Below are 59,757 nucleotides of genomic sequence, written 5' to 3'. Positions count from 1 at the left end.
AGAGGCTGATGGACCAGCCACTGTAGCCACTGCAACTGGCTCAGCCATTGCTGCTGCCCCTACCACCCAGGGTGCAGACCTTGGGTGTTACTCCTCTGATGTGATATGTGGCAGATTTAGTCCAATTTCCAGTGGTTGACTATAACAGTAATTGCCTTAGCTGAGTGTAATGGTGTAATCTTCAGCAGAGACTTCTTTTATTGGTTTGTCTTTATTTAAATTAGCATAAATGTATTTATTTTATTTAAATTCATTGCTTTTATTTAATTGGCATAGAAAAGATTTATAGGGACTAAGTTGTTCTTATTCAAAAACACTAAGGACAGAATTCAGTTTCATCTAGTGGACAGTCAAAGTGCAGCTTGAGATGAACTCTGAATTAGAAGTGGTTCCATTATCCCTCGGCATGTGCAAATATGTCCTTTATATGGACAGAGAGATGCCTATGTGTCTCCAGAGGATGATCCTGTCCCTGTGATGGGGACACTTATGTGGCCTGCAGGTATAATAAAATTTCTCTTACACAATAGTTAGTATTTCAGAGTTAGTCTTAAGTTCTATTTACTGCACGATGCTGAATCCAGAATAAGACCTGAACAAGGGATGCCCAATTAAGCACATTTCTCAACACAAGTTCCCTTTAGCTTTTGTCTGGTTCAGTGTGAAGAGCAGCTGCCATGCTGCTGTCCACAGGATTACAATATGCCAAAGTTTATCCTGGATCCCAAAGATTGTGTATCCTGCCACACCATGGGAGAATCTACACAAGGTGTTTACTGTAGAGTCAACCAATTACTTCCATACTAAATGTCTTGGTGACTACAAGAGCGGGGCAATTAGGCTGGAGTAAACTAATTAACTCCACAGCAGGATATTTACAAGTATTATCCTGCTGCAGAGTTTTTTTTACTCTGCAGCAGCACATGTGCAGATGCTGCCCCAGCTGGCTGGGGCATGAGGGTGCTTCATTGTGGGTGCTGCCTGCCAGCTAGGCCTGCCCTGGAGCACTCTCGTGCCCCAGCCTGACCTTCCACAGCAAGCTGAGCTGGTGGGGGGGAGCAGCCCCAGGCTGGCAGGCTGACCCCCAGGGTTCACTGCCACCCAGGGCTGCTTCAACCTGGCTCAACATGGAAGTCCCAGGTGCAGATTTAAACAGTGCACCTGGGAGCAATCAGTTCTGAGGCAATAAGTGCCAGAATTTATTGTCTCTCATTAATTGCATGGATAGACATGCCCCATATGTGTATGCCAGGACCTGTGATTTTTGGGATCTTGGGTATTATTTATCCTGATCATGCAACAACCCCCGTCACTGTTCAAAGGGTGCCATGGGAAGTGCAGTACTGGGGACAAGTTCCTGATGTTGTGCGTTTTGCAGTGCCTTTTCAGACTGCTGACCTGGGAGAAGCCCATCAGTGTCAGCTGGCTGGACACTGCAGTACAACCCTGCAGTACAGTTTCAACATAAGACGGCGAGTGGGTAAGGTAACTAGTAGGGTGAAAGTGCTAGACTTTAGGAAAGCTGATCTCATTGTACTCAGGCGATTAGTCAAGGAAGCACTGCAGAGTAGGAGTTTTGATGGGATGGGTGCCCAAGAAGGGTGGCTGTGCCTAAAGGAAACGATCCTTTGGGCACAAAGCAAGACGATCCCCGAGCGAGGCAAAAGAGGGAAAGGGGCCAGGAGGCTTCCATGGCTGACCAGAGAAATCCAGGGCAGCCTAAGGGCCAAAAGGGGAGCACATAAAAAGTGGAAACAGGGTGAGATCACTAAAGATGAATATACCTCCTCTGCTCGTGCTTGTAGGGAGGCAGTTAGGCGGGCCAAAGCTACCATGGAGCTGAGGATGGCAACCCAAGTAAAGGACAACAAGAAATTGTTTTTTAGATACATAGGGAGTAAAAGGAAGGCCCAGGGAGGAATAGGACCCCTGCTAAATGGGCAGAAGCAATTGGTGACAGATAGAGGGGACAAGGCTGAACTCCTCAACGAGTTCTTTGCCTCAGTGTTCCTAAGCGAGGGGCACGACAAGTCTCTCACTGGGGTTGTAGAGAGGCAGCAGCAAGGCACCAGACTTCCATGCGTAGATCCTGAGGTGGTGCAGAGTCATTTGGAAGAACTGGATGCCTTTAAGTCGGCAGGCCCGGATGGGCTCCATCCGAGGGTGCTGAAGGCACTGGCCGACGTCATTGCAGAGCCACTGGCGGGAATATTCGAATGCTCGTGGTGCACGAGCCAAGTCCCGGAGGACTGGAAAAGGGCTAACGTGGTCCCCATTTTCAAAAAGGGGAGGAAGGAGGACCCGGGCAACTATAGGCCGGTCAGTCTCACCTCCATCCTTGGTAAAGTATTTGAAAAAATTATCAAGGCTCACATTTGTGAGAGCCCGGCAGGACAAATTATGCTGAGGGGAAACCAGCATGGGTTTGTGGCGGGCAGATCGTGCCTGACCAACCTAGTCTCTTTCTATGACCAGGTTACAAAACGCCTGGACACAGGAGGAGGGGTGGATGTCGTATACCTGGACTTCAGGAAGGCCTTCGATACGGTATCCCACCCCATACTGGTGAACAAATTAAGAGGCTGTGATGTGGATGACTGCACAGTCCGGTGGGTGGCGAATTGGCTAGAGGGTCGCACCCAAAGAGTCGTGGTAGATGGGTCGGTCTCGACCTGGAAGGGTGTGGGCAGTGGGGTCCCGCAGGGTTCGGTCCTTGGACCGATACTCTTTAATGTCTTCATCAGCAACTTGGACATGGGAGTGAAATGTACTCTGTCCAAGTTTGCAGATGACACAAAGCTATGGGGAGAAGTGGACACGCCGGAGGGCAGGGAACAGCTGCAGGCAGACCTGGATAGGCTGGACAAGTGGGCAGAAAACAACAGGATGCAGTTCAACAAGGAGAAATGCAAAGTGCTGCACCTAGGGAGGAAAAATGTCCAGCACACCTACAGCCTAGGGAATGACCTGCTGGGTGGCACGGAGGTGGAAAGGGATCTTGGAGTCCTAGTGGACTCCAAGATGAACATGAGTCGGCAGTGTGACGAAGCCATCAGAAAAGCCAATGGCACTTTATCGTGCATCAGCAGATGCATGACAAATAGGTCCAGGGAGGTGATACTTCCCCTCTATAGGGCGTTGGTCAGACCGCAGTTGGAGTACTGCGTGCAATTCTGGGCGCCACACTTCAAGAAGGATGCGGATAACCTGGAGAGGGTACAGCGAAGGGCAACTCGTATGGTCAAGGGCCTGCAGACCAAGCCCTACGAGGAGAGACTAGAGAAACTGGACCTTTTCAGCCTCCGCAAGAGAAGGTTGAGAGGCGACCTTGTGGCTGCCTATAAGTTCATCACGGGGGCACAGAAGGGAATTGGTGAGGATTTATTCACCAAGGCGCCCCCGGGGGTTACAAGAAACAATGGCCACAAGCTAGCAGAGAGCAGATTTAGTCTGGACATTAGGAAGAACTTCTTCACAGTTCGAGTGGCCAAGGTCTGGAACGGGCTCCCAAGGGAGGTGGTGCTCTCCCCTACCCTGGGGGTCTTCAAGAGGAGGTTAGACGAGTATCTAGCTGGGGTCATTTAGACCCAGCACTCTTTCCTGCTTATGCAGGGGGTCGGACTTGATGATCTATTGAGGTCCCTTCCGACCCTAACATCTATGAATCTATGAATCTATGAACCCTGTGCAGGGCTGCAACAAGCTGCTGTCAACCTGCTCATGTGCTGAGGGGTCCCCACTTCAGCACCTAAAGTTCCCCCATCCCTAGGTGCCAATGCTGTAGACTCAGGACACAGCAGCTGGGGATCTGGGATGTCTCCACAGCATCTCCTGACAGTTGGTAAGCTTAAAGTCTTGCCAGGCAGCTGACTTTAAGCTGCGTAGCAAGGCTTTGCCCTGCCACATGTTCAACTTAAGGTACAATGGTAACCAGCCACACAAATGTTCCACATTATTATATCTGAAACATTTTTGTGGCTGGTTTTTCCTTTTGTGGTACCATTAATTGACTGAATGGATATCAGGGTTACTATTTATTGTGGGATTAACAAGTTAATTGTGTCACAAGTGTAACATTAACTATAGAGTTACAGTTGATTTTTTTCCAATTGATTTCAATAATGCTTCTTTGTTTCTGTTTCGCTTAGAACTTTTATAACATAGAATCTCAATAGGATTCAGTGAATGCCACAATATGACTGTTGATGGGATATAACATTCCTTTCCTTTGAATTTTATTTTATGAAAAGTTTTTTGTTTAATTGTTTCAAGATTTTTGGCCTTGCTGAAGTCCCTCCCTGGACCATGGAAGCCTTGCATCTGAAAGATAGATATATTCCTGGCATATTTCACTCCAGTGTGGTCCCTATTGTGCTAGCTCTACTGTTATGACAAATGATGCCTAATACAAGAATATAGATGGCTCATAACAAGGTCTTTTACTTTACTACTGGAGGAAAAAAAAGGACAATGCCCAACACAATGTGCTATGTATTGGTTCTGTAGTAGCAGAGATGTGTTAGGTTAGTTTAACTGAATGTATTAATTAAAATGCATCAGTTACATGTTCATATTAACTTTTTTTGACTAAATGATGTTATATATATTTTTCCTCGGAGGCAAATCTACATGGTGACATAAGAGGAAAAGAAAGATAATATGGCTAGTAAAGAGAAGACTGAGATACAGCATGTATTTAATAGGGCAGAATTTAGCTGCCAAACCAGCCCTTTCCTGAGATAGCGATACTCTTGAATACAGCCCATGTTGGGAGAGAGAAACAGGAAGCAGCATTTTTACATTCCTGAAAACAAAAGTTTGAATACCGTGGGAGTGGGGGGGAGGAAAATATAGTCTAAGAATGATTTGCTTACCTAAGTCATTTTTTTTAAAGTAGACAGGCAGGCATGGTGTCTAATGGTTTCTCTGATTAGACTTATCCATGGTGGGGTAGGGATAGGAAAATGGAAATACAATTTTCCTCATTTATCATCTTTCCAGGAAGAACAATGTGTGCTTAGTGTACGTTCTCCTTAGCTATTGTTTACTTATCCTATGGATTATCCAAACACAGAAGAGCAGGGGCAGGAGTAAATTATGTGAGCTTGTGATTAAAGAATGCGACATGATGATCTAGGGCAAATTAATTTATCTCTTAGTGCCTGTCCCTATCAGTTCATGCAATGAGTACAATATCTTTATGTCATGAAGACATTCTGAGGCTAAATTAAGTCTTGCAAAATGACTTGGGATCCTTGGATTGTAGGTGCTATTTAAGTTCAAAGTATTGCCTGTAAAAAAGAAACCCCATTTTATTACATGTCCTTTATTGTGAGTGTTAAAAGATTTTGTAGCAGCTTCATCAATGCATTCTCCTATGTAACTGTTGCCTGGACTAATAGTATCCTGCTTTCCCCAATGAAAACAAATCAGTAATTATTTAAGTTTGTGAACAAGGTCCAATGGATGTTAAACATGAACAGCTGTTCATTGTTTTGCGGTGGAGAAAAGTAGTAAAGAGTGGGGGTGCAATAAAGATTCCCTATATTAACCTATATATTTGCTTACATCTGTACATAATCTTTAATTCTCTGGTGGGGGTCATTTATGTAATAGCAGTGGTACTGTGATATGTATAAAGATATTTGTTTTGCAAGTGTATATTCTTTTATGGTAAAACCAGTCAATTTTGCTGATGGCAGATGCAATAAATTCTTTTTCTATCAACACAAGGAGATAATATATCAGACAGTCCTACATCTTGAAGAGAATTACTCTGAAAATTGCTGAGTGAAGCAGAATTATTAACTTGGACTTATTGTATTGACTTCAATTAATTATTGCCAGGGATAACTAAAAAATTAACCATTTGAATTGCCTAAGATAAAAATATGTGGCAATTACAAGAACAGGGATATCAATCTCCTGGCTTGCAGACTGTGCTTAATTCAGGATATGAACCTATATTCTTTGTACACTCAGAGTTGCCACTGAAATCAATTAGAGTTTTGGACATCACAAGAAAAGAAAGACAAGATTCCTAGTATCTAAATGAAAACTGCAAAAATGCTTGGATAAAGGGATGCAGCTGTGTGGTTTTAGGAGCAAGTGAACTCATACATGACAGAATCTGGAACTAGAGGTAGGTAAAGAGAAAGAAAGGTAGGTAAGGCAAGTAAATAAAAAGAAAGCTGATTTTTGGACACACTGCTGTAAAATCTAGATGCATTTCCAATGTCTGAGTCTTCCTTCTGTTAGTGATTATTTTAACTGAGTTTTAAGGGTTTCTCTAGAACCTTTATAGTATAATTTTTGATGTTGCATTTCTTTGACAGAATGAAGTGCTCATTGTTGAGCTCATTTATATGATTATCCTGGTTTGGAAGTACAATGTTGCCTTACAGCCATAATTAATGGATTGGCTTTGGCAATCAGCTACCTAAACCTTGTTTCCTACTTTACAAGGTAGGGTTTGTGCTGTGCTTAGAATGTGTTCATTCTCAGCTAATAACAGCATTTAAGATGATTGGAAAACTATGGGTATGGGGAGTACTGTGGGTATGTACAGATGTTCAGGGAGATTGAGGGAGGTTAGATGACATTAGAAATGGCCACCTCATCTAATTTAGTCTGCCCACATGCTCACTCTTACATTTAGATCACCAGCTAGGTTGATCTAAGTGTGAGCTGTACAGAAATTCCGGGCATGTTAGACTGGTCAAAAAATGACCAATTTGATTTAACTGTACCTTAAATATGCACTAAGTTAGACTGGGAACAGCTAGACCAACCTAACTGAACTTCTGTACAGTTCCCAGTGCAGCCCTGGGGTTGGGAAAACCCAGCCACTGGCCCCAGCCCCAGGGCTGTACTTTTCCTACCTCTCTAGCTCCTCTCACCCCACCAATCCCTAGATGGACAGTGCCACCTCCCACAGGCCAACCAGCCCCTCCCCCAACCCACCAAGTCCCCCCAGTCCTGCAAACTGCTCCTGGTGCTAGTTTTATCAGCATTTGCTAGTGCCAGGATCTGATGGAAGTATCTCAGGATGGGGGAAAGAGCAGGCAGGATTGGTGGGGGGTTGGTTCACTGAGACGGTTATTTGCCAAGTGGGTGGGTGGTGGTGGGGGATTGAGTGGCTAAAAATAGCCCCTGGTCCTGTGGAGGGAGGGAGTCTCTGTAATCCCACCAACCCCTCCTGTGGAGTTGCCAGCCCCACCAATCCCACCAACCCTCCCCAGGAGCAGCTTGCAGGATTGGGGAGTGTAGTACATTTTGGGGTGCAGTGCAGCAGCAATCAGGGTGCTGGTGGTTCAGGGGGGAGGGTTGGCAGGATTAGAGAGCCTCTCCAATCCCACCAACCCTCTCAATCCCCCCAACCACTCTTATGGACCCTGCTAGTTCCCCCGGTCCTGCAAAACCCTTCTTAACCCCACCAGCCTACCCTTCAGATCCCCTTTGCCCCTCTCGTCTCACCAACCCCCCCCACATTAGCAATTGCCCACCCCACTCCATACCCCAATTTACCTTAGATTGGGGGCCATTTTTATCCTGATCCTAACCCTACTGAACTTCTAGCTGTAATGTCTGTACAAAGCCTATATGTGGAAAATATATATATATATTTTTTAATGGCCTGCTATTCATGATGTAAAGTGATAGTCACTCCAAGATGTGTTTTTAAAAATGAAAATGAATTACTTGAGCTAAAAGCAGAGGGGAGATATAATTCTGCACTGCACCAGTCAGAGACGCTTTTCATTGTGACTCCAATCTAGCTGCCCAGCAATGCCACACTGGACAGTACAAGAGCAAATGAGATGGCTGGCTGGGGTTGGGAGGGGCATCCAGAGATGACTGGACCTTTCAACAGGATTAAAAATTTACCTGGATGGTTAGAGGAGCTCAATCCAAGGAGAATAAGACACAAGGGGAGACAGAAAAAAAGAAAGCCCTTTCCAGGGAATTCAAGATCATTAGAAGATAAGGTGACTGTTGCAGCGCTAGAAAAAATTGTAATTTGGAGATATATTTTCTTCTCCTGATAAATAAAATTTCCCCCAGGATAAGAAAATAATGACCTATGTAGTTCTTACCTTGTACTGTGTCTGATTCACAGGAGTTATAATAATAGTTGCAATAAGTCTACAGATTTATATTGTAAATGTCCTGGGTTTCCTTTGGGCTTTGGGAGGTTCTAGAAGCTCATGAAAAAAAGACACAGGATGCTAATACTGAAAAATTTCCAAAGGAGTTATTTGAGTTTCCAGAATTATGAAATCTTTAATAAGCTGTGTGTGGAAGGGCACTGTTGGTGCCTACCACTTTAAGGGCTGAGCCAAGCAGCCATCAGGTGCTTGATTGCAGCAGCCATTTTGAGACACTGGCTGCCTATATAAACAGCGAAGATTGCTGCTGTCAGGTCAGGCAGAAATATCGCCTGGCTGAACTGCTGTATGGAACATCTAGCAGGTAGGAGCAGGAAGGGGGCTCTTGGTCCTAGGCATGACCTAAAACTGCACCTTGCCAGGAGTGGTCTGGTGGGGCTCCCAGTGGTGCAGGAGCACCTAGGAAATGTCAGGCTGGTTACCACCCTGGTGGAAGGTGGGTCGGGGTGCCTCAATAACTCCTAGCCACCACAAAGCTGTGGGTATAAGTCAGGGCCAGACATGCCTATGGCCACCTGAGCCTCCACCAGGGAGGGAAACCCCATAGTCTCAGTGAAGGGGTAGAAGTGTGGAGCCCCAGTGAGGGGGGAACCAGAGGGCTGAGAGCCCAGTGTGTGTGTGTATAAGTTTGTGTAAAGTTGCCCCAGGAGGGACCAGGGCAAGCTTGGCCCAGGTCAGGAAATTGGCTGGCCACTACCCCGGTGAGGGTCGTGGGAGAGGCCCAAAAGAGGGTATGTCTGCCACCCAGGGCATGAGTTAGAGAAAACCTATGGCCTACAGGACCCACTCTGAGAGGGAGCAGGGTGGAACAAATTGTCAATGTGTAAAAGAGACCCTGTGAGAGGGGGCAGAGTGTGAAAGGCCCTAGTGAGAGGAGGGTGGTATGAATGTGTATGTGAAAGAGGCCTGACAATGAGGGCTAAGTTTGGTCCAGCTGTAGGCTGGGAGCATTGTGTCACCTGGATGCCACCTGCGAGGCATTCGTTGCGGTGTAGGGGAGGTACGGAGCTGCAGATAGCACCCCCTGGCATCAGGGCAGGGAATGGGCAGCTGCCTGCCTAATTAGAACTTCGTTATTGAATAACAAGGCAGGGCAGGAGAGTAAGGTGGGCCCCCTGTTACACTGTGCTGTAAGGTAAGATTCTCTACTACTAGACTTGGCTGTTACTAGCCAATTTTTTTTTCTTTCAGCATATTGCTTTTAATTACCTTGAAAAAAATGATTACCTCTCATTTTTACATCTCCCCACTATGCATTTATGAGTTGGATTATTAATAATACAGTTCATTGGCTGGTCCACTGCACTAGGGCATTGAATGTCAAGTTTTAAATCTGAATTTCTAAAACAAGATGTAAGTTTAGAAGAGCAAAACCAAGAAGCTCTTAATATTAGGACCTTTTTATGATTTCTAAAACCTTTTGGAAAATATAGGTATGACACTATGATTGTTTTATTTCACAGGTTGTGGGTGGAAAACGTAAATGTTATATAGTAAATCAGATTGATCAATAGGCTTGTTTCATAAAGTATCTATCATTGCTGTCTTTTAAGAACACATTATGTAAGAGGCAAGGATTTTTGTGGGTTATACTTTTTATTGGACCACTTGTATGGTTGGGATAAAGTTAGACAACCTTTGGAATGAAAGCATTTTTCATCAAATCATCTGATGAAATTAATTAAATTTTACCATAATAAAATCACTAAAGATGCCTTTCCCAGTGAGCTAGCTCCAACTCTCACAGCCCCTACCTGTGACTAGAATGCATATTCACCACCCTCATTGAGCTATGGGGCAAACCAGGACTTTCCAGGCAATGTTTGCTTCAGGATGCAATGGGATAGGGTGGGGAGCCTGGCAATAGGACTGGGAGAAGGAAACCTGAAACTGGGGATGGTGCAATTGCAGTCCAGCCACAGGTAGGAGCTGTGAGGGTTGGAGTATGCCCACTGGGAATGGCATCCTCAGTGATTATATTAAAACTTAAGAAGTTCTTAGGGAGCCATGTACAGAGGCTCATAACTTGTCCTAGATTTGACAAGAGGCATGTCTTTGCTCAAAGCCCTCCTCCAGAAAATGTCAGCTCTGTTCCAAGGTGGGGGGTGGGGGCACTCATGCTGAACAAAGTTTATCAGCTCCATTAGGAAAGCACTACTGAGACTATGTGTATCGCCAGGTAACACTGTGAAAATATACAGTTAATAGAGCAATACAATAAAATTTCGAAGTCCTTACAGCAACAAAGATAGCCTGCACACAGCTGTTGTTTTAAATCTGTCACACACTACCAAAAGAAAAACCTGCTCATACACTGACTGACCTATTAGTGAAAGGTAATCATCTCCAATTAGTTTTAATTTATAATTATGATGGTGGCAGAAATTTGATGCAGCAAATATTTGCACAGAGAGATGAACTTAAGTACAATGCAAAATAGCTTAACTTTAAGATGATTTTAATTCAAATAATTTCATCAAATAAAGTTAAAATAAAAGGTTTGTATTCTTATAACAACTGAGATAGCAAAACCATTTTCAGTATCAACTTCTGTTTTCCTATGCAACCCCCAGTCATTTTTTAAAACTTCTTTCTATCCTAGGTCTTTGCACATTGTTTGGAGAGCTGAGTATAACATTTAGGGCTTTTATAGTGAAAGAAATAAAAAAAAGTCCATCACAATCCTTGCATTTTCCAAAGGAGGTTGCTGAAGTTGGCATTTGAATTTTGCTTTGTGCCCAGTTAAACAGGGCATTGGTTTGTGCCCCATTAAACAAACCAACACGCATTTTGCTTTATTTCCATTTAGCACCTTGCAGTGTCTCTGATTTTTGGAAAAAAAAAATATTTGCACAATGATTTCTAGTATTTTCAGTTGTGTTCTGATGCATGCACAGCAGGAAGTGCCACTAGGTTTCAAGCTACAAGATGATCCACAGATGCAGTGCAGGATCTGGTGAAGGGCTTTAAACATCTTTGAAGGAAAGATTTTAAAGGTCAGGGAACTGTGGATTTAGTCCATTGATTCTCAACCGGGGTGCCAGCCTGGTGTGCCTCGAGAGCCTTTCAAATGTGCCACATAATGTTAGTACTGTTTGGTGTGCAAGCATGATTTATGTGATAAACCCAGAGATTTCAAATAGGAACTTATGGTGTTAAAAACTTTATGACCTGTTGTGGTCTTTCTGAGTTTTTTGCAACAGAAGAATTTTCCTATTATTTTCTGTAGTCAAAAAAAGAAATGAAAGCTAGGAGCTGGCATTTTCTAAGAGCTGCCTTGAGTCTACAACAGGATAACTTGAAGTCAAGGAAGTTGGGAACCGTTAATCTAGTCCCTGTTTAAACATCCAGCTGGTGAGCCAGGAGATTCCTGAAGGGAAGGTGTCTGTTACTAATTTAGCTCTAATATCTGGATAAGGTTGCTTATGGACAACTGACTTGGCACTAGCATTCTGGGCTCTTTTTTTCTTTCTTAGCTTCTTTTTCTCTTGCAGGTTGTTCCCATAATGGGGAAGAGAGACAAAACCACGTTTTCTTGTTTGGAGGTGATACTTATTGTTCTCTTGGTGTTGATGACGGCAGTTACAGTGACCCTCCTAGTTCTCCACTTTGTCTCTGACAAGAGCACATCTGAAATAAACAATGGTAAATTGCTTAGTTATTCTGATACCTAGTTCACAAACCATAGGAGCTCTTAATCCAGAAGGATTTTAGGATCAGGGAATGCTTCACAGACAGGAGCTGCAAATATGAATGTAAGTACTTGAATGGGGTTTTGATAAACTTTTGAATTAAAAAACAAAAGAACCCCCCAAAACCCCAAGTTTCTTAAAAAGAGGTTGTAGGTGATCAATTATTCTTTGTGTCCAGGAGGGATAGGACAAGAAGTAACAGTCTTAAAAAGCAAAAAGTGAGCTTTAGATTAAATATGAGGAAGAACTTTCTAGTTATACAGGTGCACAAGAATAAACAACTTGAGAGGCTGTGAAATTTCCATCTTTGGGAGTTTTAAAATATAGGTTAGACAGAGAATGATCATGTCTAGAACTATTTAGTTTCCCATTTGCTTGTTGTAGAGGTAAGTGTCAAACTGAATAGTAGTCAGTGTGGTAGCCCCCCAGTTTTTAATTTTCATATTTAACTCAGTTTACCCAAAACTTCTCTGTTTCGGTATGCCAGAATATTTTGCCCTGACAAGGCACAGCTGCATATAAGCTACCAAGAGAAAAGTTTAGAAGTTAGGCATTATGAAGAAGCATTTTTAAAAATAGAGTATTTTGCCATGGCTCATGATTTGGACTTTTCTATATACAAAGGTATGGAAAGCTATGCACAACATACAGTTAAAAAAAACCCAAACTGGTTATTGGGGGAACCCCCTGTGGACTAGTGCTGCCTCTCTCAGGAACTCAACCTAAATATTTTTTTGTGGTAGTGAACTACACTGGTGCTAACTAAATATCGAAGGAGGTTCAGAGACTGGCATATTGTTAACTCCCTTCATCCTATTTGCAGTGCCATCATTTCTTGTTCCAATGGCAAGGATCTGCAGTTCTACACATCCCATTAGATGTTCTGTCAAACATGGCTATGAGATGTACCATCTTTGAACCTGATATCAAAATGAGCTTCCTGTAGTGTTTATAAAATATATGTATCTATTTGTTTGGAGCTACTTATTTTTATACTGGAAGACTTGCATGATAAATCAATTCCTTCTTGCTGAATTGTTTAAAGTAAAAATAACTGTTTGATTTTTGTATGTTCAATCATTTAGTGTCAACATCCACATCTAGCCCGGGTTACAACTTCACATCAACTCAACATCCTTCAACTGTTGGCTCAAAGAACTACTTAATTGGGGTTGGCCGGGCTGATTGCACTGGGCCTATTGCAGAAATCCCTTTGGTATGTATTCTTTTAAATCCCAGGGATTAGAAACACAGTTATCCAACAAGGCTACTTATTTAAATTTACAAATGGATCTCCTTATATTGTGTGGGGCAAGACTGCCTTAATTCCAGTGTACAACTCCTGCATACAATGACTATCTTAATTAACTGTCCTTCAAAAAAATTGCCCCAGTTGATAATTTTTTTCATCTAGCTGTTGCAGCTGCATTTATGTTCCAAATCACCAAGTATTAAATCATTAGTGTTCACTGAACAGAAAATAGTAAAACCAAGGAGAGAATTTTCTTTTTCTTCTAAAAAGCAGTGCACAAGCAGTCCAGCAAATTCCTAGAGTAAGTTGGGGATAACTTTTTGATACAGATGATGGAGAGGCCAACTAGAGAGGAGCACTTCTTGACTTACTGCTCACAAACAGGGAGGAATTGGTTGAGAATGTGAAGGTGGAAAGTACCAGTAACTTGAGTGACAGTGCCCATGGAATGATAGAATTCAAGATAGCAAGGGGTGAAAGAAAGGGGAACAAGGACAGAATAAGGACAGAAAAACAAACTTCAGAAAAGCAGAGTTTAACAAATCTAGGGAACTGGTGGGCAAGATCCCATAGGAGGCAAGTCAAAGACAAAGAGGAGTCAGGAATGTTGGCTGTATTTTAAAGAGGCCTTCTTATCCTGATGTAATAGAAGAATAGAAGTGCAACAGAGACCAGTCTGAGTAGACAGCAATCTCTTTAATGAGATGAAACTCAAAAATCCTACAAGAACTGAAAACTTGGTCTTAGTACTAGAGAAAGAGTATAAGAGTATCTCACAGGCATCCGGGGAGAAAATTAGGAAGGCCAAGGCATAATCTGAGATGTAGCTGGCAAGGGACATAAATGACAATAAAAGCGATTCTACAAGTATGTCAAATGTAAGAGGAAACCATAGGTTCCTATGCAGAACGCAGTTTAGTTGTGGATGATTTACAGAAGGCTTTTTACTTCAGTTTTCACTAATAAGGACAATTACCAGATGACGAATGCACCTGGCAACAAAGATGGGGGAAGGAGAAAGCCAGCCTTGAGCAGAACAGGGTAGGTATTATTTAGAGAAGCTAGATGCTTTCAAGTTGGCAGGGCCAGATGGGACGCGCCCTAGGGTACTGCAAGAATTGGCAGAGGTAATTTTGGAGACATTGGCTATCCTCTTTGAGAACCTGTGTTGGTTTACTTTCAGATCACTGAAAAAGGCAAACATAGTACCCATCTTTTTTTTAAAAAAGTGGAGGGTGAGGGGGAAGGAGGATCTGGAGAACTACAGACCAGTTAGCTTGACCTTGATACCTAGAAAGATCATGGAACAGGCCCTCAAAGAATCTACTATGAAGCACATAGAGGAGAGCAGTGCCATCAAGAACAGCCAGCATGAATTCACTAAGAGCAAATCATGCCTAACCAACCTGATTTTCTTCTACGATAAGGTGACAGGCGAGGGTAATATTTATGGACCTTATGATAATTTTGCTAGGAGAAATTTCTACAATTAAACATATATCAATAATTAAGCCAGGTGGAATTGACTTAGCACTGTGTTTCTCTCTAGATGGGTTATGCCAGTCCTGACCAGCTGGCTGGTGGGATCCTGTCACGACTATACAGTCGAGCTTTCATTGTGGCCGAGCCTGATAATTCCAAAAGAGTGGTGTTTGTTAGTGCTGACATAGGGATGGTATCCCAAAGACTTAGATTAGAGGTATGTAAATAAACTCTGTCTTTTGTTTAATTTACGCCATGATGTTTTTCAATAATAATAATGGTAGCACCTACCTTAATGGCCTTGTGGCCATATTACTGAACAGACACAAAAAGATGCGCACGCAGCTGAAAATTCCTTGGTGTACAAGGGTGAGCTTTTATTATGCTTGCATTACTGGAAATCTTATCACAAAAGCACGCCTGACTTGGATCATTCATACTGTTGGATTTAATGATAGTAGTAATGTTCTTAGAAGATGTTAAAAGTTCTGAAAATTCCTTTAGAAATGTTTTTAAAGGAAAGATATGTTTAATTGCTTTCTGCTCTGATAAATTACAACATATGGTTTATAGCTGCTATTTCACAGTAGGTTCTGATATCACAGCCTGATTCCAGTCAAAAGCAAAAACATCAAGTATTATGCCCCCAGCATTCTGGTCAGGTCCTAGTGACACTGGGTGCTTTCTTGCCTCTAGTGTGTTCTTAGTAGCCAAAGTGCTAGTGCTGGCTTGTAAATGGCAATTAAACTGCTTCTTAAAAATCCGTATAAGACTGAACTGCAGAGAATGGCAAAAAATAAGGAATTCTGGAAGGAAGGAGAATAAAAGGTGGCAAATCCCAGAGTGATTTTCATATACCTTCTGAAAATAAGCAATACTAGCTGAAACCCACAAAACATTTGCAATTAAACTTTTATTGCAAAAGTATTTCTTAAAATATAGGATTTTTAGTTATCCTTTGACCGAATACAGTAACAGTGGCATTGTACCGCTCCTGAGCTGCAGGGGACCCTGGTGCTTCTCTCCCCCAGGTAGCGCCCACCTACTGGCACCCCGCCTGGGTGGTCTCGGGGCATGCTGCTGCTGTGGAGGGAAGCACCAGGGTCCCCTGCAGCTCAGGGCCCACTGGCAGCTCACCCCCCAGTTGCAGGAGAGGCAGGCAGGCTCTGGGGGGGAGGAAGGGGGACTGGGACTATCCCCCTCCTTCGGCGGAGCCTGCCCACTCCACGGTGGGGTGCCCTGGTGCTGCATTCTAGCTCTGACTTGCCTGAACATCTGTTTGAAATGCCTCAGGATCTATAATAACATGCTTACTCTGTCTGTCTGGAGCACTCTGATTGGTTGTTTCAGTAAACATTGTAATTGGCTGCCTGGATGACAAATCAGAGTTCTCTGGACAGACAGAATAAGTTTATTATAAATCTGTATTATTATAGACTAACAAATTGCTCATCAAGCATGATGGGATAGGGGGGTGGGCAGGTGGGGATGGAGCGCTGCCACCCACCACCCTGCAGCACTGCCATCTCCTAGGAGCAGGGCGGGGAAGCTTGTCTTACCATCCCCTCCATCCCCATCTGCTAGTACCCCGTGCCACCTCCAGCACTGCTAGCCTCACCTACCCACCCAGCCCTGCTCCTTGGAGGTGGTGGAGCACCACCATGATTGGGGGGGCAAGGCCAGCAAGAAGCAGAGTCGGGGGAGGGGGTGGGGCAAGGCTAGCACCACTCTGTCCGCTCCGCCTCGCCATCATGGCAGCGCTTCATATTCTGCTTATTTCGCTAACCAATCAGAGTGCTCCAAGAGTATTATGGATGAACAGACAGACGGAGTAATCCCTTTAGTATATAAGATTGGCTGTAAAGAAAAAAATCACAGCAGCTTTTATTTGCCAGATTTAACATCATCAAGGGGTTGTAGCTAAATAGAGGGATACTTTTCCTATTGTTCTATCATGGACATGTGGGTATTTCAGGGATGGGGAAGATTAAAGGATTTTTTCCTCTTTGGGAAAGCATACTTTGATACTACTATAAAAATAAAAATAAATCCAGGATTACTGCTTCAGTGCAAGGACTAGCAAATCCTCTAGCTTCTCAGATGTTAGAAAATTAGTCTGGAATAACTGTCATCTTCTCCTCAGGTACTCAGTCAACTCAAGAGTAAATATGGGGATCTATACAGACAAGACAATGTTGTATTGAGTGGCACTCACACCCATTCAGGGCCTGCTGGGTACTTCCAATTCACGCTTTTTTTGATAACTAGCAAGGGGCTTATTGAGCCATCCCTTAAAGCCATCGTCAATGGCATTGTCAAGGTAGGTGTTAAAAGTTAATTTTCTCAGTTAAAATGAGAAAGTAGTGGGTGAAGAAGGAAAAACTCTGTGTTACTTTTTGCTTTTTACTCCATGCCCAGATCTCTCACTGGGGTATTAGTTTTTAATGTTTTTTCACCCCATCAGCTTAAAATATTATAGATATTTATAGGCTATGTCAACTCACCACACAAAATGCTATAGCATTTCTTTAGAATGATGATTTAATATAAATTGAAAATACTAATTATTTTGACTGACATAAGTTCTAATTGCTAAAATTTTATGGTACATTGTATGTTAATACAAGTGCAACAGTTTTCAGATCATCTAATGTAGGTGTAATTATTCACTGTTCTATGTCTGGACTCCTTATGTTTGCTGTAGAAGGATGTTTGCTTCTTTATATGCTGTTATTACACCAGGTTTCTTGCTGTTCTTATTTTCAGAGCATTGATATAGCACACCAGAATATGAGGAAAGGAAGGATTTTTATCAATAAAGGCTTGGTAGAAAACAGCCAGATCAACAGAAGTCCTTACTCTTACCTTCAGAACCCACCACTTGAAATACGCAGGTAAAGAAGGGAGAAATTATAGATCTTAATAACAAACATGAACAATTGCCATAAAATTATTCCAGGATCATAGTACTGAGGAACTACGTTTCTAAGATTCTCAGGCATAAAGGACCCTGAGTCAGGGCCTTGTACTAAGGGCTATTTTGGTTGTTTTATGGCAGCCAATTCATCAAGGTGATTAGTACCTCATTTTCCTGCTGTGACCTTGGGCAGGTGTGCCATAAGGCTGTGCGAAGCTTTGGTCTGTGATTCGATTTGGCAGAGATTCAGCCCAAATCGGTGGCCAAATCTCCAAATCCGAATCAACTCAGAGGACCCTTTAATCTCTCTGAATTGATTTGGACAGTTTTGGCCATTTGGATTTAGAGACAGCTTTGAATGTTTTTTCTACATACCTCTAGGTAGCAGAGGTACCCAGCACGCTCGGCAGCAGACCTGGAAGTGGACCAGAAGCCCTTCTGCTCCACTTCCTGATCCACCAGGAAGTGTACTGGGGGGCCCCCCATGTCCCCCAGCTCAGCGACTGGTGCCTCCTGGGTCTGGAGGGGCACCCAGGGTCGCTCTGAGGCTGATCACCAGGCCAGGGGCCCCCAGCATACTTCCCAGCAGACTCAGAAGTGGACTGGAAGTACTCCTGGTCCCCTTCTGGGTTTGCTGCTGAGCATGCTTGAAAACCCCCCTGCGGTGCTGTGGGACACTGCATCTGCCCCAGAACCACAGCGATCATAAGCCCTGCTTCTACCTCGAGGTATGTAGAAAAAACATTTAAAGTTGTGCCTGTGCCTGAATCACTGATTTGCTGAATCAGCATTGAATTGTCAGATTCAGATTTGGCCGAATCGAGTCAGGGACAGTGATCTGAATCAATGGATCGAATCACTGTCCCTGATTTGGGCCAAATCAGAATCAAATAGGTCCCATTTTGAACAGCCCTAGTGTACCATATTATTTCTGATAATGTTTGTCCAGGAAATGATCTACCCCAGCTGGCTTTTTGTAATGAAATCATACATTGCAAGGTATAGGTTGACTTTCTTCCCCTTGGAACATTCTTGTGTTTAAAAGAAACATATGAGTTCTGTTGCTGGCAGATGAGAGAGACAAGCAGATTTCCTGAACCTTATTCTCTATTATGCAGGAACTCTTTTATTATTCTCCCTTAGCATGAAGTGATTTTAAATGGGGCAGAAATAACCCACAGAGAATTACACACTCTGAAGGGGCCTTTCCTGGCTGGCCTCTAAATCAGACTGACTCACAGGTTGGAACTGAAACAGATGTGTCAAGATTTAGGGACAGGGTCAGGGCATAAAACACTGCAACTATTGTCTGCTTTCTTCAGGCTACAGGGTGCATAGATATGCAGGATGTAAGCCTCTGCAACTCTGCAACACAAACTTCTCAGAGTATAGGTTGCATAGAGCAACCTGCAAGTCATCTTTGCAGATCCCCATTCCATTTGTGCCACAAGTACAAAGGGGTAATATTCTCAGTTATTCCCTATTTCTCATTAAAAACCACAATGATTGGTATAAATTAAAAATGCATCAGACTCTATCAGGACTAAAAAGCTACCTCATCAGCTGTTGTGTAAAACAATCAGTTGAAAATATTAGCAAAATGAGAGTTAGAGTTCCTCAGAATACATACAAGCACTGTGTAAGCTCAACAGGTGGATTTCTCACTGACTTTAGTAGCTATTCACAATGACTTTCCTTAAACATAGCAGTAAGAACCTGCTAATGTGTCTTCATTTTCATTGTTGCCATATTACAGATTTAATGTCTCTTTTACAGAGCGTGAGATTGGCTTCTCTGTTTTCTCATTTAGGTATTCATCAAATACAGACAAAGAAATGGTGATGCTGAAGATGGTTGATGTGAGTGGACAGGAGCTAGGCTTTATCAGGTACTGAGTCCTACATTTCCCTCCAAGCCCTTGTAGTTTCATCCCAAAAGATGCCTTTCATATAAATTCCATTATTTTTAATTTTTTAACCATTAATAACATTTACCCCCTTGTCCTTCATTCAAATGCAACCTTTAGGCCAAGGGAGTGAATCTAAGAATAAGCTTTAAATTACCTTTATCTTCCTCCAGTCTTTCCTGTGGGCTTCAGCATCCCCCACAGTCTCCACACCACCATATACCTAGACCCTTCCTCTACTACACTTCTGCACTGTATATGGCTGGTAAGGTAGTCCTTGGAAAGCATCCTGACCGATATCTTCCATAGTACCTGCACTAGGGGAATCTCCTCTAGCTGAGGGGCACACTGGCCCCTCTTTCCCCCCATGAAAAGGGTCTGAAATAAGTCATAAAAATCTCCCTTGTACTATCCTGTTTTATAAAATGCTTTGGATTTCACGTAAAACATGTCATTTTCTTACTAGTGACCTGACCTTATGTGGTGAGTTACCATGTCTAATGGTTCATATTAATGGGACATTTTTCTGTTTAGAGATTTGAAGCTGAACTGCATTGCACAAAGGTGTGACCTCCAGGCCAGGCAAATAAATAAACTTGAGGTGATTTTGCCAACATTTGAACTTTGGCATTGAACTCAGAATACAAAAAATTGATTAGGGTTCAGCTCCACTACGGGGAACCTGAAGCTTTATTGTACAGGGAGATTATTATACATTGGCTTATGCCCTATACTTCATGTTAAAAGAGGGGGATATGGGAGTATGGTGGTGTTTCATAGACAGTATTCAGTGTGGAAGAAGTACAGCTGTTCTACAAGATTTTCTATAAATTCATGTCATGTCACATGGAGCCATCACACATCTTTGTACATTAACCATCACAAGGACCTATTTATAAAAGATGCTAATTTTTAAGGTTTACATCTTAACTAATTGAGGCTGGTGCCAATTGATGACAGTTGCAAAAAAGTTTGCCTACAAACTCCTGCTTGATAATTCTCTTTGCTTTTTGTTTGGGGGCTAGCATTTCCACAGGTGGTTCTTGCTATATAGTGTGTTTTTGTTGTTGCTGTTGGACCAAAATTGCTTGGCCACATAGAAATAGATAGTGGGGAGAGAACACATTTTCCCCTTTATTAACTACCTTTCTTTTGTGGGAATAGTAAGCAGGTTTTAAAGATGAGCATATACTTTAAATTTAAGGGGGAAAAGACCAAAACTGCAGGAATAAACATGCACAGTCTCTAATATGCAGTGAGTATGTGTACATGAGTAGCTAAAGGCACAAAGTAATACAAGAGGCTAATCTGATTTTAAGCATGGGTGAGCTAATTTGTTCTGGTGTATTTGCGGGGCAAGCTATGAATGTAGCTAAAGTAATTTAAGCTCCAACAGGAAGATGATGGAAGCAGTTGCATATAAATAGTGCAATATGCAAGTTACCTATTCACTTAAGTCTGAGCCAAAGTCCATTGAAGACAGTAGAATGGCTCCCACTGACTCCAATGAGCTTTGGATTAGGCGTTTAGCCTGCCATTGTATCAGGCAGTAGCTAATAACATCTGCTATAGAAATGAGAGAAACTGACTCGTTTCAGGTGAGAATGTTCAAGTTGAAGCAACAAACCTAAGTTTGCCCTGTCATTAGGGTATTTTATGATAGAATTATTACTGGTGGAGCATAGATTAGTTTAGTTATCAGTGTCTCAAAGTCCACACTCTCAGGTGCAGTTCAGGGTCCTGGTGAGATAACTTCCTGGTCCTGAGGCTCTATGACCCTCCTCTCTTCTTAAGCAGCAGCCTCAGCATTCTTCTTACTTTGGGCCAGCCACAACAGTTCCCATAATCCCATGCATTTGGGTAATCTTTGTCAGAAGGGAGATGATAGAGTTTTCCAAATGGTTTTGAGCATGACTCAGCTGGCAGCAGCTAAGGGAAATTTGGACCAGGTGTTTGTATACAGGTAGAGGAGGAGAGATAAGTGAGGGATGGGGAGAACTCTGCATTTATTTATCTAGCTCTAGATTACTATCACTGTCTCTCCCTTTCCCGTTTCCCACTCACCCCAAGAAGAAAGGCATTAATAAATCAGCTATAACATACGTTGAATGTATTAATTGAATTGCATTAATATTTGATTTCTGGTTATTTATTAGCTGGTTTGCTGTTCACCCAGTCAGCATGAACAACACAAATCATCTTGTAAATAGCGACAACATGGGGTACGCATCTTACCTGTTTGAACAAGAGAAGAACAAAGGACTGCTTCCCGGAGAGGTTGGAATATTTTATGGCTACCCCAAGGCCTGGGAGAGAACATAAAATTTAAAAAAGTCAACAAAATATCTTTTATGGATTGAAGCTGCCTCATTCAAACAGTGATCCCAAGCAGCAGAATAAATGCAGCAGTTACACAGTACAGATTCATCAGTCACTTTATCATTTATTTCTTCTAATTATAGGGACGAAAAATTACAAGGCAACTGCTTTTTCTAATAATAGAAAGGAGACACTGCAAGGCAGCCGCTGTATATTTGCTTCCCAAAATTGTAATTGGAAGCACTTCAACATGGAGTAGATTTTAGTATGATTAGATTCAAAATTTGTTCTAACTTTAAACGTATCCAGTTTTCTGAAGTATATTTGTTCCAATGGAAACTACACACAGGCATAAAACTAAGCATGTGGATAAATATTTGTAGGATCAGGGCCTTGGTCTGTTTTACCTGCTTTTATACTCATTTTCCCTCTGGATCCATGTCTGATTTGTGTACATTCTTGGGAATGTCCAGTGTTTGGATTTCAAAACCTGAAGGTCCACATTATTCTTTTTAAAAAAACCAAAAAAAGGATTTCCATTGACATTTAAATGTGAAGTGTAAGTGGTCACAAATCTTTCAAACTATTTTGTCCAAATAGATAAACAAAAATAAAACTGACAAAAGTGGCTGCTTTATTTACGTCTTCTATTTAAACTGATTTTTTTTTTTTTACGTAGCAGAATTTTTTTAACCCTTCTAAGGTTACCCTGTCTGAACTGGAAAGGGAGCCTCATATTGTTAGATGGAGTCCAGATTTTAATCTCAAGATGGGTTGGGAATTAAATAATGAGGTTTATTAGTGTGTCCATAGAAGCACTTTTAATGCTCAATTTATAAAACCTTTTATAAAAAAAACAAGACCTCAGTCCTGCAACCAATGAGTCATCTTGTTAATTTCAGTGGGAATACACATATACATGATGTTAAAAATGTGGCAAGTTTTTGGAGAATCAGACCCAACACTAATTCAGACCCATATACCTTAGTTTAGATTTAGAACTACTTAGACTGCTGAGCATGTTTAAAGTCATGGCTAAATAGTTGACAGTATAGGAGTGGTGAGAGGTATGTCCTTTGAAAGGAAAGATAAGAGCATTGTGTATGAGAAAAGAACACACTATATAGGTGCATTGATCCATCCTTGATTCACACATTTTACTTGTTACTTTAATGCTAATTTAAGCATTCATCTGCAGTGTTCAGTGGTTCCCATAAATTGCATGAACTTAGAGCGCGCTTAGTTACTCAGCAGCCAATAGAATCCAAAGTGAAAAATAGGCAGAGTGGGAAAATTATTCAAAAGGAGAAGGAATGTTTGCTAGTATTTAATATCTGTGATTGGGTATTTGAAACAGGGAATAAGAGAGGGTAAAAAGAGAGAAAATAGGAGCACTGGCTAGAACATTTAATATGATTCAGGGAATATCACTGAAGCAATAGTCTGCTACTTAAATTTCAGGACAAAATTTCTTTATTAGAACATAGAAAAAAGGAGTTGGGTTCAACTGCAACTGAAAGTCAAGAATCCTGGTTTTTATTCCTGTATCTGCTACAAGGCCATGTCTACACAGTAAACTTACTCTTCATGTCAGTGTTCATGAGTGTGCCATGCAGCTTTTGGTAGGTTCCTTTTCAAGTGGAAGCAGTGTAGTCGCATCTATTTAGGTGGATAGGGGCAGGCTAATTGGAATTGTCACTCAGCACTCTAGTTAGCATGCTACAAAAGCAGGCTATGCTGCTTTCAGTCTAGGAGACATCTACGTTGAGCATCAGAGTGTGTTTGAAGGTGCCATTGCCAGAGATAGTTAATTTGCCCATAGGCGTAACTTAATTTACTGCATGATGCTGGGTCAAATCCTTAACTTCCTTATAGAACGGGAATAGCAGTTGAGGGACAATAACAGTTCTCAACTACAGCTAAATTGTTGTGAGACGTGAAAGATTAAAAAGGCTCTGAGATCCTCAGGCCAAGGATTACTATGTACATCCAAAGCACTAATGTTAAAGTTTAGTTAAAATGTTATAATTAAAGAATCCCTATAGCAAAAACCTGACTACATTTTCAAGAGTGACTAGTCACATTATTGAGCGTTAACAGTTTTGGAGAAGCTTGATTTGAAAGCAGGTGCCCAGTCTATTCTGACTATCCCTTTCATGTGGCACCTCAAAACCTGGCAATCATTGTCATTAGTCACTTCAGAAAATTTCTCTGTTCTGTTGCTACCAGTTGTATGCCTGTGGTCCTGTGGGAAATATCAACAGCAGGATATTACATACAAAATCTAGAACTCTTGGTTCCAAAATGATACCTTCTATTAGACCACTTGAGAAATTGCAAACAAATATATTTTATTACATGGGTATTTATTTCACATCCTTCTGTTACATCACCAGGATTTTATTAAAATATCTGATGTGTCATATCTGTACATTGATGCCAATCACTGCAAAAGGCTGAGAGACAAACACCTGTGTTTGCATTTTCATCAGGGTTCCTTTGTAGCAGCCTTTGCATCATCTAACCTGGGAGATGTGTCACCTAATACCAAAGGCCCACACTGCATAAACACAGGAGAGTCTTGTGATAACCCCCAAAGTTACTGCCCTGTAGGTGGGGTAAGTATATGATATTTTATCTAAATATATTTTCTTAAAGGTGATGTATAACTAAAGACTTGCAAATACAGGCCCAGATCTTAGTTTCCCCTGAAGAAATTAGATGTAAGGCAGCACTTTGTCCTGGACTTGTTACTCATACCTAGAGTCCATGGGTTAAGAAGTCTTGTTAGGGCAGTCACTTCCTCCCGTAGCATATTTTTTCCACTGTGAGAGAGACTCCATATTGTGTCAAAGGCATTGGATGGTAAACAGATGTAAACTGAAACCTTTAATAAGTCATTGCATGGTCTGTACAAACACCACAGAAAACTTTAGCCCAGCATAAAATGAATTCAATATCACCTCATAGTTAATGATGCAGAAAAAATTGTACTGAATTCAAAATCTTCCATTTTGGAACTTAGTGCATTTGCTGCAGAATTTCCATGACATTTAGCACTAGAATGCTACAGAAAATATGTGCCTTAGCATAGCACATCAGTGGTAAGGTTTTTGCTGCCTGGATTATAGGTTGTTTATTGAAAGTAAATATTTCTTCATAATAATAATGAAGCTGATTTGTACTTTCATTTGCTCCAAAATAAACACCTCATACTGCTACTAGGATGTCTTATGTATTAATGTTTTTAATTTGCACTTAATTATTTGCACTTAATTTTTTTTCTTAACAGGCCAAAATGTGCATGGCTGTGGGTCCTGGCACTGATATGTTCGACAGTACAAAAATTATAGGGCAAAATATCTATTTGAAAGCAAAGGTGAGTTAGGTTAGACCTTTTTTTCTAATTTGTATTCAAATGCAATCATTGCAAAATCAAAATTTTTTTAGTGAGTTACTGAAAATCATCTTTGTTAGACATTCTCAAAACATTCAAGTCAAGATAGTATATCTATACCAAGTCAAGATAGTATACATAACTATGCATCTAAATCCACCTTTATGTAGTTAGGAAAAGAATAGATAAAACTTTTGAGCTATTTTTCATTTAGTAGCCTAATATTAGGCCCCAAAGTTTGAAAATTTTGGCTTTTGATTTTATAAAAGTCTGTAAGATGTGGAGGACACCCACATCACAGAAAAGCTGTGACAATTAAGTGGTTATTTTGTATTCAGCCTTTCTAACTTCTAAAACCCACTAGAGTGTAGAAGTAGCCCTTCCCTGGCTTTGTATTTTGTCAAAGGCAGCAAAGGAGCAAATGTAATACTATTTCTCTCAGCAATTCAGGGGCAGCAGCTTGTAGGAACTGGAGCAGATCCAATAAATTAGGAACAGGAGGAGGGTTGATTATAGCAGTTTTCTTTTTAATTGCTATTTTCAGTGTTTACAATAAAAGTGCTCTAAAATGACAGTGATTTATAGGTCAGAAGATACTGTTCTAGTCCAATGGGACCTGCATGAGATTCATTTAGAGAGAAATAATCTTCAACATGTTAATATTATGGGTGGTATTCCTGTTCAGTTTCTGTATACCCATGACATAGCAAATAGTACTATGTACAATGCTACCAAATCTGTGTAACTTCTAATACATCATGCATACTATTTCTATAAATGTACCTTAGAAAATTACTAATTGCTGAAAGATTAAAAGTGCATCAAAAAGAAGAAAATACCATATTTACCCAAATCCAAGATGACCCCCTGCACCCAATAACTAGATTCTAAACATATATAACATTATACATTTGTTATAATTTTCCATGTCTAGAATCTAATCATTGGACAGCTGTCTTAAATTTTTCATCCTCTCTCTACCCCCCCTGCAGCAGGAAAGCAGCTGCAGGGGGAATGCAGAGGAAGGAAGAGTCAGGGGGGAAAGTAGGAGTCGGGACAATGGGGGAGATCCTGGGGAAAGCAAGGGTGGGGTGACAGGTGGCAGAGAGGTGAGTGACATGGGGACCCTTGCCCCCTGGTGCTTGCCCCCATCCACTTGCCCCTCCCCATTGCCTGCCCCCATCACTTGCTTCCTATCTACCCCTGCCTGCCTTCTCCCCCTTATACTGTTTTCTGCGCTGATCTGGACACAGGGGTGGGGGGGAGGCCCAGGGCTACAAGTTCTTCCTTTCCTGCCTGGCTCCCCTCCCCCATCTCCGCTCAGGCTGGGAGCAGGCTGGAAGGAGGAATTTGTCCACTGCCACAGCTGTTCCCTTCAGCACGGGGCAGGCCCAGTTTGGAGCTTTTCTGTGCCTGTGACATCTGAGCGTCATGACCACTCTGTCTGGGAGCTCTGGGGGAGCCTCTGTGCAGGGAGCCTGGCTGGCTGGAGACCTCAGCAGCAGCACTCTGATTTCCCCTTCCCTGTCCAGCTCTGTGCCAGCAAGGGAGATAAGGGAGGGGAGCCGGGCAGGGAGAAATTTCTGGAAGCAGGAATCTGCACACTACTTACGCTGTCTGTGGCCCAGCGGGGCTCCCTGCACAGCTGCTCCTCCCAGCTCCCAATTCCCAGCTGGCATGGTTCGATACTCAATTCTAAGACAAGATTTTGTTTTCCCTGTGATGAATGGGGAAAAAACCTTGTCTTGCAACTGAGTAAACACAGTGCTATCTTTTGGTTGTGAATAGCTAATGAACAAATTAGAATTATATTTCTAGTGAAGAGGCTATCCATTTGGGCAAGGTATTTGCAGTTAAGTACAAGGAAGACAGTAATCCAGAGTGGTGTTAAAAGGACAGAAATGGTGCCTTGACTACAGACTGATAGAGACATCTCTTTTTGCTTAACTTGAGACTTTCTTTTTGCTATTAAATTTAGAAACTAGATTCACAAGATTTTAGATATATAAACAATTAATTCAGTGTCCAACATCTTTCATTGTGTATAATTTTTCACTAAAACCCATATGAAGTTCTAGGCCTGATTTGCTTTTGAACAACAAAGATGATGACTATTTTGGAGTTTAGAGGTTACTGAAAATGTACGGCATTCTTATATGTTATACTGTGAACCACACAAATGCCGATCAGTTTGGTGCTAGCTTGTGGTCACACCTTCAACTTCAGCAGCACATCTGTGTGGAGTACCTGGGTTATGTAGAACAGGAGCTGGGTTATGCAGCTTCTGTCCTGGACTAGCATAACTCTGAGCTGCCACTTAAAGATATTAATGTGCAGACAATCCCCAGGTTAAAAGCTTTAGGAGCTGCGTAAAATTAACATGTAATTAGGCCCTTAGTCTGCTTCTGATTTCCAGAAAAGCAGCTGGACATGTAGTGCTCATTGGTTCTGTCCCTTGTTCCAGATGCTAAATGGCATTAAATCTATATATAAATATATTCAATTCTTTCACAATATTATTCCTCTGTTTAAGCAACAGCCGTAGGTGCTATAGTTATATGCTCATGAATGGAAAATGAGGCAATTCCTGTAACTAGGAAAAAGCAGCAAGGTTATGCCTCAGGGTAACTTATTTGTAATTATAGGCCATGGAAGTAGCAGAGAATCCAAGCCTGAGGCAGAAGCAATCTGAGTTTCATGCTGTAGTTTAAGAGCCCCAGGTTAGGCCAAAAGCAAACAGAACAGATGTTTACCCTTTGGTGGGTGAGGCATGCCTGCACTGGCCAAGGTCAGCAGGTTGGGGGTACTCCTGCATGCCTGTCAGCAAGCTGCCAGGGAATGCTGAGCCCAGCTGAACAGCTGGCCACCCCCAATTGGCCAGAGTGGTCCCTCTCCCCAGCCTCCCCTCATCCCCCCTACCCCCACCAGCAGCAAGCTGTCAGCAGTGGAGTGGGGGAGGGAGAGTAGGTCCCCGCCATGGGGGACTGAGACCTGGCTCCTCCAGACCTGAGCCAGCCCATCTGGGGAGGAGGGGGGCACTGCATGTCAGGGCCTCTGCTGCCCAGCCCAGTTGACAGCGTCATGCAGGAGGTGGTGCTGGGGGCCACGCTGGCTGTCAATCAGGCCTGGCAGTAGAGAGGGGAGCAGAGGACCCCACTGTGCAAGCCCACCCCCAGCTGTGCTGGCTTGGGCTGGGGCTACCCCCGCCCTGCTACCTGGCCACTGCTGACAGCCAGTGCAGCCCCACCTTGTGCCTGCAGCTGTTTCTGTGAAAGCCAGAGCAGAAGAGCACAGGCTGGGGCTAGCATGCCACCCTGTGAAGGGCGGGGGTTAGCATGGGCCTGCAAAGCAGCCTGGGATGCTGAAGGACTGCAACCTAACTTGAGTCACTAAGGGATCTAGTACAGAAGTTCAATAGACCAGTCTGACATAAATCACTAAGTCTGATATTATTTTGGAGCAAATCCATCCAGGCTTATCTTAGATTGGGTCCTGCCATTTTTAAACCAGTCTATATATGCTGAACTTCTGTTCAGTTAGGGGGAAGACCAGTTTCCAATCACTTATACCAGTATAAGTATAACATCTGTACTCGGCCTAGATAATTTATTTTCAGATAGGGTATTGTACAGAACCCTACTTGGTTAGCCAACATGGATGAGTAAAGTGAGTTTAGGCATATAACCATTGAGTACTGCTTATAATTATAGAAAAGGATAGATTCATTTACTCACTAATGGTGCTATTAGGAACACTGTCAACACAGATTATAAAAGAGCAGAAGGACAAAAATATCAGCTCTCATTTCAATAGGATAAAATTTTAGAGCTAGAATGTTCTTGTAGCTGTAATAGTTCAGGAAATGTATGAGATGCAAGGGTTTTTCTGTGATATCTTTTATTGAAACAACTGTATAGTTGGTCCAGCTCGTCTTTCCCAATTGTAGAATAAAATGTACATTTTAGTTGTGAAATGGAAGAAATGCACAAAGGACACTGACTAAAACCATCCTTCTGAAAGAGATAAAGGGGACATACAGAGAGTGGCATAAGATGATACTTGGGTCTGGAACCTTGTTCTTACTCCCTAAGTGATATTTGACAGTACAGCAAGGGTTCAGCAGATTATGAACTACATCTCAGCAGTCTAGGACATTGCCTAGATTTAGGTGCATCATTACTTCCACCTAGAACCCATCAGTCCTTTAGCTGCCCTAGAGGGAGCTGAGTCTTCACCAAAATAATTTGTCTGCCTTGCATCTATTTTTAAATGCCATTTGCTATATTTCAATAAATGGATTCTTTGCAGAAGGTTGTATGTAATTTTAATAAATACAATATATGTTTTAGGAACTGTATGCAACAGCTTCCCAAGAGATAACAGGAAATCTAAGTTCAGCTCACCAGTGGGTAAACATGAGTGATGTCACCGTCCAGTTCAATGCCACACACACAGTAAGTCCTATGACCTTCCTTGGGTAAAATTAAGGAACTCTCATAGTAATTGTCAATGAAAAATTGTTATATTATTAGACTGGGAGGTGATAAAGTACATAACCTAATTTTAATAATACTTTTATTAAGGCTAAAACATGTAAACCGGCCTTGGGCTACAGCTTTGCTGCAGGTACTATTGATGGAGTAGGAGCTTTCAATTTCACACAAGGTAAGCAATGAAAAAAGTCTACAGACCTTTTTCGGCTGATCATTTTTGTTTACATGGCACTGTGCAAAGACAGAAAAGTGTGGTCTCTGACTTGAATAGCTTACAATCTTGAAAGCACTGAATAGCTTACAAAGCATGGGGATAGAGAAACAATACACAAGAGAATTATTGAAGGAGATTTATCTTGTTAGTTCCATTTTTTATTTAGTCTCAAAGAGTCATATGATTGGAAGGTGCATCAAGGGCATTTGTACACATGATGCCATTGCCATGTACATGTGATGAAGGTATCACTTTGTGTGGCTTAATGTTATCACACTATACATGGCAAGAGTTTTTGAAGTTTTAAGTGAGTTTGTATCATTGCAAACTAAACTACATCCCAATGTAGTTTAGTTTGCAATGTTGCAGCAGGCAGCTCACCACCCTGGCCACAGGACAGGTGGGTAGGCTCCGTCAAAAATAAAAAGTATCAGGCCTCTCACTGCTTCTGCCTTCAGCAGGTTTCTGAGGCTGGCAGGATGCATAGGCCCTTGGGGCAGCATGGGAAGGCGGCAGGAGGGTGGCTGGGTTTGCTGGTGGCTGGAGAAGGTGGCGGGGGTGGTGCATGGGGCACTGGTAGCCTGGGTGGGCTCCTTGCTGGCCAGGTGCTGCCCCAGCTTGGATGCACCTGATCCAACACTTCCCTGAGCCAGCCTGGACTTCTAGCACCCCGTGCACCGTCCCTGCCAGCACACCCAGCCACCCTCCTGCCACCTTCCCATGCTGCTCCTGGGGCAAACTGGGTGTGCTGGTGGCTGGAGAAGGCAGTGGGGATGTTGTATGAGGCACTAGAAGCTTGGGTGGGTTCAGGGAAATGTTGGATCGGGTGCCCCCGAGCTGTGGCAGGACCCGATGAGCTAGCAGCCTGCCTGGGTGGCCTCGCACCCCATGCACTGTTCCTGCCACCTTCTCCAGCCACCAGCAAACCCAGCCACCCTTCTGCCACCTTTCCACACTGCCCCAGGGGCAAGACAACCTGTTTTTGGGCAGCTCCAGATATCCTGATGGCTGCAAGAGGCTGCAGAAACAGTGAGGAGCCTGATCTTTTTTTTTTTTGGATGTAGAGGCACCCCCTCACCTCTCCTGCAGCTGGGGAGGGGGGGGAAAGCTGAGTTGCCCCTGAGTTGCAGGGGGCTCCAGTCCTTCCTTCTGCAGTGGTGGTGTCCCCAGGGGCAACCCACGTGGGCTGCTAGCAGGCTGGGTACTGCTCCAGCTCAGGGTCAAGGAAGAGTTGGATTTGGCTGGGTGCTGAGTCTGAGATGAGACAGCACCCAGCCCACTAGCAGCCACTCAGGCAGCCCCACGGGTGGAAGGACCAGGGTCCCCTGCAGCTCGGGGACTGCTCAGCCTGCCAGCAGCTTGCTTCCCAGCTGCAGGCAGGCTTCAGCTCTGACAAAAAAAAAAAGGATCAGGCCCCTCACTGTACTGGGATGGAAAAATTGAAACAATGTAGTCCTCGGTGTTTTATTTTGTGCCCCAGCTTTTCCGTTTAGGAGGCATAAAATAAAACCCTGAGGGCTAAACCCCCATCATGTGTACTAGCGCCCCAAGGGTCATCTAGTTCAGGCCTCTGCATGAATGCAGGACATGCTGTTCCTATGCCACCCCACACAAATGGTTTACCAGTCTCTTCGTGAAAGTCTGTAATAGGCAGCATGTTCTATTGCCCATCTGTTCTGACAGGAAGTAACTTTCTTCTGAGATTTAATCAGAATGTGCTTTCCTTCAGTGTAAAAACTGTGCTTTGTGCCTTTCTCTACAGCAAGAGAGAACACTTTATTTTTCCCCTTCTTCATAGAATTTTTTCAAATATATGAAAGCTGCTATCATGGGTCTCCTACTCTCTTTTTCCCCAGCATACCAAGTTTTCTCACCTTTCGTAAGATGCACTGAATTTTATCCCTTTATGGATGTTAGGCCTCTTCTGTGGCTGAAGGGCTCGAGTTGTGAGCTGGGAACAAAAAGGCTTGCAATTTAAGTCTGGGTGTGGGCAAGTGATCTTAAGTCTCAATTTATGGCCGTGGCTGGGCTAAATTTTTTTTCTATACACTGTAGCCAGGTTACCCAGAGAGGTGGAGGAAGCTCCATCCTTGGAGGTTTTCAAAACCTGGCTATACAAAGCTTTGGCTGGGATGATCTAGTCGGGGATGATCCTGCTTTGTGCTGGGGGCTGGAGTAGATGACCTCATGAGGTCCCTTCCAACCCTAAATTTCTATGATCATCTTTGTCATTCATCTGTGGATCCTTTCTAGTTTCTCTGTATCCTTAAACTGCAGAACCCAGAACTGCCCACAGTACTTCTGCTGAGGCCTAACTAGCACTAATTAGAGTGGCACTATCACCTGTCTTGCTTAACATACAATATTCTTGTTAATACACTTCAAAATTGCACGTGCTTTTTCAGCAACTGCATCATGGTGCCGGCTCATGTTGAATCCGCTGCTCTAAAACTCAGTGCTTCTCAGTAGTTTTCCTGCCTAGGCAGTCATCTCTTCTTTTGTATTTGTGCACTTGGCTCTCATTGCCTAGGTGTAACACCTCACATTTTTACTTTCTCTTCACTTAATTTTCTTCTGATGTCTAATGCCCTGGTCTCTAGTCTATCCTTTTGAATTCTATTTCTATCCTCCAAAATGTTTGCAGTCAGTCCTCATTTTGTATCAATTTCAAACTTGTGAAGCTCTCTGTTCCTTTTATTAGCAATCTACATCACCAATAAAGAAGATAAACAACACAGGACGCATACCCTGGAACCTGACTTGATACCTCTGACCATTCTGACATTGATCTATTTATAATTATTGTCTGCTTGCAGTGGATATTATATTTACAAACTCTTCCTAATTGTTTCTCTACACAATTACGATTAGCACTTTTATTTATTTATTTATTTATTTATTTTAATTTGCTTCCTTTTGCTACTAGTTCCTAAATCCACAAAAAGGACTATGAATTCCCATTGTTCTGATCAGGTCACATGGTAACAGTGGACTTTTAAGTGATTCGATTACTTAGACTAACAATGTCCTTCTATAATTCAGCTAGTGCACTTGGCCAATTAGTAGCCTCATTTTCCAGATGAGTACTATTAGTTTAACTATGATCTCCCAACATATATAAAAGGGTTGTGATCTGGTGATCCTATTTAAAATATTTAAATTTCAGCAAACCATTATTGTATACACCAAGAAGCCGGAGAGAAGAGAGTGAGACAGCTCTTTTAAAGCAGGAACAGGATGGGAGATTTAACTAGAAGTCTGGGTGGTCCTTTATATAAGTCATTAGGACTGTGCAAAGCTTCATTAGCTGATTCGATTTGGCAGAGATTTGGCCTGAATGGCGGCCGAATCTCTGAATCCGAATCAAATCAGGAGACCCTTTAATCTCTCCGAATCGAATCGTAATCCTTTATATTGATGTGGAGAGATTTGATGATTCAGCCATAGTTTCATAGTTATTAGGGTTGGAAGGGACCTATTAGATCATTGAGTCCGGCCCCCTGCCCTGGGCAGGAAAGAACGCTGGGGTCAGATGACCCCAGCCAGGTGTTTGTCCAATCTTCTTTTGAACATTTCCAAGAAAAGGGACAGCACCACCTCCCTTGGAAGCCTGTTCCATATTTTGGCAACCCTCACTGTAAAGAACTTTTTCCTGATGTCCAGCCTGAATTTGCTCTCTTTTAACTTGTGCCCATTGTTTCTAGTTACCCTGACTATCACCCTGGTAAACATCGTACCCCCCCCTCCCCTTGCCCCCCCGGTGAGTTTTTAGACGGCCACAAGATCACCTCTCAGCCTCCTCTTGTGGAAGCTAAAGAGGTTCACGTCTCCCAGCTGGTCCACATAGGGTTTTTTCTGTAGGCCTTTAACCAGACAGGTGGCCCTCCTCTGAACCCTTTCCAGGTTATCCACATCCCTCCTGAAGTGCAGTGACCAAAACTGGATGCAGAACTCCAGCTGCGGCCTCACCAATGCCACATAGAGTGGAAGTATCACTTCCCTGGACCTGTTTGTGATGCACCTACTTATTCAAGAAAGAGTGCAGTTAGCTTTACTTATTACCTCATCACACTGGTGACTCATGTTCATTTTGTAGTTGATTATGACTCCGAGGTCCCTTTCCACAGTTGTGCTGCTTAGAAAGGTCCCTCCCAGACTATAGGAGTGCTGATGATTCTTCCTTCCCCCATAGTTTTGTGTCATCAGCAAACTTGGACAGGGTGCTTACTACTTCCTCATCCAAGTCACTAATAAAAATATTGAATAGTACTAGTCCTGGGACAGAGACTTAGGGGACTCCGCTGCCTACATTTCTCCAGGTAGAAACCGACCCATCTACCACCACTCTCTGGGTACATCCCATAAGCCAATTTTCCACCCACTGGACTGTGTAATAATCTACATTGCAGTTTTTTAGTTTATTTATAAGAATTGGGTGTGACACTGTGTCAAAGGCCTTTTTAAAGTCTAGGTAAACAACATCTACCTCTGTTCCCTCATCCAAGCATTTTGTGACCCGGTCATAAAATGAAACTAGGTTGGTCAGGCAGGATCTGTCTGCTATGAACCCTTGCTAATTGCCTCTTACCATCACTTTACCCGCTGGTCCCCTGCAAATGTGATCTTTTACTATTTTCTCAAAGGTCTTGCCAAAAATAGAGGGGAGGCTAACCGGCCTATAGTTACCTGGTTCCTCCTTCCTCCCCTTCTTGAAAATAGGGCCACATTGGCACTTTTCCAAACCTCTGGGACTTGTCCTGAGTGCCACGAGTGCTCGAACAGTTGTGCCAGCGGGTCTGCTATGACTCCAGCTAATTCCCTAAGTACCCTAGGGTGAAGATCATCAGGGCCTGTTGACTTAAATACATTTAGCCCCTCCAGATGCCCCCTTACTAGGTCTGCATGAACCATTGGTGGGTTGGTATCTATCCTGGGCTTGTCTAAAGACCTAGTGGGATGCGTATTCATATTGGTGTCCAGGAACACTGATGCAAAGAATTCATTTAGAATCTCTGCTTTAGCCATCCTATCTGTTACCAGTTGTCCTTCATAGATTTCGTAGACATTCAGGCTGGAAGGGACCCTGGAGGATCATCAAGTCTAGCCCCCTGCTCCAGGGGCGGGAGGTCAGCAGGGATCATAGGCTCCCAGCAAGATAAGCATCCAAATGTGTCTTGACGGCATTCAAAGTGGATGCTTGAAATGCCTCTGGTGGTAGTCTATTCCAAACCTTGGGGGCTCAGACAGTAAAGAAGTTCTTCCTTATGTCCATCCTGAACCGGTCACAGTGGAATTTGTGACCATTCAATCTTGTCCTCCCTTGGGGCACTCTGGTGAACAGACATTCCCCTGGATCCTGATGAGCACCCCTGATAAACTTTTGGTGGCCACCAGATCACCCTTGAGCCTACGCTTTTCCAGGCTCAAGAGTCTCATGGCTCTCAGCCTGTCATCATAAGGTCTGTTTTCTTGACCTCTGATCATGCGCAAGGCTCTCCTCTACACTCTCTCAAGCTTCTCCACGTCCTTTTAATTGTGGAGCCCAAAACTGGACACAGTACTCCAGCTGCAGCCTCACTAAGGCTGAGTACAATGGGAGAATGATGTCCCAGAATTTGCTTGAGAAGCATCTATGGATGCAAGCCAGCGTTTTGCTTGCTTTACTAGCTGCAGCATCGCATTGAAGGCTCATGTTCATCTTGTGGTCAATCATGACCCCCAAGTCCCTTTCATCTGTCGTGCTAACCAGCATAGCACTGCCGAGCCTATAAGCATGCTGCAGGTTTTTCTTCCCAAGGTGGACAACCTTGCATTTTTCGGTTGAGCACCATCAGGTTCTCATCCACCCATTTCATGGGCCTGTCAAGATCTTCCTGGATCATCCTGTCCTCAGGTGTGGATGCTTTACCACAGAGTTTGGTGTCATCGGCGAACTTAGCCAGTCCACTTCTGACACCAATGTCTACATCACTGATGAAGATGTTAAACAGTATGGGCCCTAGGACAAAGCCTTGAAGGACCCCACTGGTCACTGCACCCCAAGACAATTGGCTTCCATCAACCACCACCCTCTGGGTCCAACCATGGAGCCAATTCCCCAGCCAGTCGATTGTGGTGAGGTCGAGGCCGCAGTTAGCCAGTTTTGCCAAGGGGTGATCATGGGATACCAGATCGAAGGCTTTTTTAAAGTCAAGATATATGACACCAATCTCTTCCCCCTTGTCCAGGTGATGGGTCACCTGGTTGTAAAAGGAAATGAGATTGGTCAAGCAAGACCTACCCACTGATTGGTCAAGCAAGACCTACCCATTGTCCAGTCATGGGTAGGATCTCACCAGGTTTCTGTTAGCCTAACTAGGTTAAATTCTTTATTTGCAAGCAGAAGTGCAAGTTGCTTCTGTTTGTTCCCCATGCTCCTACAATTGGTATAGAGGCATCTAAGCCCCCCGATAGGTGCCCTTGCTAATCTGCCATGCTGTTGCCTAGCGGGGCCCTTGTTACTTACCTGGACTGCTCCAGTGCATGGCTTGTGGTTTGTCATACCTGGCCCCTCTCCCTGTCATCATCATCCCTGTCCCCCAATGAACCTAGTTTAAAGCCCTGCAAAGGAGATCAGCCAACGTGTAAGAGAAGAGACTTTTACCTCTTGGAGAGAGATGTAATCCATCTCACCTGAACAAGGCTGTATCCTGGAAGTGCAGGTCATGATCAAGGAACCCAAATCCTATGCGGTGACACCAGCTCTGAAGCTGTGAGTTGACTTCTCTAGCACAGTTGCTGTGGTACTGTCCTTGACCTCTGACTGGTAGAATGGATGAGAAGACCATCTGTGCTCCTGAACCTGGTTTCCAGCTCCATGTAGTCACTCATGATACAGCTTTAAATGTTTTTTCTATATACTTCAAGGTACCAGGTAGCTCATGAATGCTGAGATGGTGGAGCGGATGGAGTATCCCATGGGAGTGCAGGGAAGTCACCAGCGTGCTTGGCAGCAGACCGGGAAGTGGACCAGAAGCACTTCTGGTCCACTTCTAGGTCTGCTGCAGAGCGCGTGGGGGGCCCCCTGCACTCCTGTGGGACACTCAAAGCCACCATCTCAGTGTTCACAAGCCATGCCTAGTACCTCAAGGTATGTAGAAAAAACATTTAAAGTTTTGTGTCTATAGCCAGATCACTGATTCTCCAAATCAGCATTTAATCTTCAGATTCTCCGAATCAGCATTTAATCTTCATATTCAGATCCAGCCGAATTGAATTGGGACAGTGGTCCAAATCAATGAGTCAAATCACTGTCCCCTGATTTGGGCCAAATCTGAATTGAATACAGTCCATTTTGCACACCCCTATAAGTCATGTTCATTACATAGATGTTATGGTGACAGTCACATTATCTAACTGATAAGTTAGGACTAGGATCTATAAAGGAACCTAAAAAGTCAAATGACTTTTTGAAAATGATTTACGCAGTAGGGCTATGCAAAAGAGTACCATTTCATTTTGACTTCTGTTTCGCTGTTTTGAAGGGACAGTGTTTTGTCACTGTTTTGAAGCACTGTTCCGTTTTGTTTCATCAAAACTGTTTTGCTGTTTTGAGGTATTTTAACGTTTCACCCATAGGCTATAATGGGGAACCATGAAAATGCCTATAACTTTGTCATTTCTTTCCTGATTTGAATGAAAATAGCAGGGATAGCCCCTGCTGAGGCCAAAAATCCTGCCAAGTTTCTAGGAGATAGCTGTAAGAGTTTCTGGGAAACTGTAACCCAAGGTGCTGACAAGCAAAACTCATGTCACGTGTGTGTGTCAAGGTAGAGTGGGGTGAAAACAGCAGGCATGGTAGCACCTGCTGAGGCCATGAAGACTGCCAGGTTTCAAGGAGGTATAGGTACAGGGGTTTCTGAGAAACTACTTTGTCATGGAGTAGGGTCCCTAGAGATGGCCATGATACCTCTAGGGCCCTGTGACCATGCCAGCTCTACCCTGTGAGCACCTTCTCTTCTTGCCTGCCACCATGTCTTGTTGGAAAAGATAATAGATAGGGGGGCTGCCCTTGAGCTCAGTCACGGCCCTAGTGGACTAAAAAAAAGAAAGCCAGTCAGTGAAAATGGAAATGGAGATGTCAGGGGGTGAGATACAGGCTGGGGTAGGGGGGAAAGGGAATGTAGCAGGTAAAGGTGAAGGGGTACCTGGGGAGTCAGAAGTCCAGTGGGTTGTAGTGTGTCATAATTCCAATGTCTATATTGAGTCCATGAGTTTCTGTACCTAGGAGGTTGATAAAGTGTAGTTCACAGGCTCGACTGTGAAAGGTGGTCAAAGAAGCACTGAACCTCCCTAACCTCATCACCAGAAGCCAATTTCCTACACCCCAAAATACACTGACTGGATCCAGATCATGCCATGACAAGATGTGCAAAACCTGCCAACAATATCTCCAGTATGGAGATAGCGTCATAATACATATTTGCATCATGGCACCAAATGCTGTGATGGAAAATACATAGAAGACACTAAGCAACAAGTGAGCACCAGAATGAGCTCACACTGTAAATCTATCAAAGACAAGAACACTCAACCACCTGTCTCCAATCTCTCAGGCCTGATCCTCAGAGGGAATTTACAAACCAATTTTCACAGATGAGCCCATGAACTTCTCTTCATTAACCTCCTGGATACAGAAACTCATGGATTCAATGTAGACATTGGAATTTTGACACACTACAACCCATTGAACATCTGACTCCCCAGGTAACCTCTCCACTTTTACCTACTACATCCACTTTTACCTTCCCCTCCCCCCCAGCCTGTCCCTCACCCACTGATGCCTCCATTTCCATTTTCACTGACTGGCTTTCTTGCCTGCATTGCATGCCAGCCTCTGGCTTCTTTACTATTCCTTCCATCAAGAAATAGCACAGACTCCAACTGCAGGTGCTTCCTCAGCCTGACAAAGGGTTTTTCAACCTGAATCTGGCATTCCCAGGCAGCTAAGCTGAGCTCACCTGGAGCCTCACAACTCCACTGCAACCAGCAAGCCTCACATCTGTCAAAGATATGATGGGTATGGGCTTTCCCCTGTCAGGACAGTGTGTGCATGTGATGGCTGGAGGTTATAAGGTGCCTCCTACCTGCCTTTCACCAGGGAGGTCCTTGGTCCTGGCATTTCTTGGGGGCTGCTGTAGCATCAGTGACTGCCAACCTTGGAAGGGTGCAGTTTTAATGGCCATGTCCAGGACCTGGGGCCTCCTCTGTCCCCTTAGCCCCTGCCCATACCTCCAAGTTCATCCTGGCATGGGAGCTCAGTAGGGACATGTTTTTCCACTGCTGGCTGGTGATACACTGAGTGCCCCCTCCTGCTCTGAGAGTGAGGCACTAAATGGTTGTGAAACCCAATGTTAAAAAAAAAGAAGGAAGTGTGGACAAAGTGAGGAGGTGAGGAGGGTGGCACTCACTCCACCTGCACATGGAGCTTAGGGAACCCCAGGATTGGGAGGTTCACCTTCAGGAGCACCAGCTGCTCCACCAAATCAGGATCCAAGGAGGTGCGGTGGGGTGTCACTACATCACCAGCAATGCTGAACACCCTCTTGCTTGGGACACTGGTCAGTGGACAGGACAGGTGTTTCTGAGCAACCGTGGTTAGATCAGGCCACATCTGGCTGTGGCTTGCCCAATAGGCCAAGGGGGTGCACAGCAGTAGCTTCATGTCCTCAGCAAGATAAACAGCCACCAAAGCCTGAGTAATACCTGCCTGATGGTGGGGCTCGTGCCTCTGGACCCCATGAAAGCCATGCTCTTGGCCCATATTGGCAGCACCTGTGGTGGAAGAAGAGACTGGCTGGTGGATAGTGTGCTGGCACGGGACAGTGAATCCCCCTTTTCCATGTCCCACTGCCTGTGCCCTTCTGCCTCCCTGACTCACTTCACCAGCACCTCCATCCAGTGATCCAGGGTTTTGCTGCTGCATACACTCCCCTCCACCCTTGGGTCACACATGGTGGCCAGCACATGGACCATACTGGACTGCAAGGGATCAAGCCATTTCCTGATGCCTTCCTTCAGCCACCTGACCAGTGCCTGCATATGTGGTAACAGTGGCTTGCCTTAGCCAGGAACATTGATCCCCTGAAAGTTCTCCATTTGGTTCTGAAGTTTTCTCACTACAGGGATCACCTGGCTAAGGAAGGCATTGCCAATGCTGAGGATCTTGGTGGCCTCAAGGAAGGGCTTGAGGACCAGCAAGATCTGGGAGATGGTATCCCACTCAGCTCTGTTAAGAGGGCCACTGATCCCAGTTTCTCTTATCAAGGCCATCCAGATGGTCTTCTGTTGCTCCACCAGCCTCTTGAGCATCAGGTATGTGGAGTTCCATTGAGTCTCCACATCCTGCATGATTTTGTGCTGCGGGATGTTCAGCTCTGCCTGTTTGTCCTGCAGCATCTTGCCCCCCTTTATGCTTTGGTGGAAATAGCTTGCCACCTTCCTGCATTTGGAAATGAGCTTGCTGGTGGTGCTGGCACTATCACTGGCAGCCCTGTCCCTCTCCAAGGCATCCTTGACTATGAGGTGGAATTTGTGTGCCACACATTTGATGCCAACAAAGTTGGCATCATGGACCGCCTTGACTATATTGGCTCCATTGTTGGTGACCATCAACCCAAGGGTGAGCTTGCCTTTCCCAACCAGCCACCCCTGCACTAAGTGGTTCATGGCCCCCATGATCTTGGTTGCTATGTGGAACTTATCCATCACCTCGGCTTGATGAAGAGGCCACTGACAGCCTGCCTGGTTGCACCGGTGCCCTGTGAGGGAGAGGTGTACATGGTCTCCACCCCAGCTGCTCCAGATGTCTGAGATGAAGTGTAAGGCTGGGGGAAGTGAAACAGGGGTGGAGGAGACCGTCATGCTGGTGCTGCTTGTTGTCATTGTGGTGGGGGGGTATGGCTGGTGCTATTGGAGGGGATGCAGACTCAGGCAGTGGCATTGCTCCCCTCTCCTTACTTCCAGTAGAACCAGAAGCCTCCTGCCTGCTAGTTGTAGGAAAGGCTGTGTCCCAGTTTGGGGGGAAGGGGGGAGTCTTACAGTTCTCCCTCTACCCCCTCTTCCGTCCCTCCCTAAAGGCTTGCCAGCTGCCTTTCCAGTACACTTCATAGTGTCTTTGGTGTGCTGGAAAATGTGTGTTCTTCTGTAATGTAATATGTATTTATGTAATATATGTAGATAATTGTATGCACATATTTATGTAATAAATAAAATATATACATGTATGTAGGTGTTCTTGTATAAAGTGCATATGATGATATGTAATATATGCTGTGTTTCCCTGCACAGTGAATGGAATGCATACTGTGAGAGAAAGCACAGATTTCTTTTCTGGGGAAAAGAAGCAAAATAGACTAACAAACACAAAAAGAGGATTTTGGGGGAGGAATAAATTGAAAGAAATGAACATAATAATAAAGGGTATTAGGAACAGATGCAAGTAGGAAGTGATAGCCTTTCTGATGCGGCGCTGTTGGAAGACACAGCTCAATAAGCTGACCTCAAGGCAGAGAAAGCTCAGTTCAAACAATGCATTTTTTGCTGTTTTTCGGTCCCTCCCCCAGAGCACTGGGATTGGAAAGGACCTCAGGGAAGGATCACAGTCACTGGCCTGCTACATAGTCAATATCAGAGCAGTCCTTCCCTGCTCTTTCCCCTCCCTCTCCTTAGTTTCTGCTTAGCTGCAAGCATGCCCAGCTTTGAAATTCAAAATGTTTCAAAATTTTTTAAACGTTTGAGTACTCTCATTTAATTTCAAAACTGTTTTGAAGCCTTTTGTTTCATTTCAATTTAGATGTCTCAAGCTTGAAACTCATCAAAGCAGCTTCGAAATGAAACACCCATCGAAATTTAGCGTAGCCCTATTACACAGGTCCCCTAAACTCATTTAAAAATCCCAGTCTAGATAGATAAATATTTCTGGGAAATGCAAGTAAGGAATTTGACAAATGTATGTCGAAGGAAAACCAGCAAAGTTGTGTTTTCATCTACAGGTGCTGTAGAAGGAGATCCATTCTGGGATGCTGTTCGTGATCAGCTGCTTGGAGTACCATCCAATGAAACGAAAGATTGCCACAAACCTAAGCCAATCCTTTTTAATACAGGAGAGGTAGGATGTATTAATATAGCATTGCTACAGCTTTATTCTGGACTTTTCTAGACCTAGATGAATGATTTTCATTTTCATTTCAACTGTAATAAAACCAGTGATGTAAAAAAGAAGTAGACAAGGAATGGTGTTATGGTATGACATTTTAAAGAGATTTTTCTTTTAAAAAACATGAAAATAGGAAGTAAACATAAACAAATTTTCAATACTCTGAAAGAGTAAAAGATGCAAGGAAGTTTACTGGTGATAAAAGTGTGTTTTATCCCTATGTATTTGTCATGGAACTTAACTTGGGGAAAAGACGGGCATAATTCACAATGAAGGAAATATATCTATGTGCTGTATACACTCCAGAAAATGTTCAAGATCAGGTTGTCCTTATGTAAGAATGAATATGGTGATGCATGAAAGATCAGTTAGAACTTTGGTTGCTGGCCAAAATATATAATATAATAGTACAAGAGTTTTCTAATTGCTCAAAGTAATTCTGGGAAATTTTGGACTAAAAGGATAATGTCATTGGAATATCAAATCTTTTGTCTTGGTTCACATGTCAAGGTTCTGAATATTTCACTATATAGAGTTAAATATGGCTCCATTTAGAAATCTATGGAGAACAGGAAAACAAGAAAGTTGATCTCACCCTGGTAAAATGACTGGAAAATTCAGTCTAAAAAGAGGCAGTGTTGCTAAGGAAAGAACCTTTAGTGCTGCAACAGGAGTAGACATCGGATTAAATAGGAAGTAGCATTTCAAAAGTGCCTGAGCGACATAGGGCTAGTCTATACCATTATCTTATAAAGGAGGGTAGGTTAAAATCATGGACATGTGGTATGGAGAATAAAATGAGGGACCTGAGTTTGAAGGCATGTTCCAAACGTGGATGTTTGTCAGTCCAGTTTTGTTCCCCATGCCTGCTCTTGAGCCCTTCACTAGTGCTGGTGATGAGCCTGAGCTTCCAAGTCTGAAGCATGGCTGTGGACTCAAGTCTTCCTTGTCCTCACCAGGACCCACTGTTGCAGCAGTATGCATAAGCCCCAGAGACTTGTGCCCTATTACGAAGTGGGGCAGTTTGTTCAACCTTTCGCCTTGTGGGCCAGAGCAATGGCCCAGAGCCAGTTTGTGGGCTGGATTGGGCCGTGTGTGCCAGGATTGGACCCTGTTCTATATCCGCTCAAAACCTCATTCATGGATCAGGCCCCATGTGGTCTCAGCTGGCCTCCAGACACCTAGGTCGTGTGTACATGAAACAGGCATGTGTGCGCAACACTTTAAAGATGGCTAAATGCTTTTGCACCGTTTAATGGTGACAGTGTTTGCACACATCGGCGGTGTATCGTGTATTAATTCCAGCCGCTGTAGGAAATTCGGTGGCGTAATGTGCCTTAAATGACTTGGGGCGCAGGAAACTAAAACTCCTCCAAGGAGTTTTAGTTTGCTGCCCCTACAGCCATGTAGCAAAGCATTGGGCTCCATGCAGCTCTGCAGCTCTGTAGAAAGCCCTGCAGACAGCCTGGCAGCAGCCCGGGAAGGCAGGCTTCATCCAAGAAAAGCGGCGAGCCTGATCATTTTTTTTTCCCCACTCCTCAGAGCCTGCCTGCCTGCCTGCCTGAGCTGCGTGGGGGCCTGATGCTTCTCTCCATGGCCGCAGTGCCCCCCGGGACCACCTGAGCCAGGTGCCTGTGGGCAGGTGCTGCCTGGGGGTGGGGGGGGCTGCTGCTACCGTGGAGGGAAGCACAAGCCCCCCATTGCAGCCCAGGGACCACTCCACCTGCTGGCAGCTTGCCCTCCCCTCCCTGCTGGAGAGGCAGGTATGTCAGTAGGGTGTGTGCACAACATGGGGGTTTAATCAGCCCTAAATTGAAGTGGTGCTTTTTAAAACCCACCACTTCAATTTAGGGCCCCCATTTCATCTACACACTCCCCTGGATGCCATACCAATACCAGCCCTGTCTAGCCCCATGTGCTGGGACTGGGTCCTGTACACTGGGATTGCGCCCTGGTTTCCTGTGCTGTTCCCATCTGGGCCTGTGCCTTATTCCACCCCTGACCAGCCCCTATGCCAGGATCAGGACTTGCACCACCCTGCACGTCCAATTTAGTGTGAAGGGCCTTGTTATCCAGCCTCTGGGGCTCCCATGGGTCCAGGAATTGGGTAGCAGGAGTGTGACTGCTGCTCCCCTTCTGCCAAATTTTCAGACCCATAGGGAGCCCCATGGGCCAGATGCCTCAACTGCATGGGCTTGATCTAACCCACCGGCTAGGTTCAAGCTCCCCTGATTTAGACGTGTGTAAGCAAAACTCTCTTATTAAACATCAGTGAGAGTTAGACTCGAGTGCTTTTGAAAATTGTGCTCATTAGCAAGATTTGAAATTTTTTCTTTCTTTTTTTTTCTTTTTAAAGTGATGTGATTTTGATCTTCAATTTCCTAAACATTTGGTCTTTTATAAGATTCTGAAAACTTGTTCCTTTACAAGATAGGTTATCTTATACCAAAGCCATTTCATTCTGTTCTGGGCAGCTCACCATTAAAAACATTTTATTAATATCGTGAATTTATGCTAAAAGAAACTAAAATAATTTATTTCATGGAATTTTGGCCTGTGGGGAAAAAGTAAAAACGTTTAGTATATTGAAGTGTGATATGTCAGCTTCCCAAACACATCAAACAGGGAGAGGAATTTAAGTGTGTCAGGTAAATTAATTTGGAATAATTTGGTGCAGTTACACAGAAAAAAAATATTAAAAAAAAATAATTCCTGGCCATGTTGATGTCCCAAGAGAAGAAAATGAAAACCTATTGCTTTAGTCATTGTAGATTGAACAGAAAAATCATTTAAGAATTTAGTACAAGGAACAGAGTTCACATGTAGACAGAGCAGATAACACAATAGGTTTCTTCCACTCTTAATTTGTAAGAATTATAGGAAAATAGAGCTGGAAGGGACCTCACAAGGTCATCCAGTCTAGCCCTCTGCTCAAGGCAGGACTGCCTAAACCATCTCAGCCAAACCTCTGTCCAATTGATTGTGTGGAATCTCCAAGCCTGGAAACTTTCAACTTCTCTAGGTAGCCTGTTCCAATACTTAACTATCCTCATAATCAGAAAGTTCCGCCTAATTTCCAACCTAAATTTCTTTTGCTGCAGCTTGAATACATTGCTCTAGTCCTATCCCCTAAGACCACGTAGAAGAATCCATCTCTATCCTCTCTGTAATTGTCCTTCAAGTATTTGGAGACTGTGGACAAATCTCCCCTCAGTTTTGTCTTCTCAGATGTAATAAGTCTAGCTCTTTCAGTCTTTTCTAGTAAATCATGCTTCCAAGGATGGTTGCATAAAGTAATGTACGTATGATATAAAGGAATAAGTATGGCAAAACATGAATAACAGCTACTATACATCTCTTTAAACTAAAATGTATTTGTATCAATATCTTTATTAATATAGAAAATGCCAAAACAGGAGAGTAGTCGAGGTTATATATTTCATTGACTTAAAAAATATATTCCTACATTCCATTTTTTAGATGTTGCTCCCTTATCCCTGGCACCCTGAAATTGTTGATGTTCAGATCATTACCATTGGGTCCGTGGCAATTCTTGCTGTTCCAGGAGAGTTTACGTATGTACTTTTTATACTCTTATTCAGAATAACAGAGCAGACTGCTTTTACATCCAACTTGTACATGTACAACTTTGTCTAGAGAAGAGAGATCAGACTGCAAATTGCCACCAAACCGATACATGGTGCTATATGCTAAAACTCCTGTTTCAGTTTAATTAGCTACTTGCTTACTTTGTTACATAGCTGCATGACTGCCCATATACTTGGCAATTATGCACAGTTTGTAATTCAGCATGCAAGACTCCACATGCCCTCTGAGCCTGCTCTGGCCTGCATACAACATGTAAGTCTTGAAATTGCAGCGGGGCAAAACTCCATGACTAGTGGGCATTGGATGCTAAAGGGAATAGAGGGCCTTCCCATGCTTTAGCTCTGTAACCTAATGGTTAGCATACTCACCAAGGGCAAGCAAGAAAGTGGATGTGTGGAGCTAGGAGAAGATGAACAACCTGGAGGGTGTGTGGCTCACTGCAGTGAAGGCTGTCCTGGAAAGGAGCAACCTAAGTTCTAGTGTGAGCTGTTGCTCCCAGTGGGTTAGGATCTGCCCCACTGCTCTCTGTTCATTTTATCCAATGAATATTAAATGCAAGGGGCAGTGGGTCAGCTTGAAGAGGAGTGTTGGAGAGATGTCTGGATAATGCTTAACTTGTAGTCTATGGGTTAGAGCACTTGGCTGGGAAGCAGGGAGATGCAGGTTCAAACCAGCTCCTGGTGATGGAGACCTAGAACTCAGGTCTCCTGCTCTCTGGGCACTTGTCCTGACTGACTCAGGCATTGGGATAGATCCCTTGAGGGCCGTCCACCACCACTATCACTGTTGCAGTAAGTATGTTGGCAGTGTGAAATGGAATTTAAGTGCCAAAAAACTGTGGTTACACGGCTGTGTAACTGTTATTGAGGTATGTAAAGTGCTATAAAATGCTTCCTTACATGTCAGTGTCCTTTCTAGCTGCCTATTGGTAAGATGAGGATTCCAATTTTATCTTTCCTTTTTGTAGAAAAGCAATTATCTATCTATAGCTTAGGTTAAAAGTAGCTTCTATGCTACTATGTTCCATGAAAAAATGTACTTTCATTGAAATCGTCATAAGAGGGAACAGGTTAATTTTGGGAAGATTGTTGAAGGGAGAGAATCAGGCTGAATCATTTGGACATTTCTGTTTTGATGGTGTTTCAATAAGATCAAACATTTTGTTTTGACTTTTACATTGTAATACAATACAGTGAGATGTTGGAAGGGGGGGAGGGGGGCAAGAAAGTTAGAGACCCATGGGAAATGTGAAAAATCAGGACTACAGGAGAAAATGTGAGGGGGTTAACATAGGGTAGGGATAGGGAGTGGGAGGGATGCATATCTGAACTATCAGTAGGTATTTTTATTCAATGGAGTAATTAAAGGGACTCTAGACCTCATTCAGGCCCTATAAAGCATTGCAACTGGCTGGTAATATATTACAAAATAACTTTTCTTTTATGTGCTGTTAGTGATTTATAAATGCCAAACAGTTGCAGAGTTAAGGGTTCTTTGTTCAGTATTCAGATAATTCAGGGGAAATTCAGCTGAATCTTTCAGGCTGAAAGAACCTTGGGCGCATCACACTGCATGCTCTTCTGAGGCTTGTCTATCACTGATTACAACCTGCTCTACATTTCAGTCCATTGCACTTTCTCCGCCTCATATTATTTTACGTTTGACATTATTTTCATCTTCACAGAACGATGTCTGGGCGTAGACTGAGAGAGGCTGTTAAAAGTGTAAGTTACTGACTAAAAACTAAAAGAAATGGGCTTCCAAGAGTTTATTCATTTTTCTTCAGCCTGACATCTGTCTCCAATTTGCATTGTTCTTTTTCCCCTCATATTCTGAAGATATTAGTTTTTCAATCAGAGGTTTTAAAACAACACATATACACAAATGGAAACACTAGATTGTACTATGTAAATTAATGTCCTGGCCTAAGGAGATTTGTCATTGTCTGCCCTGAGGACAGGATTCAATATCTGCAGCATAGTGACACATGAAAAAAATCAGAAACTATAACAACCCTAACAATCTACCATTTACATCACTGACATTTTTGTTTAGTGACCAAAAACATATTAATAACCCTTTCTTAATCCTAACTATCACCACATATGCATATTAAGAATCATTAAGATTGTCTCAGAGTTTGTCATTTATTTCCATGGCTCTTTTAAAAAGATTTAGGTATTTGACTTTCGAATACATGATTTTTATAATAGTATGTTTGATCTTTATTAAAGGAATTCTATATTTATAATAATTTTCTTTTGTTTTAAAGGAATTTGAATCCCAAGGGACACATGGAATGAATGTTGTAATTGCAGGCTTGTGTAATATTTATACCCATTATATTGCAACCTATGAAGAATATCAGGTAAATAAATTGCCATAAGAAAAAAAGGCATTCAAAATATGTTTTACTGTGTACTCTTCTGGGTGTTCTGATCATTCATGTAGGATTACGTGCATGCAGAACGATTATTCTTTTTCACAAAAAATAGCAGCAGCAACAAGATCTATACAAGAAATGCAGTGATCTTCTCTCCTATTTTGTAGGTTCAGCGATATGAGGCAGCATCCACCATTTATGGGCCACACACACTATCTGCTTATATTCAGCTGTTCAGAAGGCTGGCAAGGGCTATAGCTAAGGTAATCAAAGTTTTCTGTATACTGCCTGCTGCTATGATGTTTTGAAACCAATATGTGCTCATATCTACAGGTTTCCCTCACTTTATGTGGGTTCTGTACGTGCAAATTAGCTCTTATGCGATGACCCTTTTTATACCAAAAATTCATTATATGCGAGGTAAATTCGCTCTTATGCAATCGGTGTAGTGGAAGCCTGCAGTCAGGTGTTTTGTGTGGTGCATTGTGGGAGTGACATGCATCAAAATATAGTCTCCTGTGTGGATCTGTGCTCCTCACTTGTTGTCTGCGACACGTGTTTCTGTAGTTGCCATCCCCATTATGGTAACATTCACCACCACCTTGTGCTCATATGTACTGTCTGCTGATAGTGAGTACCAAAACTGTCTTGTAAAAGTGGTAGAAATGGGTCTGGGGGTCAGTACAGTCGAGGTCTTGGAATGTATTCCTATTTGTTACATTGTAATGTGAGTTCCCATTATGCAAATTCAAATGATGCGCCATTTTCCAGGAACACATGTACAGCATAAAGTGAGGGAAACCTGTATATATTGCCTTGCAAATAAGCTTTACATGATATTTACCTTCCTATACTTTAAATAAGATGGCCCTGATTCTCTCTTCTTATCTACCATATCTTGGTAGGTAAGATCCAAGATACCCAAAACCAAGATAACTTCATATTTAAGACAACGTCCCCAATAATTAGATCCTATATATGGACATTTATGAATTTGTTTTAATTTTCCAGGTATAGAATCTAATTGTTGAAGGGGCATGTTAAATTCTTCCCCTACACTGCTATACTAGGGAAAGTGGTGACAGGGGGTTATGTCTCTGGGAGGCGCAAGTGGCCAATTTGCCCTTTGCCTCCCCCCACTTTTCCCTGCAGCCTGTCCTCCCCCCTACATTGCCTTTCCCACTGCTACTTGCCCCCTGCAGACTTTGCCCCCTACCTGTTCCTCACAGCCTCTGCTTCTTTCCCCACTCCTCCCTGTCCACTGATTCTGCCCCACTTCCCCCCCCTACCATGGTCAGATGAGCTTTAGCTCCATTCCATCCTGAGGCATGGAGCACATAGGAGTGTGGTCTCTGCCTGGCCACGCAGCAGCTTCCTTGGGCCAGAATTGCACCACTGACTGGCTGGGCAGGGGATGGAGCTTCCACGTGCTTTGTGCCTGGGGTAGGAACGGAGCTAGAGCTGGAGCTGTGCCTGACAGTAAGTGGGGGTGAGGGGGCAGAAACTGCAGGGGAAGATGGGGGTGGGCAGAAGCTTCAGAGAGTAGGCATAGGGTGGGCAGACAGCTGCTGTGGCTCTGACACTGGTTCCAGGCAGGCTCAGAGCTGGAGTTAGAGCCACAGCAGCCACCTGCCCCCTGTCTGCCTTGCACTCAAATCCAAGATGAGGGGCTTTATTCCCCATACTGGATGAGGAAAGAAATCTCATCTTGGATTTGAGTAAGTATAGTAGTTGCTTTACACTGCTCTAACTGTGCAAAACTAGCAGAAATCTGGTTAGCAACCAGTACCCTGGGAATTCCCATTTAATGAAAAGAATTTCCAGGTGGTAGAGAGCTGGCATTATACTTGTCACCCTGTTAAAGGAGTCACAGTGGTGTGGGTCTGTCCTTTGATAGTTCTGGGCTGGTAAAATTATTGGCTGAATGCTGTTCAGGGTTGGATGTGGATTAGATCAGTTTTCAGGTTGTTAGAACTTTTTCCTTCATGGGATACGAAACTAGTAAAGCTTGTATATATCTAAACTTAAAATTATTCTCAAAATTTTTTACCAAAATGTATGTGAGAAGGGACACTTTTCCCAGTAAGCCCAGATCCTTAGGGTCTGTACAGTTCCTGGAATCATGAAATGTTAATGTTTTAAAATATAAATATCTTGAGGATCAAGACCTCAACCCTGAGAAGTCTTAGGATGTGCAAAAATCTAAAAAATGCTTCATTCTCTGTCACATATTTTGAATCAGGATCCTGTGGTGTGTAAATTCAAACATGAAAGAGTTGCATGCTTGTACATAAGTATCATACTGTTAAGGTCGTAAACATTCTAGGATTTAAGATGTTAAGAGATGTGACAGTGGTTGTAGCTGATGTTATAGGTAGACTATATCCCAGAATGAAGTAGTACTCACTGTAGCATAACAACAAGGACCCTTCACTGTACTTTTTGGTGAACGTATTACAAGTTGACATTCAAACCAATTATTGTTATATTTTATTAAATGGCATGTTTGGCTTCTTGAATTTTTGGAAAATAGGACAGCATCAGAATACAGTTGGTCATGTTTGTACTATAGTGGTACTGTCAAAGTAAATTTCTCCGTGTTACACACACATTCTTTTTTCAGCATGAAGTTCAGGATTTACCCAAAGGTCCAGAGCCACCATTTTTTAATGTAACCAACTTGACATTGTTACCCACTGTTTTACCTGATGTAGCACCACTGAATAAAACATTTGGAGATGTATTACAGGAAGTAAAACAACATTACCGAGTGGTAAGAATATCTGTGTAATGTGATTTATTAACTAGCCTTTTGAAGCACTTGTCGATTTTTAATCATATTGCTAACTAGTGTGAGATTTCCAAATAGGCATTGTGCTTGGTTTTACACCATTTCAGTGTAAATCCAAGACACCATTTTTTTTAAATGGACTTAGGTTAGCAACCTAACTTTCCTATATATGTGTTGGGGAAAAAATCTGAAATTAAATTTATTTTAGTTTTATTGAGCTCTTGTTTAAACAAATGAGAGCTGAGAAATGTTCAGGCACTGATATAGCTCTCATAAATTTGAAAAAACTGGTTTTAAATCCAAAGAAATTTTCTTCCTTACTTTTTATTGCAGTAAACCAAAAATTCCCTTTGAAAAAGCAAAGGAATGAACTACTGTGAAAAGTACATGCATTTCAGAGATGGATAACTGTATAAGTGGTTTTCTATAAACATAATTTGTCCTTTGGTTAGAAAAAGAACAAGATAAAGAGAGCCTATCCTTCATCAAAATATTTTAAATGGAATTTGGTTAGAATTGATGAATAAAAAGTAAAGAACACTTGACATCTCTCTTTGAAAAAGAATCCCCATGGTATTTCTATATGTAAAAAGGTTAAATGGTAAATGTTGTGTTACAGTTTCTTTACAAGTAAACCCTAAGTTGCTACAGAATTGGAATGAAATACTTATCTTCAGCAGTTGACAGCATCATGCTGTAAGGCCATGTCTATTCTGCTCTTGTGGCAAACGCAGCAGAACAACTGTGAAGCATACCTACCCACACACCTCCTGCTCAGCACATGCCAAATCTTAGAAATGAGCAATGAGCCGTCTTCAAAGGACCCTGAGCATGTACCAGTAGAAACATGAGGCAGATTACGTGCACTCACGGTCATGCAAAGGAGGCTAGAATAGATTGTCTCATTTCAAGGCTTTAGCATACATGAAATAGAATTGAGCGTCCATGGTGGGCTTCTCTGAGCTCCTGGGCATGCATAGGCAGAGTAAACATGCTCTTAATGTGACAGTGAGAATTCAGGGGTCAGGCTGCAGTCAGGAGAGTGAGATGTTATGGCTCTATAGAGAGGGAAAGTGCCAGAGTTATTAAGTGTGACCAAACACATGTGTAGATGATGAGCACCAGGCTCAAATTGTGCCCAGTCAGCTCAGCCAGCCTGGGACCAAACCCCTGGCTCCTGCCAGCCCCTCCGCCACCTGACGCTACCATCTGAAGCCTAGGGCTGATCCTACATGCTTCCTGCCAGCCTGGGCCTGCTCCACCTCAGCTCATATTGCTGCTGTCCTGGGTGCACATGTAGATGCTGAGCCTGGAAGCAGTGTACTCTGGCTCAAATGGCTCTGGAGTTTATTGTGTTGCATTAATTGCATGTGACATGCACACAGTATAAGCTTCAATCCCATAGCAACAAGAAGGATGATGCGGTAATATCAATGAGGATGTCTTAAAAATATTGTTGATATGTAACATTGAACCAGTTACAAAAATATTCTGATATTTTCTCAGGGAGAAGTTGTTGAAGTAACTTTTGTAAGTGCAAATCCCAGAAATTGGGCAGATGATATGGTAAGTAATATTAAGTGGTGTCAGATTTTTGTTTATCTTTTCTTCTTCAGAGTAGTTAGTGCTTAGTAATTGCTGTTGCTTTTGTGCATCAATCTTCTTGGGTGAAGTTTTTAAAAAGAGAATAAAACAAAAGAACATAGAGGTAGGAAGGGTGGGAGGAAGCAAATTTCCCCTCAATCTTCCCTTGTCTGGACTAAATAATCCTGGCTTCAGCCTTTCATGTCATGTTGCCCAGGGCTTTCAGAATTTTTGTTGCTTTTCTCTGGACTCTTTCTAATTTGGAGGCAGAGCCCAAAACTGGATGCAGTACTTCAGGTGAGGCCTCACTGGTGCTGAATAGAGTGGAATATTCACTCCCTTTGATTTGCAAGTGATTCTTTTATGCAAGTGACGCACAGCATGTCATTATTTCTTTTTTGCAACAAGAGCACGCTGTTGTCCCTTATTCAGCTCATGGTTCTCTTCCAGGTTCTCTTCCTGCAGTACTGCAGCCTAGCAAGTCCTTCCCCAGTCTGGATTTCTGCTTTTCTCAATCTGAAAAAGTCTCATTTAATTTTTAGTGTATTTATTCTTATTATCCTCTGTTTCATATTTTTCAAGATCACTCTTCAACCTATTTGTTTCCAATTCAGGACACAGTGCCAGAGGGTGTAAGGCACCTTATTATGGCTCAAGACCCTGGAACTTTAGCTAAAGGGTGTCAGTATGATAATCTTCAAATACTAAATTGATGACATAAGCAAAGAGTGACCATCTTGAGGCATGCATGCCACAAGTGGCACCAGCAGCCTGCGAGTGTGCCACGTGGCAGACTGGGGAGGGAGCAAGGAGCAGGCAGTACATCAGCAGATAGGGCAGGGAGAGGAGAACAGATCAGCAGATTGGGCAGGGGAAGTGGATTGGAATGGCACTCAGTGGAATATGGGACTTAATTTGTGACACGTCTAGCAAAAAGTTTGGCCCCCTCTGATATAAACAATCCAGACATTTTTCTTAATACTCTGGTACAACTGAATGAAAGTCAGAGCTTTCATTCTGAAATTCAAAGTAATTTCAATCTTTTTAGTTTTTTACTGCAAAGGCAAACATTATTAAAAATGGAGAATTATCCTATCAGCAGTCTTTGATGGAAACTGATGATGACTGACTTAATTTTTTTGCAGTTTTTCACAAGTAGTTTGCTTTATATATCCTGCATTATATGTTAAGCTTAGTGTTGTGCTTTATCAGTTAAAAATGAAGAAGTATCACCTGTTTTTCAGTTTAAACTTAGGCTCTGGAAGGCTCATTCTTCTGGCCATTCTGTATATGACTGGTGCTATTCATTTTATTCCAGACTGATCACACCTTCCTTACAGTAGAGAAATATGAGAATGTTTCTAGAAGCTGGCGTGTAGTACATAATGATGCCTCCTGGGAAACCAGGTGAGTAACTCCCACAAGACTATTTCACAAATTCCACTGAGTATTTTCAATTCAATGATCTCATTAATTAAAACCCAAGGGACCAGGTTCAGGCACTATTTGGATTTTCCTCAAACTGGTCTATGCTAACACTGCAAAAACAATATTTTTATGCATAACTTTGCATTAGGCCTGATTTTTGGTACAGCCTCAGTGTGTAGATTGTTCCTACCTACATTGGGCTTTCTCTAGGGACACCTGATTATGTCTTTAAAATACCCAGACTCTAGCCCCAAGTTCCTGTCCTTGAACATCAGCAGCCTTTACTTTAGGCTTGAAGGAGGCAGAATCAGATAAAAATGTTCTGCCTTCATATCTGAATTTACCTCAAGCACAGGATCAGGAAGATATATGACATTGGTTCAAGTTAAAAGTCTAGAGCCTTAATTCTCAGCACTGTACCTGGGATAGAAGGGGTGGGAGCAGAGCTTTTGTACCTCCCACATTCTGGGGCTGTCTCTCCCCCCACACTTGTCTTTTGTAGTGTAATTTCTAGTTTGTTTTAAGGAAAATTCTTGTGCGTGCTAGGCTGAGTGAGCCCATTTTTATTAACTGTATACTAGTTAATTGCCCATCAAGAATGACAGATTTCAGGGAGTGTTTACATGCCCCCTGCTCTCCCCCCCCCCCCCCCCCCCCCCCCCCTTATCCTTCAGGTCCGAGCATGTAAAGGCTCCTTCTGCTGCCACCTCCTCCAGCCTCTGGTGCAAGGGCTCCCACCCTCTGCCCACCTCCGCCTCACAGCAGGGCTTCTCCCACACCTCCCCTACCATCCCTGCTCCCCTCCGTCCCTCCCTGCCAGCTGTTGTTGTGGCCGGGCAGTGGGGAGGCACTGCCACTATGACCCCCCACTTCCCCTCCCCGCTTCCCTCTTTTCCTTCCTTCTCTGCTGCCCGGCCCCAACAACAACTGCCACCATGACCCTCCCTTTGCCTCCCTCCCACCCCATCACCTCCCGCCCCCTGCTGGCTGTTGTCAGGGCCCCTTTTCTGCTCCCCTCCCTCCCTGCTGCCTGGCCATGACAACAACCACCACTGTGTCCCCCCCTCCCCCTCCCTGCCAGCTGTTCTGAGGGGCATCGGGGATGGGGGGCACTGCCACTGTGATTCCCCCCCCCCCAGGCAAGGAGGCATGGGGAAGTCCCACTGCTCGGGTGGCTGGGGCATGTTTGCCGCTACCTCAAACTTCCCCAGCAGTGGCTCAGACTTGGGCCCACACAGCCTGGGCCCATGCAGGCAATTGCCACCCTCCCTCTCAGTGGTCCATGCACAGTTGGTCAAAAGCATTATGGACAGACAGACACATAGACTAAGCCCTTTATTATATTAGAATTTTTTATTACATTTTTAGCAGTGTGTATTAACATATGGCAATCCTGTGGAGAGAGTAATTATTAAAAGAGACTTACCTGATATAGCACAGAGGGGTTAGTGTCAGATCCAGGAGAAGAATCCACAAATCCTGATCTACAATCCTGTTCCCCACCCTTTGAGCAATACAACCTAATAGTATGACAATAAGAATGGCACAAAATGTTTCCGCCAATACTTTTTTTTTTTTTTAGGGGAAGCTTTTAAATGGCTTTGCTTTTTTATTTGAATGGCTTTGCTCTTTGATTTTAAGATTAGAAATGAAGGAGAGGGAGAGGGGAAGGAACTGGAAAAGCAACGTGTGGTAAAACTACCAATGTTAACAAAAAGAAATACAACAGTAAACCAAAGATAATGTGACTTTCAGAATTGTAATTCACAGAGTTAAAGTCAGGTTACATACAAAGAATATAAAGGGATGTTTTCTCCAATCAATAACTGTGTAAAGCAGTTATTGTTTCATTTGAATAAAAACTGATAACTATCACCATTTCCTGCACATCAGTAAAAAAAATAGACTTGAAAATGTCCATCTGAGGATCACTAAGACTTTGGAGATATTCCAGTAAAAACACATTACATTACAAAATGAAAGTCACAATGTTCCCAATACAGCACTTGCATCAGTTGCGTTTACTTTTTTGAATTTACAATGATTCTTTTTTGGTAGTGCATAATTCTCTCTGCCCAAGTGCAACCAATTGCTTTCTGAATCTATTCTGGTAACCAAGGGGCATCAACATACTTCTCTAATATCTTCTAAGATAGTTTCTGGCACAATTTAACCAAACTAACTTTGGAATCTTAGAAGGTAGACAGCATCATATCTGAGATTGTGAAATACAAAGTGATGTGTTTCTCTTTTGCTGTTCAGGCTTTTCCAGTGTTTCTAAGTATTGGGGGGGAGGCGTTGGTAGTTACTATTTTACATAGTTATAGTGTGTCAGGATTCTCCTTTCTCTGAAGTTTTCTTCTAGTATAATCTATTCTCATAAAGGTAATAGGTTTTATTTATTTATTTCAAAGAAGCCAGATTCTGTACAACCGTTGTTATCCCCGTGTATATTTAAGGGAAGCATTTACCCAGATGGATCTCAAAATACACCAAAATAATAGCCACATTTAATTAAATATGTTGACATTGTGCACACATCTCTGACACCCACACACAGTTTAGTGGATAAAAGCCCTTTTGAGATTTGTGAGGTGATGAGTGCAGGTGGTATTGGAGGGCTTGGTTATATATTACAACTTTCTGGGTGTGTTCTCCAATCTCTCAGTCTTAATTCTCAAAGGGAATTTACAAAACACTTTTCATAGATAAGCCCATAAACTTCATTTCATAAATCTTCATTAATTGAGTTTGCTCCGAAGCATGCTAATTACCATGTGTCGAAACAAATGTCCATCATGTATATAGGTGCCCATGAAAGACAGCAGCCCTAGACTATCTCAAGGCTCAGTGATCCAGGCACTTCCTTGGGTTGGGAGAGACCAAAATCTAAGTTCCTGTTCCAAACCACATACATTGGTCTTTGAAGCTGGGTGTCAGATACCCTAAGTGTGTGTCATAACTATTACTGATCAGGACACTCGGCAGTGGTTATGGCTTTCTCTCTGACCAGAATTTTTGTCCTAGACCTGAGGAGGCTTCCTGATAACATTTTCATCTGAACTAGTATACTTGCATGCTTTTTAAAACTATTTCTTTTCCCCATAGGACATGTTTTCCTTACGAGATTTGAGTGGGTCCGTAGTAGGAAGTTTGTAGTGCTGAGCTGTATATTCTGTATAGTTAAATAGCATCAGGCTTCAGTATGTTAATCTAGATTCCTTCTGTTTCCCAAATACATTTTCAGCAGTTGCACAGTGTGAAGGAAGGTTGTGGCTATGCTACAGGACTGATTCAGAAAATTTGGGTTGACCAGATCTGTTACAGGTTTAAAGTTATTTAATTTTTAAGTGCATCAGGTTCCCCTTCCATTAAATCAGAAGATATTTTACTATCTCACAAAGAAGTGGAGGATAAATTGATTAATATTATAATCATCATTATGCTGTATAGTACTTAGACAATACAGTTATTGGGATCACATAATTATCTAATAAAATACTTCTATAGGCAACAGCTATATCATGTTTTAGTGTGTAGTTTTATCAGATATATTCCAGTGCTGTTCACTATTTTTGCTACTTCTATTTTGTTAATAATACAAAGAGATATTAAGTCATGACAAAAATAAAAATGATTCTTTTAATTGCTGGATTGTTTAACATGAGTGGGGAAGCATTTTTTTCACAATGATTTGACTTTTAGATCTGTTTCAGCCCATTAGAAAAGTTGGATTATTAGAACTCATTAATGTACACTGCATTTTTTTGATTAGTTACTGTTATCTTACCATTAGGTTTTACTGGTCCAAAGGATTACGTGGTCACAGCAATGCTACAATAGAATGGCATATCCCAAATACTACTGAACCAGGTGTCTATCAAATACAATACTTTGGGTACCGTAAGGTAAAACCACCTTTGAAGCCAAGTGTGTTTTATCCATTTAAAGGCACATCTTCAGCATTTGAAATACTAAAATTGTAGTTGCCCTCTTGTCAAAAAAAGTCGCTTCCTTTAAAGAATGTAAACAATTCAGATGTTATGCACATCCATAATTAGAAGTTGTTCTTCCAGTGTATATACAGTATATGTATTGGTTGTTGGCACTGTTTTGGAGTGGGGACTGTTTTAACATATTCGCTTTGAGAACAGGCTGCTTCCAACCTGAGCCGTGCTGCTAGAGTTGGAATCGTTGCTCACCTTTGCAGCCTTTCCACTACTTCTCCCACTGCATGGGCAGACCCCTCAACCACAAAAACTTTTCCAAAATCCTCTGGCACTGTGAGTTGGGTAAAACGGCTCTGCAGGCCATAGGTTGCTGACTGCTGAGATATATATGTAATTTAGAGTTGTCCTTAGATTATTGTATAATGTATACTCCAGTTTGTGCTTGTTAATGTTTTGACTATTTTAGTCTTCAATCATCTTTGACTGATTTAATGTATTTTTGTTGTGGTTGCTCATGTCTGTCCTCTTCTCATACTAGTCAACTCTCATTCCAATAAATAATTGAGTGGTTTTCATAAAAGTCATCAATTTCAGTTGCATTTTTATTCTTTATCAAATATTTTGTCTCTCCAAAAGAGCTGTTTTTAAGGGGAGTTATTCTGGACCATCTAGTCCACTGAATAAAGTATGGAGGATTGTCAAAACTCACAGTGCATCAAAATAAATTATATAAATGATATGTGCAAGTATGCATCAAGAACAAATCTCAAAATTTATTTTCAGGGGCGATACTGAGGTAAATATTATCTAATTCTTCATTAGTGAGGTTTAGAGATTATTCTTTTAAACTATTCTGTACCAAATTAAAGCCATTCTAAGCCACAAATAGATCCATAAAACTTAATTAAAGTGCTTGGGGAAAAGCCACTGTAAACTAGAAATGAATCAGAGCCATAGGTTTCCATAATTTAGTAACCCTGAACATCGCTGATGTGGTACACAATGTGGGAAAAAGCTTGGAAGTTCTTAAAAATGAATAGTGAAGACTGGCAGTGCTGGCAAAGCAAAGATGACAGTCAATGACAATGTAGGATGACTAATATAATAGGTGGAATTGGGTTATATTTTGTAGGAATCTAAGGATAGCAAGAAACCTATAATTGTATATGCTTAAGATGTGAAATTTAGGGGTAGGATTTACAATCAAGTCAACAAGCATGGACATTTTAGAAAGAGCCTTTTGGATGGATTTCAGACACATTCAGTTTAAGTGCCTAGCAAAAGATCCTCAAAGAGTTGTTAGCCAAATAAGATGCGTGAATGGGTGGAGGTTAGCATTTTGTTTACCCTCACAATGTGCTAATGACACTTGAAACATAAGCTTCCATGAGTTAACGAGGGAAAATTGTTGCTAAGTGCTCTCCAAGCATCTCAAATTTACTCCATTTCTGGCAACTGTTTGCTCTTGGTTGTGCTACCCAAGTCATCATGCTGCAGTAATGGCAGTCTGTTCCCATGGAGATAAGGTGAACAATTTTGGGTCCTCCAGCATCCCAGGATGCACTGCTCTCAGCCCCCCACTCACACTCTGCAGACAATGTACCCTCTCTCCTGAGCTCTACTGCCAAGGGAATGGCAGTGTTTGGAAGCAGGCGGGGCCCCTCCAGTGCTGGAAAGAGGGTTGCCATGGTGAGAGCATGAAGCAAGAATTGGGGCATGGAGACTGGCTTTCCTCCTCAGGGTCCTCTGCATTCTGGACATTCCTATCCTTGGGTGGAAGATGGTGGGAGAGGTATGAACTGTGGAAACCCCTCTTTCCACCCCTGCCAAACAGAACCCAATCCCCCCCCAGCCTTTCACCCAGACCCAGACAAAAGCCAGAGAAAAGTTAAATTAACTGTGGTTAATTGAAATTTTCCTGTGCTACCTGAGCTGTTTCCTACAAGCACTGTTGGCTCTCCCCTGGCCAGGCAGTT

At 42.9% G+C, this 59,757-nt stretch overlaps 1 protein-coding gene across 3 annotated transcripts; it reads left to right on the top strand.

Moving 5' to 3' along the window:
* Nucleotides 1–5,947: 5,947 nt before the first annotated feature.
* LOC102561354 (putative neutral ceramidase C) lies at nucleotides 5,948–58,358 on the top strand. 3 transcript variants are annotated; one of them, XM_006275913.3, is made up of 21 exons: nucleotides 5,948–6,142; nucleotides 11,663–11,813; nucleotides 12,946–13,076; nucleotides 14,662–14,811; nucleotides 16,738–16,914; nucleotides 17,361–17,488; nucleotides 19,322–19,399; nucleotides 21,574–21,694; nucleotides 24,229–24,354; nucleotides 25,029–25,115; nucleotides 29,483–29,587; nucleotides 29,717–29,798; nucleotides 41,873–41,988; nucleotides 45,517–45,611; nucleotides 47,330–47,369; nucleotides 47,918–48,013; nucleotides 48,196–48,291; nucleotides 50,652–50,801; nucleotides 52,326–52,385; nucleotides 53,722–53,810; nucleotides 57,628–58,357. In XM_006275913.3, the coding sequence occupies exons 2-21, from the start codon at nucleotides 11,675–11,677 to the stop codon at nucleotides 57,815–57,817; spliced, it is 2,256 nt and encodes a 751-aa protein (XP_006275975.1). In that variant the 5' UTR covers nucleotides 5,948–6,142; nucleotides 11,663–11,674; the 3' UTR covers nucleotides 57,818–58,357. The 3 variants fall into 3 exon arrangements, with proteins under 3 accessions (XP_006275975.1, XP_059585918.1, XP_059585919.1); XM_059729935.1 differs by lacking the exon at nucleotides 5,948–6,142 and adding an exon at nucleotides 8,390–8,472 and having other exon boundaries at nucleotides 57,628–58,356; XM_059729936.1 differs by lacking the exons at nucleotides 5,948–6,142; nucleotides 16,738–16,914 and adding an exon at nucleotides 8,390–8,472 and having other exon boundaries at nucleotides 57,628–58,358.
* Nucleotides 58,359–59,757: the final 1,399 nt, after the last annotated feature.

Source organism: Alligator mississippiensis, chromosome 6 (assembly GCF_030867095.1).
Source record: "Alligator mississippiensis isolate rAllMis1 chromosome 6, rAllMis1, whole genome shotgun sequence".
Classification (NCBI taxonomy): Eukaryota; Metazoa; Chordata; order Crocodylia; family Alligatoridae; genus Alligator; species Alligator mississippiensis.
This window is presented reverse-complemented; position numbering and strand designations above follow the sequence as displayed.

What these genes read in the sequence shown, in the direction of transcription:
- LOC102561354 (XM_006275913.3), top strand. Translation starts at nt 11,675, where the DNA reads ATGGGGAAGAGAGACAAAACCACGTTTTCTTGTTTGGAGGTGATACTT. An exon ending in AGTTCAATGCCACACACACA is followed by an intron (nt 29,588 to 29,716) that starts GTAAGTCCTATG and finishes ACTTTTATTAAG; the next exon opens with GCTAAAACATGTAAACCGGC. An exon ending in TCCTTTTTAATACAGGAGAG is followed by an intron (nt 41,989 to 45,516) that starts GTAGGATGTATT and finishes TCCATTTTTTAG; the next exon opens with ATGTTGCTCCCTTATCCCTG.